This window comes from Oncorhynchus tshawytscha, linkage group LG13, assembly GCF_018296145.1.
Source record: "Oncorhynchus tshawytscha isolate Ot180627B linkage group LG13, Otsh_v2.0, whole genome shotgun sequence".
Taxonomy (NCBI): domain Eukaryota; kingdom Metazoa; phylum Chordata; class Actinopteri; order Salmoniformes; family Salmonidae; genus Oncorhynchus; species Oncorhynchus tshawytscha.
The window spans coordinates 81,493,186-81,565,274 of NC_056441.1; the positions used below are offsets into that span (position 1 = coordinate 81,493,186).

The following is a 72,089-nucleotide window of genomic DNA, read 5'->3' on the forward strand; positions in this document are numbered from 1 at the left end:
CAGTGGACACTGATATGTACTGCTGAAACCTCAGAATACAGTAACAGTGAACTCTGATATGTACTGCTGACACTCAGAATACAGTAACAGTGAACTCTGATATGTACTGCTGAAACCTTAGAATACAGTAACAGTGAACTCTGATATGTACTGCTGAAACCTCACAATACAGTAACAGTGAACTCTGATATGTACTGCTGACACCTCAGAATACAGTAACAGTGATTCAAATGGATTGAGTCTGGATACACAGCCCATAATCCAGATTTAAGGATTACCAGGAATAAGAATTTTAAAATGATTTTAATTCTAAATGACTATAAAATAATTACTGTGCGGTAACCGTATAACGAGGCATGTTATCTTATTATTGCAATTAACGACTTGATCTACTTTGATACACTGTAAATGCTTTGTAATGACCCGTGCCTCACAGATCCTAACTGTGATTCATACTTATCTATTAAAACCCTGAAACATGGTATACACTGTTCCCTGCTGCTCTCCCCCGCCTGACCCACCACTCCCCTCCTGACCCACCACTCTCCCCCCTGACCCTCCACTCCCCCTCCTGACCCTCCACTCCCCCCCCTGAGCCTCCCTCCCCCTCCTGACCCTCCACTCCCCCTGAGCCTCCACTCTTCCCCCTGACCCTCCACTCTTCCCCCTGACCCTCCACTCCCCTCCTGACCCACCACTCCCCTCCTGACCCACCACTCCCCCCCCTCCACTCCTGACCCCCCTCCTGACCCACCACTCCCCTCCTGACCCTCCACTCTCCCTCCTGACCCTCCACTCCACTCCCCCTCCTGACCCTCCACTCCCCCTCCTGACCCTCCACTCCCCTCCTGAGCCTCCACTCCCCTCCTGACCCTCCACTCCCCCCCTGAGCCTCCACTCTTCCCCCTGACCCTCCACTCTCCCTCCCCCTGACCCTCCACTCCCCTCCTGACCCACCACTCCCCTCCTGACCCACCACTCCCCCCCTCCACTCCCCTCCTGACCCACCACTCCCCTCCTGACCCACCACTCCCCTCCTGACCCTCCACTCTCCCTCCTGACCCTCCACTCCCCTCCTGACCCTCCACTCCCCCTCCTGACCCTCCACTCTTCCCCCTGACCCTCCACTCCCCCTCCTGACCCACCACTCCCCTCCTGACCCACTACTCCCCTCCTGACCCTCCACTCCCCTCCTGACCCCCCACTCCCCTCCTGACCCTCCTCTGCCATGTCACCCTGCCAAGTGCTTCCATATCCCTTTAACTCCTAAACATGTTCCTCAATAAGCAATCAGTCCGAGTGGTGGTCTAATGTACTGTGTGTGTGTGAGAGAGAGAGCGTATGTATATGTGTGTGTTTAAGTGTGTTGGAACACGTTTGAATCCATGTACGATTATTTGATTGACATTAAGTGATCCTGCTTTAAGTATGACTTTGTGTGTATTTATGGGTGTATATGTATGTATGTATGTATGTATGTATGTATGTATGTATGTATGTATGTATGTATGTATGTATGTATGTATGTATGTATGTATGTATGTGGGTGACTGTGTGCATGAACACATCCTGTACACACAGCTATATAAATATATTAACATTTTATAATTTATCAGTTTAAGCTAAATGACAAATGGCCTCTATATTGAGATGAATTCAGTAACTGGTAAGTACTGTGACCGTGTGATGCTGCATACCACGTCTTTACAGCCACACAGCAGATCTAGTCGTTACAGATCTAGTCAGATAGCATATCTAGTCAGACAGTGGATCTAGACGTTACAGATCTAGTCAGATAGCGGATCTAGTCAGACAGTGGATCTAGTCGTTACAGATCTAGTCAGATAGCGGATCTAGTCAGACAGTGGATCTAGTCGTTACAGATCTAGTCAGATAGCATATCTAGTCAGACAGTGGATCTAGACGTTACAGATCTAGTCAGATAGCATATCTAGTCAGACAGTGGATCTAGACGTTACAGATCTAGTCAGATAGCGGATCTAGTCAGACAGTGGATCTAGACGTTAGTCAGATCTAGTCAGATAGTGGATCTAGTCAGATCTAGTGGATCAGTGGATCGTTACAGATCTAGTCAGATAGTGGATCTAGACGTTAGAGATCTAGTCAGACAGTGGATCTAGATGTTACAGATCTAGTCAGACAGTGGATATAGACGTTACAGATCTAGTCAGATAGCGGATCTAGTCAGACAGTGGATCTAGACGTTACAGATCTAGTCAGATAGCGGATCTAGTCAGACAGTGGATCTAGACGTTACAGATCTAGTCAGATAGCGGATCTAGTCAGACAGTGGATCTAGACGTTACAGATCTAGTCAGATAGTGGATCTAGACGTTACAGATCTAGTCAGACAGTGGATCTAGATGTTACAGATCTAGTCAGACAGTGGATATAGACGTTACAGATCTAGTCAGATAGCGGATCTAGTCAGACAGTGGATCTAGACGTTACAGACCTAGTCAGATAGGGGATCTAGTCAGACAGTGGATCTAGACGTTACAGATCTAGTCAGATAGCGGATCTAGTCAGACAGTGGATCTAGACGTTACAGATCTAGTCAGATAGTGGATCTAGACGTTACAGATCTAGTCAGATCTAGTGTTACAGATCTAGTCAGACAGTGGATCTAGACGTTACAGATCTAGTCAGATAGCGGATCTAGTCAGACAGTGGATCTAGACGTTACAGATCTAGTCAGATAGCAGATCTAGTCAGACAGTGGATCTAGACGTTACAGATCTAGTCAGATAGCGGATCTAGTCAGACAGTGGATCTAGACGTTACAGATCTAGTCAGATAGCGGATCTAGTCAGACAGTGGATCTAGACGTTACAGATCTAGTCAGATAGCGGATCTAGTCAGACAGTGGATCTAGTCGTTACAGATCTAGTCAGATAGCGGATCTAGTCAGACAGTGGATCTAGACGTTACAGATCTAGTCAGATAGTGGATCTAGACGTTACAGATCTAGTCAGACAGTGGATATAGACGTTACAGATCTAGTCAGATAGCGGATCTAGTCAGACAGCAGATCTAGTTGTTACAGATCTAGTCAGATAGTGGATCTAGATGTTACAGATCTAGTCAGATAGCGGATCTAGTCAGACAGTGGATCTAGACGTTACAGATCTAGTCAGATAGCGGATCTAGTCAGACAGTGGATCTAGACGTTACAGATCTAGTCAGACAGCGGATCTAGACGTTACAGATCTAAGAAACAGCTAGCAGCTGGAAGACAACCCTTGTTATCAGAAGTGGAAGATGAACTGCAGATCAGAAGGAGAAGTGGAACAGAGATTGTGAACAAAGAGAAAAGAGGTATACTGTTCCAACACAGTGCTTTGTTGGAAAATTAAAGGGTTAAAACAAACAGAAATCAATGAAATCAAAACCCTGTGCTGACATCTAATCGTTAGAAAATTTGGCAGCATAAATTGATGATGATGATGGCGTGATGATGAAGGTGGTGGTGGAAGTGTCCAGTACATTCCCACCATTGGATCTGGACCCCACCAACAGAACACGGACCACAAGCAGAGCAACAGACACCCATGATTGGTCAATCACTCTGGAGTTCCAATGACAATGGAAAAATTGAAATGATGTAAAATAAAAAAATAATAAAAATGAAATAAATAAAACAAACAAAAGAAAACAACGTAATAAATTGACATATTGGCAAATCAAAGAAGAAGAAAAGATTTGTGTAAAAAAAAAAGCTTTTATAAAACACTACAGAATGCAGCAAGTGTCCGTTGCTCTTTAGTTTTGTTGTTGCAGACAGATGTGAGGTTGCCATGGTGACCATAAGAAGCCCGTGTAAGACTGGAGTAGTTGCATACGTTGGACTCCAGATCTGAAACGACAGAGACGGGACCCAGAGAAGGAGTTTAAAGACATTGGATTGATTGAGAGCGGAATGTGGACATTTGGAATTCTGAGATGACTTACCTCTCGGGGGCGGGGTCTACCAGTGGGGAGGGACATAGCTGTAACCAGGTGTGCCCTGGGACCGGTACTGTGGCATGGTGACGTGTTGGTGAGCACCCAGCTGAGCGTGCTGAGGCGTGGTCAACAGGGTTCCTACAGGACGACACATGCATCATCAGGGTAACATGTCATTTTGTCACTATTGTTTGGACCGTAATTGTTTGGGCCTATATGACGCAGACCAAACTAATACAACTTACACCAAAAACACAATCATTTTAGCATAAGAATAATCCATTTTGCATAGGAAATTAAATAGAATCATTTTAAAAAGGTGTTTAATATGAAAATATATGTAATGTTCACGTGATGTCAGCATGATGTAGCCACACCAGCTTCCTCAGTCATCCGTCCTACCTGCACTCATAGCCATGGTGGTCCCGGCAACCATCCCCATGGCAGCCATTCCGTTGTTTCTAGGGGCTTGGACCGGGGCGGGGTAGAGGGCTGAGGGCAGGCTGTTTGGCTGAACCACTGTGGTGTGGTGGATTACATGAGGCTGAGGCTGAGCAGCATACACAGGCTGGGTGTAATACGCCTACAGACACAGAGACAGAGGTTAGAGTGTGACTGTGTTAGTGTGTGTCTGTGTGTGTTGATGTGTGTGTGCATGTGAGTAGTGTGTTGATTTACATAGGGCTGGGCCGCATACACTGGCTGGCCATAATACGCTGCTGCCTACAGGGAGACAGAGAGAGAGGTTAGGGTGTGTGTGTGTGCTTATCAGTACATAAAGGTCCTACTGAGGGTAGTAAACGTTGAGGGAGTAGGATGTGTGTGTACGCTGAGGTTAGGATTGTATATAGGTGTGTGTGTGTGTGTTTGTATAGAAGTTGCTGAGGGTAGGAGTAGGGTGTGTGTGTGTGTGTGTGTGTGTTTGTGTGAAGGGTATGTGTGCTTACCTGTGCATATAAGTTCTGCAGGTTCTGCATGCTCTGCAGGTTCTGCATGCTCTGCAGGTTCTGCTGGGGGTAGGCACTTCTGATGGGGTACATGGCTGTTTGGTAGGGGTTGGGGGAGGGGGAGTATGGCGGAGGGGCTCCGTTCGTCTGGGTGGGGGGCACTTTATACGGAGTACCCGCTGTAGTGTATCCTACACACACACGCACACACACACACACACACACACACACACACACACACACACACACACACACACACACACACACACACACACACACAGAGAGAGATGAAACATAGATCCACCGGCCAAGACATGTATAATAGTGACATATCCGTCCTCTCAGTCCTAATGTAGTACATCAGCAGTGTTCATTTCATCAACAACAATAGTGACTCAAATATTTGTGAAACACCTATTTTTCAGAAGCAATTGACGAGACTAACTGACTAAACTAAAGTAACCAAACTAAAGTAAAATTATTCCAGTTGACTAAAACGTGACAAAATCATCTCTGTGACCAAAATCAGACTAGTAAATGGACTGGACAAGAGGTTTTGGAGAGATTGAGAGCTTTTCAGAAATGACCCATTGTTACGGATACAGTTATCCTGTGTGTGTATCCTGTGTGTGTATCCTGTGTGTGTATCCTGTGTGTGTATCCTGTGTGTGTATCCTGTGTGTGTATCCTGTGTGTGTATCCTGTGTGTGTATCCTGTGTGTGTATCCTGTGTGTGTATCCTGTGTGTGTATCCTGTGTGTGTATCCTGTGTGTGTGTGTTTCTTTTCTCTCCTTCTCCTTATAATTTGCATGAGTTATGTTACGGGTCTCATTACCATCCCCCCTAGACTGTCGGGCCAAAAGGGATTCGTAACACCTATAATGACCCATAATAACCCACTGGCTCTATGTTGTCTTCCTATCGTCCATTCATGAAGCATATTGTGGTCCGCTCTAACACTGGGCTACTTGCAGACCAGACCATTAACCATATGTTCAGGATACGCCTTGTTCAGTCATGTTACCTCATTAGCTAGCTACAGCTAACAACCTGCATTCAGCAGGATGCAACGTTCTGGAACGTTCAGATAGACATATGGTATGTAGAACAAACATGCCTCTGACATGTTGAATAAGGAATAACGTTAGAAATTCTGATAATAGACCTATCTTCAAATATGTTGCTAGAACAAGGCTATGCATGCTTGTGCACATGGAAGTCAGTGATTTATGTTTACTATAGTTTAATGAGGCAATACAAATCTGATGTGACTAAAATGAAAGGGTATTTTAGCCCACTGTTTTTGTCATTTTGACAATAACTAGACTAAATCATTATTCAAATGACAACATGTGAATAAGACTTGATAATTTAGTCAAAATGACTACAACTAGAGAAAAGAAAAAAAAATAGTGCAAAAATGAACACGGCAATAGAATACAATCCAGTCAGAGTATGACTAGTCAATGTCTCCCCCTCGTGGTAGAGTCTCATCATTACAGTATCCTAGTGGTATAGAGCCTCATCATTACAGTCTCCTCCTAGTGGTAGAGTCTCATCATTACAGTATCCTAGTGGTATAGAGCCTCATCATTACAGTCTCCTCCTAGTGGTAGAGCCTCATCACTACAGTCTCCTCCTAGTGGTAGAGTCTCATCACTACAGTCTCCTCCTAGTGGTAGAGCCTCATCATTACAGTATCCTAGTGGTAGAGCCTCATCACTACAGTCTCCTCCTAGTGGTCGAGCCTCATCATTACAGTATCCTAGTGGTAGAGCCTCATCATTACAGTCTCCTCCTAGTGGTAGAGCCTCATCATTACAGTCTCCTCCTAGTGGTAGAGTCTCATCACTACAGTCTCCTCCTAGTGGTAGAGTCTCATCATTACAGTATCCTCCTAGTGGTAGAGTCTCATCACTACAGTATCCTCCTAGTGGTAGAGCCTCATCACTACAGTCTCCTCCTAGTGGTAGAGTCTCATCATTACAGTCTCCTCCTAGTGGTAGAGTCTCATCACTACAGTCTCCTCCTAGTGGTAGAGTCTCATCATTACAGTCTCCTCCTAGTGGTAGAGTCTCATCATTACAGTCTCCTCCTAGTGGTAGAGCCTCATCATTACAGTCTCCTCCTAGTGGTAGAGCCTCATCATTACAGTCTCCTCCTAGTGGTAGAGCCTCATCATTACAGTCTCCTCCTAGTGGTAGAGCCTCATCATTACAGTATCCTAGTGGTAGAGCCTCATCACTACAGTCTCCTCCTAGTGGTAGAGTCTCATCATTACAGTCTCCTCCTAGTGGTAGAGTCTCATCACTACAGTCTCCTCCTAGTGGTAGAGTCTCATCATTACAGTCTCCTCCTAGTGGTAGAGTCTCATCATTACAGTCTCCTCCTAGTGGTAGAGCCTCATCACTACAGTCTCCTCCTAGTGGTAGAGTCTCATCACTACAGTCTCCTCCTAGTGGTAGAGCCTCATCATTACAGTATCCTAGTGGTAGAGCCTCATCACTACAGTCTCCTCCTAGTGGTAGAGTCTCATCATTACAGTCTCCTCCTAGTGGTAGAGTCTCATCATTACAGTCTCCTCCTAGTGGTAGAGCTTCATCACTACAGTCTCCTCCTAGTGGTAGAGCCTCATCACTACAGTCTCCTCCTAGTGGTAGAGTCTCATCATTACAGTATCCTAGTGGTATAGAGCCTCATCATTACAGTCTCCTCCTAGTGGTAGAGTCTCATCATTACAGTCTCCTCCTAGTGGTAGAGCCTCATCACTACAGTCTCCTCCTAGTGGTAGAGTCTCATCATTACAGTATCCTAGTGGTATAGAGCCTCATCATTACAGTCTCCTCCTAGTGGTAGAGTCTCATCATTACAGTCTCCTCCTAGTGGTAGAGCCTCATCACTACAGTCTCCTCCTAGTGGTAAAGCCTCATCACTACAGTCTCCTAGTGGTAGAGCCTCATCACTACAGTCTCCTCCTAGTGGTAGAGCCTCATCACTACAGTCTCCTCCTAGTGGTAGAGTCTCATCACTACAGTCTCCTCCTAGTGGTAGAGTCTCATCATTACAGTCTCCTCCTAGTGGTGGAGACTCATCACTACAGTCTCCTAGTGGTGTAGCCTCATCATTACAGTCTCCTCCTAGTGGTGTAGCCTCATCACTACAGTCTCCTCCTAGTGGTAGAGTCTCATCATTACAGTCTCCTCCTAGTGGTAGAGCCTCATCACTACAGTCTCCTCCTAGTGGTAGAGTCTCATCATTACAGTCTCCTCCTAGTGGTAGAGTCTCATCATTACAGTCTCCTCCTAGTGGTAGAGCCTCATCACTACAGTCTCCTCCTAGTGGTAAAGCCTCATCACTACAGTCTCGTAGTGGTAGAGCCTCATCACTACAGTCTCCTAGTGGTAGAGCCTCATCACTACAGTCTCCTAGTGGTAGAGCCTCATCACTACAGTCTCCTAGTGGTAGAGCCTCATCACTGCAGTCTCCTCCTAGTGGTAGAGCCTCATTACTACAGTCTCCTTGTGGTAAAGCCTCATCACTACAGTCTCCTTTTGGGAAAGCCTCATCACTACAGTCTCCTAGTGGTAGAGCCTCATCACTACAGTCTCCTAGTGGTAGAGCCTCATCACTACAGACTCCTAGTGGTAGAGCCTCATCACTACAGTCTCATCCTAGTGGTAGAGCCTCATCACTACAGTATCCTAGTGGTAGAGCCTCATCACTACAGTCTCCTAGTGGTAGAGCCTCATCACTACAGTCTCCTAGTGGTAGAGCCTCATCACTACAGTCTCCTAGTGGTAGATCCTCATCACTACAGTCTCCTAGTGGTAGAGCCTCATCACTACAGTCTCCTGGTGGTAGAGCCTCATCACTACAGTCTCCTGGTGGTAGAGCCTCATCACTACAGTCTCCTAGTGGTAGAGCCTCATCACTACAGTCTCCTAGTGGTAGAGCCTCATCACTACAGACTCCTAGTGGTAGAGCCTCATCACTACAGTCTCCTAGTGGTAGAGCCTCATCACTACAGACTCCTAGTGGTAGAGCCTCATCACTACAGTCTCATCCTATTGGGAGAGCCTCATCACTACAGTCTCCTAGTGGTGCCTCATCACTACAGTCTCCTAGTGGTAGAGCCTCATCACTACAGTCTCCTAGTGGTAGAGCCTCATCACTACAGTCTCCTAGTGGTAGATCCTCATCACTACAGTCTCCTAGTGGTAGATCCTCATCACTACAGTCTCCTAGTGGTAGATCCTCATCACTACAGTCTCCTAGTGGTAGATCCTCATCACTACAGTCTCCTAGTGGTAAAGCCTCATCACTACAGTCTCATCCTAGTGGTAGAGCCTCATCACTACAGTCTCATCCTAGTGGTAGAGCCTCATCACTACAGTCTCATCCTAGTGGTAGAGCCTCATCACTACAGTCTCCTAGTGGTAGAGCCTCATCACTAGTCTCCTCCTAGTGAAAGTCACCCAGTAAAATACTACTTGAGTAAAAGTCAAAATGTTTTTGGTTTTAAATATACTTAAGTATCAAAAGTAAAAGTATAAACCATTTCAAATTCTTTATATTAAGCAAAGCAGACGGCACAATATTCTTTTTTTTTTTTTTTTAAATTGACGGATAGTCAGGGGGCACATTCCAACACTCAGACATAATTTACAAACTAAGCATTTGTGTTAGTGAATCTGCCAGATCAGAGGCATGGGGATGATCAGGGATGTTCTCATGATAAGTGTGTGAATTGGACCATTTTCCTGTCAAAATGTAACGAGTACTTTTGGATGTCAGGGAAAATGTATGGAGTAAAAAGTACTTTATTTTCTTTAGGAATGTAGTGAAGTAAAAGTTGGCAAAAATATAAATAGTAAAGTAAAGTACAGATACCCCAAAAAACGCCGTAAAGTAGTACTTTATTGTATTTTTACACCACGGAGTATAGGCATTAGGCATCTAACATATTGCTTCCTCCTGTCCAGTGTTGTCAGATTAGAACAGGGAAAGGAAATGAAGCCACTGACATGATTTAGATCCACCAAATGAATTACACAATATCTTATTAGCTACTTATATTGCTTTATGCTACATACATTAAACGTTTAGGCTATATATAGTGGGTTATTGAGATGTGCCTATGGTTATCCTACGACTGCTCTATAGACCTCTTTCTGTGTTTGCAAACAGTGCCGCACGAGGCCGATGCGCACAACTTGGAAGGCAGCAACAAAAGCCTCTATTTACATGTTGCTTTTGAGTGCATTTCTCACTACTTTTGGATTATGATTGGATTTTAAGGCTCGTATGAATGTCCTGCTTAATATAATGTTTGTGTCATCATCGCAAATCAACTGCATTGTACTTAAAAAAACAACTTCAACCAGTAATATTTAATATTAATACAGTAATATTGAAAAACAACTTCAACCAGTAATATTGATCTTTGGATAGCTTTTGCTACAGCCTATATCAATGAACGTTAGCATTCTAGCTAACGACCGCTGCATCCAAAACAGTTATTTTGAAAAGATCACAACCAAATATAATCTTCAAGCAAATATAATCTTCAAGCAAAAACAAAACATAATTGTAAGTGTACGAAAACCCAAGAAAGTTATTTTGTTTTGAAGTAAATGAGCATAAATTTAGGCTGTTGTTGAATGGGCGCAGAAGGCGATGGCTTCTTACTGCCACCATGAGTCGCACACATCTGTGCATGACGTCAGTGTGTCGTGTGCTGGAAAAGGGTCTCTTTGTGTAGTACTCTGCTAGAACCACCAGGGGATAGCTGACTACTCTATACCAGGGGTCTCCGACCTTTTCTAGCATGAGAGCTACTTTAAAATAATGAAATATGTTGAGAGCTCATTCGAGCTTTCAAATAGGCACATTATTCTCTTCTCTTCTGGGTCCTTAGCGTACAAGAGAAAGTAGTGCAGTGTTTTCTGTCAATATACCTGTTCAAATAAAGGTTAATAAACAACTCTAAAGGGGTCCTATAAAATCAGTTTTATATATTCCCAAATGATGTTGTTTTCTCAGTTGTACATTTCCTGGTTTTAGATCGATTTTATATTTCACTCTCAAAATTACAATTGTTTATAGAGAAAATATGGAATTGGAGTCCATGTCAATGCTTAAATAAAACAAACACGTTTAGATTTGAGTGTAATTCCCCTTTAATTTCACATCTGGCCCTTTAATTGCTCATCTAACGAGTGAGGAATGTGCCGGTCTAGCAATGGTTCAGTACTGCTGCTGCTCATTTCATGGCAAAGTTTACAAATAATAAATAATAGATAAATGATAAACACTGAACAAAAATTGGCAATTGGCATGCTGACTGCAGGAATGCCCACGAGAGCTGTTGTCAGACAATTGAAGGTTCATTTCTCTACCATAAGCCGCTGCCAATGTTGTTTTAAAGAATTTGGCAGTATCCCCAACTGGCCTCAAACCGCAAACCACGTGAATGGCGTCGTGTGGGCGAGCGGTTTGCTGATGTCAACGTTGTGAACAGAGTGCCCCATAGTGGCGTGGGAATTATGGTATGGGCAGGCATAAGCTATAGACAACGAACACAATTGCATTTTATTGATGGCAATTTGAATGCACAGAGATACTGTGACGAGATCCCGAGACCCATTGTTGTGCCATTCATCCGCCACCATCACCTCATGTTTCACCATGATAATGCATGGCCCCATGTCGCAAATATCTGTACACAATTCCAGGAAACTGAAAATGTCCCAGTTTTTCCATGGCCTGCATAGTCACCAGACATGTCACCCATTGAGCATGTTTGGGATGCTCTGAATTGATGTGTACGATAGCTTGTTCCAGGTCCCGTCAATATCAAGCAACTTCGCACAGCCATTGAAGAGGAGTGGGACAACATTCCCCAGGCCACAATCCCTATCTTTTTATAAGGTATCTGTGACCAACAGATGCATATCTGTATTCCCAGTCATGTGAAATCCATAGGTTAGTGGCTAATGAATTGATTTCAATTGACTGATTTCCTTATATGAACTGTAACTCAATAAAATCTTTGTAATTGTTGCATGTTGCGTTTACATTTTTGTTCAGTGTACTTATTATATAATTCTGCCAGGTAAGCCTACTTTGCAGTTAACATTTAATTGAGAAGGTTTTGGGGAAAGTATTTCTGTCTACCCACAAGATGGTTACCACATCAACTGGCTACAGACAGACTGATAGACAAACGTGTGCATCCCAGACAGACAGGGGCAATATTTATGGAAATGTATTGACAGATTTTGGGTTAAGTTTTTTTTTTAAAGCAAATAGCGGCTAACAGGGGGTGGAATATAGTCAATGTTGCGTTGATTAGATAAAAGCTGGAAGCTTGCATGGTCTGATACTTGTGAGATTTGATTGACAGTTTGCAGGGGAAAACATAACAAATTGCATGTACTTTCAGAATTGTTTGGTGAGCTACTCATATGTGGGATGTGAGCTACTGGTGGTTCCCGATTGACCTGTTGGGGACCCCTGCTCTATACGTTTTTTTTGTAGTACACGAGTAGTACTTTGTGTAGTAATCTGTTAGAACCACCAGGGGGCAGCTGACTTGTGTCGTACTTTGTGTAGTAATCTGTTAGAACCACCAGGGGGCAGCTGAAGATCATGCTGCGCTGCTCAGAGGATTATAGAACACAAAGCCAAGGACACAGGAACAAAGAGAGCGAGAGATGCTGAGGAGCTCCACCGTGCATCACCATCAACCAGCTCTGAATGGCAATTACACAAGCATCAGCGTGCAGCCGATATCAGTCTGTGTTATTGTGTCCAGTCTGAAGGCCATGGGTGAATGAATATTATGTGGACAATATATTAATCAAGATGTTGCCCTCTAAATATGACTTGAGGGGGGTAGGCTATTCAGAACGTTGTAGTCTAGTGTTGTAGAAGAAAACATGTAGTCCTCAAGTAACCCACCAGAGAATCACTAGGGCCGCAAGGTGGAGGAGATGAGACAAGGATGTTAGCTACAGATTACGGGAAAAGAAAATGAAAAGCCACTTGTAGCACCGGATGCAATCATTTATTCGCCAATGTTTCAACGGCAAACTGTCTTCTCCAGGGTAGCTTTAGATTTCTACCAAACAATGGAACATCATTCGCCAAACCTTGGACACAATCACCTGAACTCTACATGGGGCGGCAGGGTAGCCTAGTGGTTAGCTACAGTAGTAACTACCTCCTATTACTAGCTGACAACTACAGTAGTAACTACCTCCTAGTACTAGTTGACAACTACAGTAGTAACTACCTCCTAGTACTAGCTGACAACTACAGTAGTAACTACCTCCTAGAGTTAGCTGACAGCTACAGTAGTAACTACCTCCTAGAGTTAGCTGACAGCTACAGTAGTAACTACCTCCTAGAGTTAGCTGACAACTACAGTAGTAACTACCTCCTAGAGTTATCTGACAGCTACAGTAGTAACTACCTCCTAGAGTTAGCTGACAGCTACAGTAGTAACTACCTCCTAGAGTTAGCTGACAGCTACAGTAGTAACTACCTCCTAGAGTTAGCTGACAGCTACAGTAGTAACTACCTCCTAGAGTTAGCTGACAGCTACAGTAGTAACTACCTCCTAGAGTTAGCTGACAGCTACAGTAGTAACTACCTCCTAGAGTTAGCTGACAGCTACAGTAGTAACTACCTCCTAGAGTTAGCTGACAGCTACAGTAGTAACTACCTCCTAGAGTTAGCTGACAGCTACAGTAGTAACTACCTCCTAGAGTTAGCTGACAGCTACAGTAGTAACTACCTCCTAGAGTTAGCTGACAGCTACAGTAGTAACTACCTCCTAGAGTTAGCTGACAGCTACAGTAGTAACTACCTCCTAGAGTTAGCTGACAGCTACAGTAGTAACTACCTCCTAGAGTTAGCTGACAGCTACAGTAGTAACTACCTCCTAGAGTTAGCTGACAGCTACAGTAGTAACTACCTCCTAGAGTTAGCTGACAGCTACAGTAGTAACTACCTCCTAGAGTTAGCTGACAGCTACAGTAGTAACTACCTCCTAGAGTTAGCTGACAGCTACAGTAGTAACTACCTCCTAGAGTTAGCTGACAGCTACAGTAGTAACTACCTCCTAGAGTTAGCTGACAGCTACAGTAGTAACTACCTCCTAGAGTTAGCTGACAGCTACAGTAGTAACTACCTCCTAGAGTTAGCTGACAGCTACAGTAGTAACTACCTCCTAGAGTTAGCTGACAGCTTAGTAACTACCTCCTAGAGTTAGCTGCTACAGTAGTAACTACCTCCTAGAGTTAGCTGACAGCTACAGTAGTAACTACCTCCTAGAGTTAGCTGACAGCTACAGTAGTAACTACCTCCTAGAGTTAGCTGACAGCTACAGTAGTAACTACCTCCTAGAGTTAGCTGACAGCTACAGTAGTAACTACCTCCTAGTTAGTTAGCTGACAGCTACAGTAGTAACTACCTCCTAGAGTTAGCTGACAGCTACAGTAGTAACTACCTCCTAGAGTTAGCTGACAGCTACAGTAGTAACTACCTCCTAGAGTTAGCTGACAGCTACAGTAGTAACTACCTCCTAGAGTTAGCTGACAGCTACAGTAGTAACTACCTCCTAGAGTTAGCTGACAGCTACAGTAGTAACTACCTCCTAGAGTTAGCTGACAGCTACAGTAGTAACTACCTCCTAGAGTTAGCTGACAGCTACAGTAGTAACTACCTCCTAGAGTTAGCTGACAGCTACAGTAGTAACTACCTCCTAGAGTTAGCTGACAGCTACAGTAGTAACTACCTCCTAGAGTTAGCTGACAGCTACAGTAGTAACTACCTCCTAGAGTTAGCTGACAGCTACAGTAGTAACTACCTCCTAGAGTTAGCTGACAGCTACAGTAGTAACTACCTCCTAGAGTTAGCTGACAGCTACAGTAGTAACTACCTCCTAGAGTTAGCTGACAGCTACAGTAGTAACTACCTCCTAGAGTTAGCTGACAGCTACAGTAGTAACTACCTCCTAGAGTTAGCTGACAGCTACAGTAGTAACTACCTCCTACAGAGTAACTACCTCCTTAGCTGACAGCTACAGTAGTAACTACCTCCTAGAGTTAGCTGACAGCTACAGTAGTAACTACCTCCTAGAGTTAGCTGACAGCTACAGTAGTAACTACCTCCTAGAGTTAGCTGACAACTACAGTAGTAACTACCTCCTAGAGTTAGCTGACAGCTACAGTAGTAACTACCTCCTAGAGTTAGCTGACAACTACAGTAGTAACTACCTCCTAGAGTTAGCTGACAACTACAGTAGTAACTACCTCCTAGAGTTAGCTGACAGCTACAGTAGTAACTACCTCCTAGAGTTAGCTGACAGCAGTAGTAACTAGCTGACAACTACAGTAGTAACTACCTCCTAGAGTTAGCTGACAACTACAGTAGTAACTACCTCCTAGAGTTAGCTGACAGCTACAGTAGTAACTACCTCCTAGAGTTAGCTGACAGCTACAGTAGTAACTACCTCCTAGAGTTAGCTGACAGCTACAGTAGTAACTACCTCCTAGAGTTACAGCTACAGTAGTAACTACCTCCTAGAGTTAGCTGACAGCTACAGTAGTAACTACCTCCTAGAGTTAGTTGACAGCTACAGTAGTAACTACCTCCTAGAGTTAGTTGACAGCTACAGTAGTAACTACCTCCTAGAGTTAGCTGACAGCTACAGTAGTAACTACCTCCTAGAGTTAGCTGACAGCTACAGTAGTAACTACCTCATAGTACTAGCTGACAGCTACAGTAGTAACTACCTCCTAGAGTTAGCTGACAACTATAGTAGTAACTACCTCCTAGAGCTAGCTGACAGCTACAGTAGTAACTACCTCCTAGAGTTAGCTGACAGCTACAGTAGTAACTACCTCCTAGAGTTAGCTGACAGCTACAGTAGTAACTACCTCCTAGAGTTAGCTGACAGCTACAGTAGTAACTACCTCCTAGAGTTAGCTGACAGCTACAGTAGCAACTACCTCCTAGAGTTAGCTGACAGCTACAGTAGTAACTACCTCCTAGAGTTAGCTGACAGCTACAGTAGTAACTACCTCCTAGAGTTAGCTGACAGCTACAGTAGTAACTACCTCCTAGAGTTAGCTGACAACTACAGTAGTAACTACCTCCTAGAGTTAGCTGACAGCTACAGTAGTAACTACCTCCTAGAGTTAGCTGACAGCTACAGTAGTAACTACCTCCTAGAGTTAGCTGACAGCTACAGTAGTAACTACCTCCTAGAGTTAGCTGACAACTACAGTAGTAACTACCTCCTAGAGTTAGTTGACAGCTACAGTAGTAACTACCTCCTAGAGTTAGCTGACAGCTACAGTAGTAACTACCTCCTAGAGTTAGTTGACAGCTACAGTAGTAACTACCTCCTAGAGTTAGCTGACAGCTACAGTAGTAACTACCTCCTAGAGTTAGCTGACAACTACAGTAGCAACTACCTCCTAGAGTTAGCTGACAGCTACAGTAGTAACTACCTCCTAGAGTTAGCTGACAGCTACAGTAGTAACTACCTCCTAGAGTTAGCTGACAGCTACAGTAGTAACTACCTCCTAGAGTTAGCTGACAGCTACAGTAGTAACTACCTCCTAGAGTTAGCTGACAGCTACAGTAGTAACTACCTCCTAGAGTTAGCTGACAGCTACAGTAGTAACTACCTCCTAGAGTTAGCTGACAGCTACAGTAGTAACTACCTCCTAGAGTTAGCTGACAACTACAGTAGTAACTACCTCCTAGAGTTAGCTGACAGCTACAGTAGTAACTACCTCCTAGAGTTAGCTGACAACTACAGTAGTAACTACCTCCTAGAGTTAGCTGACAGCTACAGTAGCAACTACCTCCTAGAGTTAGCTGACAGCTACAGTAGCAACTACCTCCAAGAGGTTGGGTGTGTGTTCTTACCCGGTGGGTACCCTGGACTACCTGTTTGGTAGAGGTTGGGTGTGTGTGTGTTCTTACCTGGTGGGTACCCTGGACTACCTGATTGGTAGAAGTTAGGTGTGTGTGTGTTCTTACCCGGTGGGTACCCTGGACTACCTGATTGGTAGAAGTTAGGTGTGTGTGTGTTCTTACCCGGTGGGTACCCTGGACTACCTGATTGGTAGAGGTTGGGTGTGTGTGTGTTCTTACCTGGTGGGTACCCTGGACTACCCGTTTGGTAGAGGTTAGGTGTGTAGGTGGGAGCAGCAGTAGGGTAACCTCCTGGGTAGCCTACAGACACAGGACAAGAGAGAGTCTTAAGGTGCCTGCATGCTTCCCATCTGAAACAGTTTGTACATGTAGTTTGACAATTTTTGTTTGTTTTGGTCCCCGACAAGTTTTTTCCCCGGCTGTTTTTTCCGGAAGTCCACACCCTTTCATTGATTATTGGTCACCAGTAGGGATTCTTCAATTAAGTGTTTGTTAAATTGAATCTGACTATTTTGAGGAAGTGCTCCTGGTTATGTTGTTGGTACGGTGTCTCAAGGAGGGACACACAGTATTAGTACCCCTTTCTTCTTGTTTTTCAGGGGAACATATTTTAAGGGAGTATGAGAGCACAGATGTTCACTTCGCCTAGCCGAGTTCTGCTAGGAGCAAACCCAACCTATGTATGCTGACGCCTTGAGAGAGCGAGAGAGACACCAGTAGGTAGAGAGTGGGTAGTTACTGAGCAGGATGTGCACAGATGGTGATCATTACACATTGTCTGTCTCAATAACACACACTCGGATGAACGCAACACACAGACACTGGCATTCAACACACTCTGGGGTGAATGTACAATTGTAAACGTTGACATAGGAATAGATGCATACAAAGAAACCCCTTAACCTTGGACACACAGCTATGACCTGTAGGGAGGGGTGTGTGTGTATATAAGGCCTGTCTCGGTCTTAATGTATGTATGCATATGGCTCTAAAACACAGCAGGAGGGGGAGAGCTCTCATGCTGAGTTAACACCTGGGTCGGTCTCTGTGTGTGTGTGTGTGTGTGTGTGTGTGTGTGTAGACAGAACATAGTGCCTGTGTCACAAAGAAAAGAAAAGCCACACACACTAGGAGCTCAGACGCAATAATTGAATAACCTAATATCCAACTGTCTTCATCTGGGTATTATACCCTGATGAAGACAGCTTGTCTGTCGAAACGTTGGATACTAGGTTAGTCAACTATTGCATTTGAGCTCCTAGAGTGTGCGGCTCTCCTTTAATTTCTCGAGTGTTCTACTTCACAGGTGTGCATTTATCACGCCTCCAGATTAGTCTGTGTCACAAAGAACAAACTGCAAAGTGCATAAACACATGCAGATAGTGTCCTGATGTTTTGTTCAGCAGTCTACAGCAGGGTTGAATAGTGTCGGTTCTAACTCTTCATTACACACACAAACACATATGGTTAACACACTGTCTGGTCCCAGTTGTCTGGTTGTGTGAAACACCTAAGTGGAGACAGCTAATTGTTTCACCAATTAGCAGACATTACAACCCCCCACTCTAACCACTAACGAGACACTGTGTCGGAGGAGGGTGAGAAATGAGAGGAGGAAGGAGAGGGAACGATGAATAAAAGAGTGTAAATGAAGGAAGTAGACACAGAAGAACAGGAAGAGAGAAAGAGGATATATAGTATGTACACTATATAGACATAAAGGTAGGTGGACACCCCTTCAAATTAGTGGATTTGGTTATTTCAGCCACCTGCTGACAGGTGTGTTAAATCAAGCACATGCAATCTCCAGAGACAAACATTGGCAGTAGAATTGCCCAGTGGCTTTCAACATGCCCAGAGCTTTGCCCAGTGCTCAGTGGCTTTCAACATGGCACCATCATAGGATGCCACCTTTCCAACAAGTCAGTTCGTCACATTTCTGCCCTGCTAGAGGTGCCCCGGTCAACTGTAAGTGCAGTTATTGTGAAGTGGAAACGTCTAGGAGCAACAACGGCTCAGCCGCGAAGTGGTAGGACACACAAGCCCACAGAACGGGACCATTGGACTCTGGAGCAGTGGAAACGCGTTCTCTGGAGTGATGAATCACGCCTCACCCTCGGGCAGTCCGACGGATGAATCTGGGTTTGGCGGATGTCAGGAGAACACTATCTGCCCCAATGCATAGTGCCAACTGTGAAGTTTGATGGAGGAGGAATAATGGTCTGGGGATGTTTTTCATGGTTTGGGCCTCTTAGTTCCAGTGAAGGGAAATCGTAATCTTAATGCAAAACACCAGTCTCAACGTCAACAGTGAAGAGGCGACTCTGGGATGCTGGCCTTCTAGGCAGAGTTGCAAAGAAAAAGCCATATATCAGACTGGCCAATAAAAATAAAAGATTAAGATGGGCAAATGAACACAGACACTGGACAGAGGAACTCTGTCAAGAAGGCCAGCATCCCGGTGTCGTCTTCACTGTTGACGTTGAGACTGGTGTTTTGCGGGTACTATTTTAATTAAGCTGCCAGTTGAGGACTTGTGAGGCGTCTGTTTCTCAAACTCATTCTATTCTGGTTAGAGCCAGTTTGCGCTGTTCTGTGAATGGAGTAGTACACAGCATTATACAAGATATTCCGTTTCTTGGCAATTTCTCGCATGGAATAGCCTTCATTTCTCAGAACAAGAATAGACTGACGAGTTTCAGAAGAAAGATCTTTGTTTCTGGCCATTTTGAGTCTGTAATCGAACCCACAAATGCTGATGCTCCAGATACTCAACTAGTCTAAAGGCCAGTTTTATTGCTTCTTTAATTAGCACAACACTTTTCAGCTGTGCAAACATAATTGCAAAAGGGTTTTCTAATGATCAAATAGCCTTTTAAAATGATAAACTTGGATTAGCCAACACAACATGCCATTGGAACACAGGAGTGATGGTTGCTGATAATGGGCCTATGTATGCCTATGTAGATATTCCACTAAAAATCAGCCGTTTCCAGCTACAATAGTCATGTACAACATTAACAATGTCTACACTGTGTTTCTTATCAATGTGTTATATTAATAGACACATTTTTTGCTTTTCTTTCAAAAACAAGGACATTTCTAAGTGACCCCAAACTTTTGAATGGTAGTGTACAGTACAAGTCAAAAGTTTGGACACACAAGGGTTTTTCTTAACTTTGACTATTTCCGACATTGTAGAATAATAGTGAAGACATCAAAACTATGAAATAACACATATGGAATCATGTAGTAAACAAAAAAATGCAGTCCAACTCATCCCAAACCATCTGAATTGGATTGAGGTCAGGTGATTGTGGAGACCAGGTCATCTGATGCAGCACTCCATCACTCTCCTTCTCGGTCAAATAGCCCTTACACAGCCTAGAGGTGTGTTGGGTCATTGTCTTGTTGAAAAACAAATTATAGTCCCACTAAGTGCAAACCAGATGGTATGGCGTATCGCTGCAGAATGCTGACATATATGCCTGGAATCTAATTAAATCACGGACAACTCTTCCTCCATGCTTCACAGTGAGAACCACACTTACGGAAATCACTTGCTCACCTACTCTGCGTCTCACAAAGACACGGCGGTTGGAACCAAAAATCTCAAATTTGGACTCGTCAGACCAAAGGACAGTTTTCCACAGGTCTAATGTACGTTGCTCATGTTTCGTGGACCAAGCAAGTCTGTTCTTCTTATTGGTATCCTTTAGTGGTGGTTTCTTTGCAGCAATTCGACCATGAAGTCTAAGGACCCTGGGACTAAACATCTCCCTCTGCAACTGGATCCTGGACTTCCTAAGGGTAGATAACAACACATCCGCCACGCTGATCCTCAACACGGGGGCCCCTCAGGGGTGCATGCTCAGTCCCCTCCTGTACTCCCTGTTCACTCATGACTGCACGGCCAGGCATGACTCCAAACCATAATTTAGTTTGTCAATGAGACAACTGTCTCAGCCTCCAGTATTTATGCTGTAATAGTTTATATGTGTCGGGGGCCTAGGGTCAGTTTGTTATATCTAGAGTATTTCTTCTGTCTTATCCGGTGTCCTGTGTGAATTTAAGTATGCTCTCTATCTTTCTCTCTCGGAGGACCGGAGCCCTAGGACCATGCCTCAGGACTACCTGGCCTGATGACTCCTTGCTGTCCCCAGTCCACCTGGTCGTGCTGCTGCTCCAGTTTCAATTGTTCTGCCTGTGGCCATGGAAACCCGACCTGTTCACCGGACGTGCTACCTGTCCCAGACCTGCTGTTTTCAACTCTCTAGAGACAGCAGGAGCAGTAGAGATACTCTGAATGATCGGCTATGAAAGGCCAACTGACATTTACTCCTGAGGTGCTGACCTGTTGCACCCTCAACGACTACTGTGATTATTATTATTTGACCCCGCTGGTCATCTATGAACATTTGAATATCTTGGCCATGTTCTGCTATAATCTCCACCCGGCACAGCTAGAAGAGGACTGGCAACCCCTCATAGCCTGGTTCCTCTCTAGGTTTCTTCCTGGTTCCAGCCTTCTTCCTGGTTCCACCTGTCGTATTCGGCGCATGTGACAAATCAAATGTGATTTGATTCATGCAGTCTCCTCTGAACAGTTGATGTTGAGATGTGTCTGTTACTTGAACTCGGAAGCATTTATTTGGGCTGCAATTTCTGAGGCTGGTAACTAATGAACTGATCCTCTACAGCAGAGATAACTCTGGGTCTTCCTTTCCTGTGGCGGTCCTCATGAGAGCCAGTTTCGTCATAGTGGTTGATGGTTTTTGCGACTGCACTTGAAGAAACTTTTAAAGTTCTTGAAATTTTCCGGATTACTACTTTGAAGAATATAAAATATATTTTGATTTGTTTAGAACTTTTTGGGTTACTACATGATATGTGTTATTTCATAGTTTTGATGTCTTCACTATTATTCCACAATGAAGAAAATAGTAAAAATAAAGAAAAACCCTGGAATGAGTAGGTGTGTCCAAACTTTTGACGGGTACTGTCTGTCTGTCTGTATATATATATATATATACAGTGAGGGGGAAAAAGTATTTGATCCCCTGCTGATTTTGTATGAGGGAAATACTTATTTCCCTCATTAAAATGCAAATCAATTTATAACATTTTGACATGCGTTTTTCTGGATTTTTTTGATGTTATGCTGTCTCTCACTGTTCAAATAAACCTACCATTAAAATTATAGACTGATCATTTCTTTGTCAGTGGGCAAACGTACATCAGCAGGGGATCAACATCAGCAGGGGATCAAATACTTTTCCCCCTCACTGTATATATAACACACACACATATAAACACTTTGTTTTTGCATTATTTAAACCAAATTGAACATGTTTCATTATTTATTTGAGGCTAAATTGATTTTATTGGTGTATTATATTAAGTTAAATTCAGTATTCAGTCATTCAGTATTGATATAATTGTCATTATTACAAATAAAATGTAAAAATTATTATAATTTTTTTAATCACCCAATTAATCGGTATCTGCATTTTTTGGTCCTCCAATAATCGGTATCAGCGTTGAAAAATCATAATCGGTCAACCTCTAGACATAACATCCCTGTTATAGTGAATGGCTGTCCTACTATGATTGTAGAGGAGACGGTTGTATAGGAGACTGTTGTATAGGAGACTGTTGTAGAGGAGACTGTTTTAGAGGAGACTGTTGTAGAGGTGACGGTTGTAGAGGAGAATGTTGTAGAGGAGAATGTTGTAGAGGAGACTGTTGTAGAGGAGACGGTTGTAGAGGAGACTGTTAGAGGAGACTGTTGTAGAGGAGACTGTTGTAGAGGAGACTGTTATAGAGAAGACTGATGTAGAGGAGACTGATGTAAAGGAGACTGATGTAGAGGAGACGGTTGTAGAGGAGACGGTTGTAGAGAAGACGGTTGTAGAGGAGACGGTTGTAGAGGAGACTGTTGTAGAGGAGACTGATGTAGAGGAGACTGATGTAGAGGAGACGGTTGTAGAGGTGACGGTTGTAGAGGAGAATGTTGTAGAGGAGAATGTTGTAGAGGAGACTGTTGTAGAGGAGACGGTTGTAGAGGAGACGGTTGTAGAGGAGACTGTTAGAGGAGACTGTTGTAGAGGAGACTGTTGTAGAGGAGACTGTTATAGAGAAGACTGATGTAGAGGAGACTGATGTAGAGGAGACTGATGTAGAGGAGACGGTTGTAGAGGAGACGGTTGTAGAGGAGACGGTTGTAGAGGAGACGGTTGTAGAGGAGACTGTTGTAGAGGAGACTGATGTAGAGGAGACTGATGTAGAGGAGACGGTTGTAGAGGAGACGGTTGTAGAGGAGACTGTTGTAGAGGAGACTGATGTAGAGGAGACTGATGTAGAGGAGACTGATGTAGAGGAGACTGATAGATCAGAACGGGTCACTTCCTGAACGCCTGCTGTCGGCGTAGGGATTAGGAGTGTGAACGTTTAAACGGTAATGATGCCAGTGTGTGTTCAGTCTGTTGCGTATAGAATACCCTTGCCTATTCAGTAATGATAGGTTTTGCTTTACTGAAGTTGCGAGACATTACAAGCCAATAAATGGCAAAATACAACATTACATTGTGAGGTAAAGCTTTTGATTGCCGAAAAGATAGGCCTAGTGCTGGGTTCTGCCTCCATCTGCCTGGTGGCCTGCCTGCCTATACCGTGCCCCTCCTCTCTCTCCATCCCTTGCTAGCTCTCTATGAAAGATGCCAGGTTTGCGTTCATGGAAGTACGGCAACCAATCAGTCTCCTCCGTTCCAAAAATACTGAATATTAGGATTCGCACCCTACCGGAAGATGTGTTTTCGTTCTGCTACAGGTCTTGGTAAATCACGGTATTTAACAAACTTTAAAGGACTTTTTTTTAGGAGACAGTGGTCAGAGTACAGGAACTGGCATTCCTTTACAGACAAGCAAAATAACCGTTCAGTGGCACAGAGTAAAATAACCATTCAGTGGCACAGAGTAAAATAACCATTCAGTGGCACAGAGTAAAATAACCATTCAGTGGCACAGAGTAAAATAACCATTCAGTGGCACAAAGCAATCTTCAGAGGTTTCGTGTCGGCATTTAAAAAGCTACCGTATAGACAAACAAACAAGCCGTAGCCTACGCGCTTTCAAGGGTATACGGCCAGGGTAGATAGAACGTCCTTGGGTTAGGGTTAGCCTAAGGGTTAGCCCTAACCCTAAGGCCCTAGTGGTCATACATACGCAACAGGACCATTATTCTTATCGTTTTAACAGAAAGACCATAATAAATGGCAGTTTAAACGTTAAGCAAAATTGTGCATTTGCCACATTCCTAGTAAGGATCCAGCATGGCACATCTTAGACCAGACAGATCTGTTTCCTTCTGTCCACCGTTAGCTAGCACAATCACGTCGGTTTGATTAGAGGGTGCTGATTGGTGTATGGGAGCAAGGTAATGTATGTGTGTGTCTCACCTGTGTAGGCCATGTTCTTGGGGTTACCGTACGGAGCTCCAGGCTGAACAGGACTGTAGACGGGATTCATACTGCTGGGTAATCTGTTCTTACTGGGGGGGGACAGGGAAGGAGAGGAGGACATATTAGAGTGTATAGAAGGAAAAGACAACAGGACAAGCAGTCTCTTTCTCACACAATCTACATTGATAGAGAGGAGAAGAACAGCGTGAATCATACAGTTTATAACACCTCGTCATAATGTGTGTACTTACCTCTTTCTACTAGGTAGGTCTTACTGGTGTGTGTGTGTGTGTCTGGTTGGTAGGTGTCCATACCTCGTGTGTGTTTGCTTGGTGCATAGAAAGTATGAGTGGGGTGCATGTGTTTGTTTTACCTCTCAAACATGTCTGGTGTGTGTGTGTTTTACCTCTAGTACATGTCTGGGGTGTGTGTTGTACCTCTCGTACATGTCTGGTGTGTGTGTGTGTGTGTGTGCATTTTACCTCTCGTACATGTCTGGTGTGTGTGTTTGTTTTACCTATCATACATGTCTGGTGTGTGTGTTTTACCTCTCGTACATGTCTGGTGTATGTGTTTTACCTCTCGTACATGTCTGGTGTGTGTGTTTTACCTCTTGTACATGTCTGGTGTGTGTGTGTTTTACCTCTCGTACATGTCTGAGGTGTGTGTGTGTTTTACCTCTCGTACATGTCTGGGGTGTGTGTGTGTTTTACCTCTCGTACATGTCTGGTGTGTGTGTGCGTTTTACCTCTCGTACATGTCTGGTGTGTGTGTTTTACCTCTCGTACATGTCTGGTGTGTGTGTTTTACCTCTCGTACATGTCTGGTGTGTGTGTTTTACCTCTCGTACATGTCTGGTGTGTGTGTTTTACCTCTCGTACATGTCTGGTGTGTGTGTTTTACCTCTCGTACATGTCTGGGGTGTGTGTTTTACCTCTCGTACATGTCTGGTGTGTGTGTTTTACCTCTCGTACATGTCTGGTGTGTGTGTGTGTGTGTGTGTTTTACCTCTCGTACATGTCTGGTGTGTGCGTTTTACCTCTCGTACATGTCTGGTGTGTGTGTGTTTTACCTCTCGTACATGTCTGGTGTGTGCGTTTTACCTCTCGTACATGTCTGGTGTGTGTGTGTTTTACCTCTCGTACATGTCTGGTGTGTGCGTTTTACCTCTCGTACATGTCTGGTGTGTGTGTTTTTTACCTCTCGTACATGTCTGGTGTGTGTGTGTTTTACCTCTCGTACATGTCTGGTGTGTGTGTGTTTTACCTCTCGTACATGTCTGGTGTGTGTGTTTTACCTCTTGTACATGTCTGGTGTGTGTGTTTTACCTCTCGTACATGTCTGGTGTGTGTGTTTTACCTCTTGTACATGTCTGGTGTGTGTGTTTTTACCTCTCGTACATGTCTGGTGTGTGTGTGCGTTTTACCTCTCGTACATGTCTGGTGTGTGTGTGTTTTACCTCTCGTACATGTCTGGTGTGTGTGTTTTACCTCTCGTACATGTCTGGTGTGTGTGTTTTACCTCTTGTACATGTCTGGTGTGTGTGTTTTACCTCTCGTACATGTCTGGTGTGTGTGTTTTACCTCTTGTACATGTCTGGTGTGTGTGTGTTTTACCTCTCGTACATGTCTGGTGTGTGTGTTTTACCTCTCGTACATGTCTGGTGTGTGTGTTTTACCTCTTGTACATGTCTGGTGTGTGTGTTTTACCTCTCGTACATGTCTGGTGTGTGTGTGTGTGTGTTTTACCTCTCGTACATGTCTGGTGTGTGTGTTTTACCTCTCGTACATGTCTGGTGTGTGCGTTTTACCTCTTGTACATGTCTGGTGTGTGTGTTTTACCTCTCGTACATGTCTGGTGTGTGTGTTTTACCTCTCGTACATGTCTGGGGTGTGTGTGTGTGTGTCGTACCTCTTGTGCGTGTCTGGTTGGTACATGAAACTGTATTTGTCAGTGGGGTGCCCGCTCGCCATTCTCGCTGTATGCAAATGAGGAAGAGGTGGGAGTGGATATGCAAATCTGAAATTAAAACAGCGACAGAACATGATTATAATGAACACAGCAAAGTAAACACATCAATCACAGTCATGGTAGAGGTATGTGTTTGTTTACGTTGAGGGATCTTATGCTGAATGGTTGTACTGGTGTGTGTGTGTGAGAGAGAGAGAGAGAGATACAGAGAGAGCGAGAGATACAGAGAGAGCGAGAGATACAGAGAGAGAGAGAGATACAGAGAGAGAGAGATACAGAGAGATACAGAGAGAGAGAGATACAGAGAGAGAGAGATACAGAGAGAGCGAGAGATACAGAGAGAGAGAGAGAGATACAGAGAGATACAGAGAGAGAGAGATACAGAGAGAGCGAGAGATACAGAGAGAATACAGAGAGAGAGATACAGAGAGACCAAGAGATACAGAGAGCGAGAGATACAGAGAGATACAGAGAGCGAGAGATACAGAGAGAGAGAGATACAGAGAGAGAGAGAGATACAGAGAGAGAGAGAGAGATACAGAGAGAGAGAGAGATACAGAGAGAGAGAGAGATACAGAGAGAGAGAAACAGAGACAGACAGAGAAACAGAGAGAGATAGAGATGCATGTTCATGCTTGTATGTGGTAGGAATGGTTGTCTTAATTGATGCGTGTGTATGTACACCTGAGTGTACAAAACATTAGGAACACCTGCTCTTCCAAGTCACTGACCAGGTGAATCCAGGTGAAATCTATGATCCCTTATTGATATCACTTGTTAAAAAAACTTAAATCAGTGGAGATGAAGGGGAGGAGACGGGTTAAAGAAGGATTTTTAAGCCTTGAGACAATCAAGACATGGATTGTGTATGTGTACCATTCAGAGGGCGAATGGGCAAGACAAAAGATTTAAATAACTTTGAACGGGGTATGGAATTAGGTGCCAGGCGCACCGGTTTGATTGAGTCAAGACCTGCAACGCTGCTGGGATTTTCACGGTCAACACTTTCCTGTGTGTATCAAGAACGGTCCACTACCCAAAGGACATCCAGCCAACTTGACCCAACTGTGGGAAGCTTTGGAGTCAACATGGGCCAGCATCCCTGTGGAACGCGTTAGACAACTTGTAGAGTCAACATGGGCCAGCATCCCTGTGGAACGCGTTAGACACCTTGTAGAGTCAACATGGGCCGGCATCCCTGTGGAACGCGTTAGACACCTTGTAGAGTCAACATGGACCGGCATCCCTGTGGAACGCGTTAGACACCTCGTAGAGTCAACATGGACCAGCATCCCTGTGGAACGCGTTAGACACCTTGTAGAGTCAACATGGGCCAGCATCCCTGTGGAACGCGTTAGACACCTTGTAGAGTCAACATGGGCCAGCATCCCTGTGGAACGCGTTAGACACCTTGTAGAGTCAACATGGACCAGCATCCCTGTGGAACGCGTTAGACACCTCGTAGAGTCAACATGGACCAGCATCCCTGTGGAACGCGTTAGACACCTTGTAGAGTCAACATGGACCAGCATCCCTGTGGAACGCGTTAGACACCTTGTAGAGTCAACATGGACCATCATCCCTGTGGAACGCGTTAGACACCTTGTAGAGTCAACATGGACCAGCATCCCTGTGGAACGCGTTAGACACCTTGTAGAGTCAACATGGACCAGCATCCCTGTGGAACGCGTTAGACACCTTGTAGAGTCAACATGGGCCAGCATCCCTGTGGAACGCGTTAGACACCTTGTAGAGTCAACATGGACCAGCATCCCTGTGGAACGCTTGTAGAGTCAACATGGACCAGCATCCCACCTTGTAGAGTCAACATGGGCCAGCATCCCTGTGGAACGCGTTAGACACCTTGTAGAGTCAACATGGGCCAGCATCCCTGTGGAACGACCAGTTAGACACCTTGTAGAGTCAACATGGACCAGCATCCCTGTGGAACGCGTTAGACACCTTGTAGAGTCAACATGGGCCAGCATCCCTGTGGAACGCGTTAGACACCTTGTAGAGTCAACATGGACCAGCATCCCTGTGGAACGCGTTAGACACCTTGTAGAGTCAACATGGACCAGCATCCCTGTGGAACGCGTTAGACACCTTGTAGAGTCCATGTCCCGACGAATTGAGGCTGTTTGCAGCTCAATATTAGGAAGTTCTTAATGTTTTGTATTTGTGTGTGTGTGTGTGTGTGTGTGTGTGTATATATATATATATATATATATATATATGTCCATGCAATGCACAGGAGGCAGCAAAGCAAACACACCACCAGCCGGTGAGAAGGCACAAAAACACAGAGAGAGACAGAGGGAGAGAGAATATAGGGTTTTGCCAAATCATCCACCAAGCAATGGATCAATACACAGATGAGCTAATCAAAGCAAATGTGTTGCGAGTCAAGTGTGTGTGTGTGTGTGCGCCTGTCAGTCAGTGTGGTGCTGTGTGTGTGCCCATCTGTATTTTACTGCATTGTGTAGACTGCGTAAATGTTATTTAGTGTTGAGTTATTGTGTGTCTGTTGTGTGCTATTCTGCGGTGTGTGTGTTGTTCCACTCTGTGTCTGATTAATCCTTGACAGGATCACCTTGTTCTGCTGATAGAAAATAAAGGTGTCCCCGTGTGCTCTACATCCCTCCCTCCCTCCATGTCACTCCCTCCCTCCCCCATATCTCTCCCTCCCTCCCCCATATCCCTCCCCCCCCCCTCCCCCATATCCCTCCCTCCCCCATATCCCTCCCTCCCCCATATCCCTCCCTCCCCCTCCCCCATATCCCTCCCTCCCCCATATCCCTACCTCCCTCCCTCCCTCCCACCACTCTACCATTCACTAGCTCTATTGTTAGTGGGCCTATATTTCTACTTTCTTTACTGAAAATGTATTGCATTTAACTAGGCCCCATGGTGTTGCAATATGAACGTGTTCAAATAGAAAAAATACATATTTTTTAATGAGTGCATTCAATTTAAGCCTGATACTTCCCATAAACAGACAATTACAAATCACACTTAACCCTACCAGGTGGCAGGGTAGCCTAGTGGTTAGAGCGTTGGACTAATAACCGGAAGGTTGCAAGTTCAAATCCCCGAGCTGACAAGGTACAAATCTGTCATTCTGCCCCTGAACAGGCAGTTGACCCACTGTTCCTAGGCTGTCATTGAAAATAAGAATTTGTTCTTAACCAACTTGCCTAGTTAAATAAAGGTTAAAAAAATTAACATGTGAAAAATCCTGCCATTCACACCTAAAATCATACCATGCACACTTGTAAATCTACCATTCACACTTAAAATCTATTATTCACACTTAAATCCTACCATACCATAATAGATGTGCTAAAGGAATGTGATTGCTTTTCTTAAACTGCTTGTAAATGTTGTGTTTTTTTATAACGTTGTATTTGTATAGTAAATGTTTTACAATGTGTAGATTCCATTAGCCAGACAAGTTTCAGAGAAGAAGAAAACATGTCTTGTGAAATGATGTTTTTCCCCCTAGTCATTGATGCAGACACCAGTTGATGTAAATGCATTTGACCGGGCACGCTTATCGATGCTTATCGACGCTTATCGACGCTTATCGATGCTTATCGACGCTTATCGACGCTTATCGATGCTTATCGACGCTTATCGACGCTTATCGACGCTTATCGACGCTTATCGACATCGACGCTTATCGACGCTTATCGATGCTTATCGACGCTTATCGACGCTTATCGATGCTTATCGATGCTTATCGATGTCTACGGGTTCATTTGCATAATCTTGTGTCATTAGATTGCCACGTGTATATATTCTTTAAGTATATTATTTATCACATGTGCATATCATACAGAGCCTACAGATTGGGGATCTGTCAGCGGTTTTAAGCCCAATCATTGGGCAACAATTACAAATGCAATCGTGTGTTAAAAATAGTTTTTGGGCCACGATTAAAAATACCTATTATTTTTTATTTCTCAACTTGTAATTGAAGCCTGCTTCCCATTCGCCATTCAAATGGATAGTCAACAACAGGCAGGCTTCATCAGCGAGTCACACACCAGTTTGCAATGAGCTGGAGGCAGTATACATTTTGAAAACATACAGCAACTTAACGTTTTAATACATGAGACATGTTTAACCTGGCTTCAAAATAACCTCGTCAAAATCAAACCATATCTGTGGAGGCAATTGTTTTATAAAGACTTCCACGTGTCAATGATACCAGCAGCCTATTGTTTTATAAAGACTTCCACGTGTCATTGATACCAGCAGCCTATTGTTTTATAAAGACTTCCACGTGTCATTGATACCAGCAGCCTATTGTTTTATAAAGACTTCCACGTGTCATTGATACCAGCAGCCTATTGTTTTATAAAGACTTCCACGTGTCATTGATACCAGCAGCCTATTGTTTTATAAAGACTTCCACGTGTCATTGATACCAGCAGCCTATTGTTTTATAAAGACTTCCACGTGTCATTGATACCAGCAGCCTATTGTTTTATAAAGACTTCCACGTGTCATTGATACCAGCAGCCTATTGTTTTATAAAGACTTCCACGTGTCATTGATACCAGCAGCCTATTGTTTTATAAAGACTTCCACGTGTCATTGATACCAGCAGCCTACTGTTTTATAAAGACTTCCACGTGTCATTGATACCAGCAGCCTATTGTTTTATAAAGACTTCCACGTGTCATTGATACCAGCAGCCTATTGTTTTATAAAGACTTCCACGTGTCATTGATACCAGCAGCCTATTGTTTTATAAAGACTTCCACGTGTCATTGATACCAGCAGCCTACTGTTTTATAAATACTTCCACGTGTCATTGATACCAGCAGCCTATTGTTTTATAAAGACTTCCACGTGTCATTGATACCAGCAGCCTATTGTTTTATAAAGACTTCCACGTGTCATTGATACCAGCAGCCTATTGTTCTATAAAGACTTCCACGTGTCATTGATACCAGCAGCCTATTGTTTTATAAAGACTTCCACGTGTCATTGATACCAGCAGCCTATTGTTTTATAAAGACTTCCACGTGTCATTGATACCAGCAGCCTATTGTTTTATAAAGACTTCCACGTGTCATTGATACCAGCAGCCTATTGTTTTATAGACTTCCACGTGTCATTGATACCAGCAGCCTATTGTTTTATAAAGACTTCCACGTGTCATTGATACCAGCAGCCTATTGTTTTATAAAGACTTCCACGTGTCATTGATACCAGCAGCCTATTGTTTTATAAAGACTTCCACGTGTCATTGATACCAGCAGCCTATTGTTTTATAAAGACTTCCACGTGTCATTGATACCAGCAGCCTATTGTTTTATAAAGACTTCCACGTGTCATTGATACCAGCAGCCTATTGTTTTATAAATACTTCCACGTGTCATTGATACCAGCAGCCTATTGTTTTATAAAGACTTCCACGTGTCATTGATACCAGCAGCCTATTGTTTTATAAAGACTTCCACGTGTCATTGATACCAGCAGCCTATTGTTTTATAAAGACTTCCACGTGTCATTGATACCAGCAGCCTACTGTTTTATAAATACTTCCACGTGTCATTGATACCAGCAGCCTATTGTTTTATAAAGACTTCCACGTGTCATTGATACCAGCAGCCTATTGTTTTATAAAGACTTCCACGTGTCATTGATACCAGCAGCCTATTGTTTTATAAAGACTTCCACGTGTCATTGATACCAGCAGCCTATTGTTTTATAAAGACTTCCACGTGTCATTGATACCAGCAGCCTATTGTTTTATAAAGACTTCCACGTGTCATTGATACCAGCAGCCTATTGTTTTATAAAGACTTCCACGTGTCATTGATACCAGCAGCCTACTGTTTTATAAAGACTTCCACGTGTCATTGATACCAGCAGCCTATTGTTTTATAAAGACTTCCACGTGTCATTGATACCAGCAGCCTATTGTTTTATAAAGACTTCCACGTGTCATTGATACCAGCAGCCTATTGTTTTATAAAGACTTCCACGTGTCATTGATACCAGCAGCCTACTGTTTTATAAATACTTCCACGTGTCATTGATACCAGCAGCCTATTGTTTTATAAAGACTTCCACGTGTCATTGATACCAGCAGCCTATTGTTTTATAGACTTCCACGTGTCATTGATACCAGCAGCCTATTATTTTATAGACTTCCACATGTCATTGATACCAGCAGCCTATTGTTTTATAGACTTCCACATGTCATTGATACCAGCAGCCTATTGTTTTATAGACTTCCACGTGCCATTGATACCAGCAGCCTATTGTTTTATAGACTTCCACGTGCCATTGATACCAGCAGCCTATTGTTTTATAGACTTCCATTCTATTACTCTCAGGTTTTACCTGCTCACATTAGATTTCGCTTCACAATGAGCTTTTTTTTAATCATCGTGATTTATTCAAACGGTAATGTGCAACTGCCAAAAATAAACCAACTTTCTGAAGAGGTGTGTGTGTGTGTGTGTATGTGTGTTTGTGTGTGTGTGTGTCAGGGCTCGGCATACAGTGAAGGTTCTGGAAACCCTCCTGGCCAGTCGATCATCCCCGTCAGCTTTGGCCCCAAAAATATTGTAATAATGCTATTTTACATCTAGGTTATAAAAAAAAAAAAAGATTTTAACAGATGGATTGCCGAAGCAGTTTGTTTGTTATTTATCACGCGCGCTGCACACATATAGCCTAGATAATGTCTGGCAGAGAGAATGCACTGCTCTCAAACAGCTGGTCGTTGTGTGGAGTGAAGACCGACAGCGGTAGGTGTAGAAAAGCAGTAAGAAAGAGTTTCCAAGTTCTGATATCTACCAGTAAATTCTAAGGCAAGAATGAGTATGTAAACCAGATATTTAAAAAAACTTGTGATCCTCAATTCAGTCATCATGGAATAGCTTACCTTGAAAATCCGACATTTCCTCTCGGCTCTTTGGTCCTTGACAAGTCACTGAAGTTATGGTATCTGCTTTTTTAAGTTCTACTGCTCCACTACAATTATCTGTGATTTCATTTCTGATCCGTTTTTATGAGAGATGTAAGCGCGTTCCTTTGTTCCCCACTGTTTCTGTTACTCTGTTGCTGTAAAACCATGTCCCGTTATCATGACCAAGATGACATCAAAATGCTGCCTTCAACTTGGTTTCCCAATCAAAGCTTTACATTACAAAGGGAACCCGGTTTTTGGTCGCTTTCTGATTTTAAAACATGACACAGAAACCTGAATAACTCTTCAACATCTCAAAATGGTGAGACTGACTAGCTACCACATAGACTTCATTAGTGTGCTTGTTGTTTACCTTTATTTTACTAGGCAAGTCAGTGAAGAACAAATTATTATTTTCAATGACGGCCTAGGAACAGTGGGTTAACTGCCTGTTCAGGGGCAGAACGACAGATTGTGTACCTTGTCAGCTCAGGGGTTTGAACTTGCAACCTTTCGGTTCCTAGTCCAATGCTCTAACCACTAGGCTACCCTGCTGCTTGTGTCAGGAGCATGTTGTCAGGCTATGCCCACAATATTCAGACATATGTTAGAATGTGAAAATAATGTAGGGCTGTTCCCGACAAAAAATAATAATCTTGGTCGACAACGTCGTCTGTTCTTTCGACCAATCGATTGGCAGAATTATTTTTACGTGTATTTTTCCATATATAGACACACCCAATGTTTTAATAAAATCAACTATATCAACTAGGCTACTGAGATTGTCTGATGCTTTAAGCACTGATATTACAAATGAAGACACGTAAATGACTAAAGAGGGAGCTAGAGATCAATATAACCTAACCAGAAGAAAAAAAGCCTGCTCCCTACCATCCTCCCGCTGCTGCTAGTCTTTGCAGAGTTTGCCATTAAGCTCCTAAAGTTGCCGGTAATAGGCTACACCAGTGGTCGGCAACCTTTTCCATTTGGAGTGCCAAGTTATCCTACCATCTCTACTGATCTGTGTTCCAGTTAGGATTTTCATATGCACATTTTCATGGAACAGCTTAATTTAATTTATAATAAAAACATATATATATATTTTTTTTATCTTGGCAAGTCAATAAATGTAACAAATAAAAAAGAAATACAAATAATTGCCTACATAAACCAACAAAATAAAAGCGTAGGAGCCGGCAGGTAGAAAAAAACCCTGAAATAATAAATATCCTATAAATCACATTGGATAAGCATGGCCTGTCCGCAAGGAACTTGAAACAATGTTACAACTATAAACTTGGTCCAGCTCAATTGTACTAGCAAACTTGCAGAACATATTCTGGGCACTCAGAGTTTCCCGAGCCAGTGAGCTTCGGACAGACAGACAGACAGACAGGCAGACAGGCAGACAGTGCTGTAGACTATTTGCGCAAGGGATAAGAAGAAATCTGGTAGGCCTAGTTTGTGACGTTTCCACTGGATCAGAGCATGATATTTTTTCCCATTTCATGATGACTGGTTATGGAAAGGGAGAGAGCTGGAAAGATTTTTCAAATAGGCTACGTTGAGGAACTATTGTCATTCTCAATGGTTGTAAAAACAGACTTTGTTTGCTTGCCGAAATAAACCAAAACTGCCTCCCGAGTGACACAGCGGTCTAAGGCACTGCATTGCATTTCTTGAGGCGTCATTACAGACCCAGGTTTGATCCCAGGCTGTGTCACAACTGGCCGTGACCGGGAGTCCCATAGGAGGGCACACAATTGGCCCAGCGTCATTCGGGTTAGGGGAGGGTTTGGCCGGGGGGGGCTTTACTTGGCTCATCGCGCTCTAACGACTCCTTGTGGCGGGCTGAGCGCTTGCAGGCTGACCTCGGTTGCTGGCTTTCGGGTTAAGCGGCCAGGTGTTAAAAAGCGCGGTTTGGCGGGACATGTTTCGGAGGACGAATGAATTGACCTTTGCCTCCTGAGCCCGTTGGTGAGTTGCAGCTATGAGACAAGATTGAAATTGGGGAGAAAAAAGGGTAAAAAATATTTTATATAACAATAACAGTAGTGTAGCTTAGGTTGTGCACTCTGCAAACAAAGTGTCCACTCAGACAATGAAAACAGGAAGACTGGAATAATAATATTGAATGCATTAACAGAAATTACTGAAACCAAATAAACATTGTACATTAAAAAGGATGGCAATTAACAGTAAATCTAATACTGGTGAACCATCCTCGCGGTCTCCACAATGGACTAGTCCACGGAGACAGGCATGAATCAGACCGTTGTCTCGTGTGCCACATTTTTTTTTTTATATATGTGCCAATTCTCGACCAACAGCCTATTGACCAAACAATAGACTAAATGGGGACGGCCTTTTTCAACTACTATCTACTACTTTGTGTAGACGTTAGTGATGGAATTACTGTTTTCAGATGTATGAAATGCAATGAAAAGGTAACTACAAAGCAGCCTATGCCTACCTGGCAGAGCCATTATTATTTGCATCAATCCAGTGGCCATTTGTTTTGAAACCTCCATCACAAGCGAGCTGCAGAAACACAGCTAGCCAAACACACCTGTCTGGCTGGTGTGCATCGGAATTAAAAGGTAACTGTCTCAGATTTTCTCAAACAATGGTCCCTTGATCTGGTTTAAGCATTGTTGTGGACTTAGAACATCCAATTCTGTTGTTTTTTCTATTAAGTGTCTTTTCGAAAACAGAAACTTAAATACCGGGGATAAATCATAGTCCTTCTCATCGTAATTGTTTTCTTTTTTTTGTGGTAATTCTTTTGGTATCAAGCTTAATGTTTCCAATCTCACACAAATGATCAATGAACCTACCAGGTACAACCCAAAATCTGTAAACATGGGCACCATCATAGATATCATCCTAACCAACTTGCCCTCCAAATACACCTCTGCTGTCTTCAACCAAGAACTCAGCAATCATTTCCTCATTGCCTGTGTCCGTAATGGGTTGGCGGTCAAACGACCACCCCTCATCACTGTCAAACGCTCCCTAAAACACTTCAGCGAGCAAGACTTTCTAAACGACATGGCCCGGGTATCCTATAATAACTACAACCTAAAACTTCTTACCTGGGAATATTGAAGACTCATGTTAAAAGGAACTACCAGCTTTCATATGTTCTCATGTTCTGAGCAAGGAACTTAAACGTTAGCTTTTTTACATGGCACATATTGCACTTTTACTTTCTTCTCCAACACTTTATTTTTGCATTATTTAAACCAAATTGAACATGTTTCATTATTTATTTGAGGCTAAATTGATTTTTATTGATGTATTATATTAAGTTTAAAAAAAGTGTTCATTCAGTATTGTTGTAATTGTCATTATTACAATTTTTTATTTTTTATTTTTTAAATCGGTTGATTAATCGGTATCGGCTTTTTTTGTCCTCCAATAATCAGTATCGGCATTGAAAAATCATAAATCGGTCGACCTCTAAAACATACCCTCGTAAAACTGACCATCCTACCGATCCTTGACTTCAGCAATGTCATTTACAAAATAGCCTCCAACAATCTACATCCGTTTTGTCACCAAAGCCCCATATACTACCCACCACTGCGACCTGTATGCTCTCGTTGGCTAGCCCTCGCTTCATATTCGTCGCCAAACCCACTGGCTCCAGGTCATCAACAAGTCTCTGCTAGGTAAAGCCCTGCCTTATCTCAGTTCACTGGTCACCATAGCAGCACCAACCCATAGCATGTGCTCCAGCACGTATATTTCACTGGTCACCTCCAAAGCCAATTCCTCCTTCGGCCACCTTTCCTTCCAGTTCTCTGCTGCCAATGACTGGAACAAACTGCAAAAATCACTGAAGCTGGAGACTCATATCTCCCTCACTAGTTTAAGCACCAGCTGTCAGAGCAGCTCACAGATCACTGCACCTGTACATAGCTCATCTGTAAATAGCCCATCCAACTACCTCATCTCCATACTGTTATTAATCTTGCTCCTTTGGACCCCAGTAACTCTACTTGCACACTCATCTTCTGCACATCTATCACTCCAGTGTTTAATTGCTATATTGTAATTACTTCGCCACTATGGCCTATTTATTGCCTTACCTCCCTTATTTCACCCCATTTGCACACATTGTATATAGACCTTTTCTATTGTGTTATTGACTGTGGTTTGTTTATTCCATGTGTAACTCTGTGTTGTTGTTTGTGTCGCACTGCTTTGCTTTATCTTGGCCAGGTCGCAGTTGTAAATGAGAACTTGTTATCAACTAGCCTACCTGGTTAAACAAAGGTGTTATCAACTAGCCTACCTGGTTAAATAAAAGGTATTATCAACTAGCCTACCTGGTTAAATAAAAGGTATTATCAACTAGCCTACCTGGTTAAATAAAAGGTATTATCAACTAGCCTACCTGGTTAAATAAAAGGTATTATCAACTAGCCTACCTGGTTAAATAAAGGTGAAATACATTTTAAAAAGTTACGTTTAAAAAAAATTGTGCCCTCTCGAGGATTTCTCAGAAAATAATACATGGCACTTTGAAATCTGCAATAAAATTTAAAATAAATAAATATATTCTTTGCGATTACAGTAAATCTATCCAAATCAATGTGAGAACACAAGGGCATGGTAATTTAAGAGATGGCTAGACATTACCAGCCTGGTTCTGTATGGAATGCAGGCACATTATGAGACACAGGCCAGGTCATTATAAATGATAAAAATTTTATTTAAAATTTGTATTGTTTATTTCACTTTTGTTTATCATCTATTTAATGTAAACATGTGTTTCCCATGCCAATATAGCCCCTTAAATTGAGAGAGGGAAAGAGAAAAAACAAGGCCAGGTGTAAATGATACATCTGCTGACTGCTGAGAGGAACACAGGAGCAGCACAGCAGGCCAGAAGAGTCTGTGTCACTCGGTGGGAACCATGTGTGTTCCACTGTGTAGTCCCGCTGGTTAACTAGCTACCGCTGGCCAAAGGACAGGTTCAGAGGCAGCCGCTGACACACACACACACACACACACAATTAGTTGACTCGTGCATTTTAATGTTGGGCTTGAACCTGCACACCGTCTGGTTCTCTAGAACCCAGGTTCCATGCTAAGTGTCATTGATTGGAATTGAAGGAGTGAGAGTGGAAGTGAAGAAGAGAGATGGCGTGGCTGAGTCACTGATTGGAACCCACTCAACCTCAATCAATCAGATATATTCCGCCCTCTGTTTATCCCTTCCATACTCTCTTTCGGTTTCTCTCCTTCACGTTTGCCCCCCCCCTCCCCCGTATCCATGGTGACGGTTGGCTCACACTTGATAGAGGAGGTCGTCAGTACAATCTAATTGCAGTGTTTCTAATTCAATAACACAGTGGGAACCAACCACTGTGATACCACTAATACACCTCCACACACACACACACAGATAGTCTGCTACCATTACTGGTGCCACTCAAATCCAACATTAAATAGGGTGTTTTTTCTTTTCTCTCTGGTAGACTAATTGATAGTTTATTGTTCATTAATTGGCCAGAGATTCAGTTGTCAGGAAACAGGGTAAAACCTCTTGTAAAATGGAGTGAATCGTCTACCCATAATTCTACCCTCTCTCTCTGTCTACCATCCTCTCCCTCCCCCTGTCTACCATCCTCTCCCTCCCTCCACCACCACCTTAGTCTACCCATAATTCTACCATCACCTCCTCCTTATCAACATCACCTCCTTTCTCCTTCTCTCTCTGTCTACCATCACCTCCTCCTTATCAACACCACCTTCTCCTTCTCTCTCTGTCTACCATCACCTCCTCCTTATCAACATCACCTCGTTTCTCCTCCTCTCTCTCTGTCTACCATCACCTCCTCCTCTCTCTCTGTCTACCATCACCTCCTCCTTATCAACATCACCTCCTTTCTCCTTCTCTCTCTGTCTACCATCACCTCCTCCTTATCAACATCACCTCCTTTCTCCTCCTCTCTCTCTGTCTACCATCACCTCCTCCTTATCAACATCACCTCGTTTCTCCTCCTCTCTCTCTGTCTACCATCACCTCCTCCTTATCAACATCACCTCCTTTCTCCTCCTCTCTCTCTGTCTACCATCACCTCCTCCTTATCAACATCACCTCCTTTCTCCTCCTCTCTCTCTGTCTACCATCACCTCCTCCTTATCAACATCACCTCCTTTCTCCTCCTCTCTCTCTGTCTACCATCACCTCCTCCTTATCAACATCACCTCGTTTCTCCTTCTCTCTTTCTGTCTACCATCACCTCCTCCTTATCAACATCACCTCGTTTCTCCTCCTCTCTTTCTGTCTACCATCACCTCCTCCTTATCAACATCACCTCGTTTCTCCTCTCTCTCTCTGTCTACCATCACCTCCTCCTTATCAACATCACCTCCTTTCTCCTCCTCTCTCTGTCTACCATCACCTCCTCCTTATCAACATCACCTCCTTTCTCCTTCTCTCTCTGTCTACCATCACCTCCTCCTTATCAACATCACCTCCTTTCTCCTCCTCTCTTTCTGTCTACCATCACCTCCTCCTTATCAACATCACCTTGTTTCTCCTCCTCTCTTTCTGTCTACCATCACCTCCTCCTTATCAACATCACCTCCTTTCTCCTTCTCTCTCTGTCTACCATCACCTCCTCCTTATCAACATCACCTCCTTTCTCCTCCTCTCTTTCTGTCTACCATCACCTCCTCCTTATCAACATCACCTCGTTTCTCCTCCTCTCTCTGTCTACCATCACCTCCTCCTTATCAACATCACCTCCTTTCTCCTCCTCTCTCTGTCTACCATCACCTCCTCCTTATCAACATCACCTCCTTTCTCCTCCTCTCTCTCTGTCTACCATCACCTCCTCCTTATCAACATCACCTCCTTTCTCCTCCTCTCTCTCTGTCTACCATCACCTCCTCCTTATCAACATCACCTCGTTTCTCCTCCTCTCTTTCTGTCTACCATCACCTCCTCCTTATCAACATCACCTCGTTTCTCCTCCTCTCTCTGTCTACCATCACCTCCTCCTTATCAACATCACCTCCTTTCTCCTCCTCTCTCTGTCTACCATCACCTCCTCCTTATCAACATCACCTCCTTTCTCCTTCTCTCTCTGTCTACCATCACCTCCTCCTTATCAACATCACCTCCTTTCTCCTCCTCTCTTTCTGTCTACCATCACCTCCTCCTTATCAACATCACCTTGTTTCTCCTCCTCTCTTTCTGTCTACCATCACCTCCTCCTTATCAACATCACCTTGTTTTCTCCTCTCTTCTCTCTGTCTACCATCACCTCCTCCTTATCAACATCACCTCCTTTCTCCTTCTCTTTCTGTCTACCATCACCTCCTCCTTATCAACATCACCTCCTTTCTCCTTCTCTCTCTGTCTACCATCACCTCCTCCTTATCAACATCACCTCGTTTCTCCTCCTCTCTTTCTGTCTACCATCACCTCCTCCTTATCAACATCACCTCGTTTCTCCTCCTCTCTTTCTGTCTACCATCACCTCCTCCTTATCAACATCACCTCGTTTCTCCTTCTCTCTTTCTGTCTACCATCACCTCCTCCTTATCAACATCACCTCGTTTCTCCTCCTCTCTCTGTCTACCATCACCTCCTCCTTATCAACATCACCTCGTTTCTCCTCTCTCTCTGTCTACCATCACCTCCTCCTTATCAACATCACCTCGTTTCTCCTCCTCTCTTTCTGTCTACCATCCTCTCCCTCCCTCCACCACCTCCTTTCTCCTCCTCTCTTTCTGTCTACCATCCTCTCCCTCCCTCCACCACCTCGTTTCTCCTCCTCTCTTTCTGTCTACCATCCTCTCCCTCCCTCCACCACCTCCTTTCTCCTTCTCTCTTTCTGTCTACCATCCTCTCCCTCCCTCCACCACCTCGTTTCTCCTCCTCTCTTTCTGTCTACCATCCTCTCCCTCCCTCCACCACCTCGTTTCTCCTCCTCTCTTTCTGTCTACCATCCTCTCCCTCCCTCCACCACCTCGTTTCTCCTCCTCTCTTTCTGTCTACCATCCTCTCCCTCCCTCCACCACCTCGTTTCTCCTCCTCTCTTTCTGTCTACCATCCTCTCCCTCCCTCCACCACCTCGTTTCTCCTCCTCTCTTTCTGTCTACCATCCTCTCCCTCCCTCCACCACCTCCTTTCTCCTCCTCTCTTTCTGTCTACCATCCTCTCCCTCCCTCCACCACCTCGTTTCTCCTCCTCTCTTTCTGTCTACCATCCTCTCCCTCCCTCCACCACCTCCTTTCTCCTCCTCTCTTTCTGTCTACCATCCTCTCCCTCCCTCCACCACCTCGTTTCTCCTCCTCTCTTTCTGTCTACCATCCTCTCCCTCCCTCCACCACCTCCTTTCTCCTCCTCTCTTTCTGTCTACCATCCTCTTACTTAGTCATCCTCTCCCTCCCTCCACCACCTCCTTTCTCCTTCTCTCTTTCTGTCTACCATCCTCTCCCTCCCTCCACCACCTCGTTTCTCCTCCTCTCTTTCTGTCTACCATCCTCTCCCTCCCTCCACCACCTCCTTTCTCCTTCTCTCTTTCTGTCTACCATCCTCTTACTTAGTCATCCTCTCCCTCCCTCCACCACCTCCTTTCTCCTTCTCTCTTTCTGTCTACCATCCTCTTACTTAGTCATCCTCTCCCTCCCTCCACCACCTCCTTTCTCCTTCTCTCTCTGTCTACCATCCTCTTACTTAGTCATCCTCTCCCTCTCTCCACCACCTCCTTTCTCCTCTCTCTCTGTCTACCATCCTCTTACTTAGTCATCCTCTCCCTCCCTCCACCACCTCCTTTCTCCTCCTCTCTTTCTGTCTACCATCCTCTCCCTCCCTCCACCACCTCCTTTCTCCTTCTCTCTTTCTGTCTACCATCCTCTTACTTAGTCATCCTCTCCCTCCCTCCACCACCTCCTTTCTCCTCTCTCTCTGTCTACCATCCTCTCCCTCCCTCCACCACCTCCTTTCTCCTCTCTCTCTGTCTACCATCCTCTTACTTAGTCATCCTCTCCCTCCCTCCACCACCTCCTTTCTCCTTCTCTCTCTGTCTACCATCCTCTTACTTAGTCATCCTCTCCCTCCCTCCACCACCTCCTTTCTCCTTCTCTCTCTGTCTACCATCCTCTTACTTAGTCATCCTCTCCCTCCCTCCACCACCTCCTTTCTCCTTCTCTCTTTCTGTCTACCATCCTCTCCCTCCCTCCACCACCTCCTTTCTCCTCTCTCTCTGTCTACCATCCTCTCCCTCCCTCCACCACCTCCTTTCTCCTTCTCTCTCTCTCTCTGTCTACCATCCTCTTACTTAGTCATCCTCTCCCTCCCTCCACCACCTCCTTTCTCCTTCTCTCTCTCTGTCTACCATCCTCTTACTTAGTCATCCTCTCCCTCCCTCCACCACCTCCTTTCTCCTTCTCTCTCTGTCTACCATCCTCTTACTTAGTCATCCTCTCCCTCCCTCCACCACCTCCTTTCTCCTTCTCTCTCTGTCTACCATCCTCTTACTTAGTCATCCTCTCCCTCCCTCCACCACCTCATTTCTCCTTCTCTCTCTGTCTACCATCCTCTTACTTAGTCATCCTCTCCCTCTCTCCACCACCTCCTTTCTCCTCTCCACCTCTCTACCTCCAGCTACCTCCACCTCTCCTCCCCTTTCACTTCTCCACAGAAACCTACCTCCACCTCTCCTCTCCTCTCACTTCTCAACAGAAACCTACCTCCACCTCTCCTCTCCTCTCACTTCTCAACAGAAACCTACCTCTACCTCCTCTCCTCTCACTTCTCAACAGAAACCTACCTCCACCTCTCCTCCCCTCTCACTTCTCAACAGAAACCTACCTCCACCTCTCCTCTCCTCTCACTTCTCCACAGAAACCTACCTCCACCTCTCCTCTCCTTTCACTTCTCCACAGAAACCTACCTCCACCTCTCCTCTCCTCTCCTCTCACTTCTCCACAGAAACCTACCTCCACCTCTCCTCTCCTCTCACTTCTCCACAGAAACCTACCTCCACCTCTCCTCTAATTTCTCCACAGAAACCTACCTCCACCTCTCCTCTCATTTCTCCACAGAAACCTACCTCCACCTCTCCTCTCATTTCTCCACAGAAACCTACCTCCACCTCTCCTCTCCTCTCCCTTCTCCACAGAAAGTGGAGTGTGTGTGTGTCAGAGTATGACTATGAGTGTGTGTGTGTGTGTCAGAGTATGACTATGAGTGTGTGTGTGTATCAGAGTATGACTATGAGTGTGTGTGTCAGAGTATGAGTGTGTGTGTGTCAGACTATGAGTGTGTGTGTGTGTATCAGAGTATGACTATGAGTGTGTGTGTGTCAGAGTGAGAGTATGAGAGTGTGTGTGTCAGAGTATGAGAGTATGAGAGTGTGTGTGTGTGTCAGAGTATGACTATGACTGTGTGTGTGTGTGTGTGTCAGAGTATGACTATGAGTGTGTGTGTGTGTGTCAGAGTATGACTGAGTGTGTGTGTGTGTCAGAGTATGACTATGAGTGTGTGTGTGTGTGTCAGACTATGAGTGTGTGTGTCAGAGTATGACTATGAGTGTGTGTCAGAGTATGAGTTTGAATGTGTGTCAGAGTATGAGTGTGTGTGTGTCAGAGTATGAGTGTTTGTGTGTGTGTGTCAGAGTATGACTATGAGTGTGTGTCAGAGTATGAGTGTGTGTGTCCGAGTATGAGTGTGTTTGTGTGTGTCAGAGTATGACTGAGTGTGTGTGTGTCAGAGTATGACTGAATGTGTGTGTGTCTGTGTCAGAGTATGACTATGAGTGTGTGTGTGTCAGAGTATGAGTGTGTGTGTGTGTGTCAGAGTATGACTGAGTGTGTGTGTGTCAGAGTATGACTGAATGTGTGTGTGTGTGTGTGTGTGTCAGAGTATGAGTGTGTGTGTGTGTGTGTGTGTGTCAGAGTATGAGTGTGTGTGTGTGTGTCAGAGTATGACTGTGAGTGTGTGTGTCAGAGTATGAGTGTGTGTGTCAGAGTATGACTATGAGTGTGTGTGTGTCAGAGTATGAGAGTGTGTGTGTGTCAGAGTATGACTATGAGTGTGTGTGTGTCAGAGTATGACTATGAGTGTGTGTGTGTGTGTGTGTCAGAGTATAAGTGTGTGTCTCAGAGTATAAGTGTGTGTGTCAGAGTATGACTGTGTGTGTGTGTGTCAGAGTATGACTATGTGTGTGTGTGTGTGTGTCAGAGTATGACTGTGTGTGTGTGTGTGTCAGAGTATGAGTGTGTGTGTCAGAGTATGACTATGAGTGTGTGTGTGTCAGAGTATGAGAGTGTGTGTGTGTCAGAGTATGACTATGAGTGTGTGTGTGTGTGTGTCAGAGTATGACTATGAGTGTGTGTGTGTGTGTGTGTCAGAGTATAAGTGTGTGTCACAGAGTATAAGTGTGTGTGTCAGAGTATGACTGTGTGTGTGTGTGTCAGAGTATGACTGTGTGTGTGTGTCAGAGTATGACTATGTGTGTGTGTGTCAGAGTATGAGTGTGTGTGTGTGAGAGTATGAGTGTGTGTGTGTGTATCAGAGTATGACTATGAGTGTGTGTGTGTCAGAGTATGACTATGAGTGTGTGTGTGTCAGAGTATGAGAGTATGAGAGTGTGTGTGTGTGTCAGAGTATGACTATGAGTGTGTGTGTGTGTGTGTGTGTGTGTCAGACTATGAGTGTGTGTGTGTGTGTGTCAGAGTATGACTATGAGTGTGTGTGTGTGTGTCAGAGCATGACTGAGTGTGTGTGTGTGTCAGAGTATGAGAGTATGAGAGTGTGTGTGTGTGTCAGAGTATGACTATGAGTGTGTGTGTGTGTGTGTGTGTCAGACTATGAGTGTGTGTGTGTCAGAGTATGACTATGAGTGTGTGTGTGTGTGTCAGAGCATGACTGAGTGTGTGTGTGTGTCAGAGTATGACTGAGTGTGTGTGTGTGTCAGAGTATGACTATGAGTGTGTGTGTGTGTGTGTGTGTGTGTGTGTGTGTGTGTGTGTGTGTGTGTGTGTGTGTGTGTGTGTGTGTGTGTCAGACTATGAGTGGGTGTGTGTGTGTGTGTCAGAGTATGACTATGAGTGTGTGTGTGTGTGTGTGTCAGAGTATGAGTTTGAATGTGTGTCAGAGTATGAGTGTGTGTGTGTCAGAGTATGAGTGTGTGTGTGTCAGAGTATGAGTGTGTGTGTCCGAGTATGAGTGTGTGTGTGTGTGTGTCAGAGTATGACTGAGTGTGTGTGTGTCAGAGTATGACTATGAGTGTATGTGTGTCAGAGTATGAGTGTGTGTGTGTGTGTGTGTCAGAGTATGACTGTGAGTGTGTGTGTGTGTGTGTCAGAGTATGAGTGTGTGTGTTTCAGAGTATGACTATGTGTGTGTGTGTGTGTGTGTGTGTGTCAGAGAATGACTGTGTGTGTGTGTCAGAGTATGAGTGTGTGTGTCAGAGTATGACTATGTCTGTGTGTGTGTGTGTCAGAGTATGAGAGTGTGTGTGTGTCAGAGTATGACTATGAGTGTGTGTGTGTGTGTCAGAGTATGACTATGAGTGTGTGTGTGTGTGTGTGTCAGAGTATAAGTGTGTGTCACAGAGTATAAGTGTGTGTGTCAGAGTATGACTGTGTGTGTGTGTGTCAGAGTATGACTGTGTGTGTGTGTCAGAGTATGACTATGTGTGTGTGTGTCAGAGTATGAGTGTGTGTGTGTCAGACTATGAGTGTGTGTGTGTGTATCAGAGTATGACTATGAGTGTGTGTGTGTCAGAGTATGACTATGAGTGTGTGTGTGTCAGAGTATGAGAGTATGAGAGTGTGTGTGTGTGTCAGAGTATGACTATGTGTGTGTGTGTGTGTGTGTGTGTGTGTCAGACTATGAGTGTGTGTGTGTGTGTGTGTCAGAGTATGACTATGAGTGTGTGTGTGTGTGTCAGAGCATGACTGAGTGTGTGTGTGTGTCAGAGTATGAGAGTATGAGAGTGTGTGTGTGTGTCAGAGTATGACTATGAGTGTGTGTGTGTGTGTGTGTCAGACTATGAGTGTGTGTGTGTCAGAGTATGACTATGAGTGTGTGTGTGTGTGTCAGAGCATGACTGAGTGTGTGTGTGTGTCAGAGTATGACTGAGTGTGTGTGTGTGTGTCATGAGTATGACTGTGTGTGTGTGTGTGTGTGTGTGTGTGTGTGTGTGTGTGTGTGTGTGTGTGTGTGTGTGTGTGTGTGTGTGTGTGTCAGACTATGAGTGGGTGTGTGTGTGTGTGTCAGAGTATGACTATGAGTGTGTGTGTGTGTGTGTGTCAGAGTATGAGTTTGAATGTGTGTCAGAGTATGAGTGTGTGTGTGTCAGAGTATGAGTGTGTGTGTGTCAGAGTATGAGTGTGTGTGTCTGAGTATGAGTGTGTGTGTGTGTGTGTCAGAGTATGACTGAGTGTGTGTGTGTCAGAGTATGACTATGAGTGTATGTGTGTCAGAGTATGAGTGTGTGTGTGTGTGTGTCAGAGTATGACTGTGAGTGTGTGTGTGTGTGTGTGTGTGTGTCAGAGTATGAGTGTGTGTGTTTCAGAGTATGACTATGTGTGTGTGTGTGTGTGTCAGAGTATGAGTGTGTCAGAGAATGACTGTGTGTGTGTGTCAGAGTATGAGTGTGTGTGTCAGAGTATGACTATGTCTGTGTGTGTGTGTGTCAGAGTATGACTATGAGTGTGTGTGTGTCAGAGTATGAGAGTGTGTGTGTGTGTCAGAGTATGACTATGAGTGTGTGTGTGTGTGTGTGTGTGTCAGAGTATAAGTGTGTGTGTCAGAGTATAAGTGTGTGTGTCAGAGTATAACTGTGTGTGTGTGTGTGTCAGAGTATGACTATGTGTGTGTGTGTGTGTGTGTCAGAGTATGACTATGTGTGTGTGTGTGTGTGTCAGAGTATGACTGTGTGTGTGTGTCAGAGTATGACTATGTGTGTGTGTGTGTGTGTGTCAGAGTATGACTATGTGTGTGTGTGTGTCAGAGTATGACTATGTGTGTGTGTGTGTGTGTCAGAGTATGACTATGTGTATGTGTGTGTGTGTGTGTGTCAGAGTATGACTATGAGTGTGTGTGTGTGTCAGAGTATGTGTGTGTGTGTCAGAGTATGACTATGAGTGTGTGTGTGTCAGAGTATGACTATGAGTGTGTGTGTGTGTGTGTCAGAGTATGAGTGTGTGTGTCAGAGTACACAGCACCAGCAGCAGGAAGACCTATGAAAGAGTCTCGGAACGGTAAATCCATGGACCTCTCAGAGGCTAAACTGGATTCCAGAGTCACATCCCGCCTGAAATATGCTTGTGTGTCTATCGTTGGTCATGTTGTTTAACGATGGTCACACAAGCATATTTTAGGCTGGGTGTGACTCTGGAGTGTGTGTGTGTGTCTGGGGCAAGGGAAATGGGAGTGTCTTCACCGAACAGCCCTTAGTTTTAAAATGGTTGATGTTGAGTGTTTTTGGTCACTTGGTTGTGAAAAGCCCATTCTTCCCCTAAGCCTTCCATTCAGCAGACCACTACCTCCATTTGTAAAGACTATTCTTCACAGGACAATCACACTGAACAAACACAGAAAAACAGATGTAGAGATCTTTAAATTCCTACAGGCATCCTGAGTGATCGACACCTTTCTTTGTGTCAGAGCTCTAATTCACACAACTACCATGTCACAGAACCACATGATTGGACATACGAGGGGGTCACGATTAAGTGTAACACACCTGATCCCAGACTCAGCTGTGCGGTGGCCCTCGGGGAACAACAATAACAGAGAGAGCAGCTGTTCCTAGCCTGGTAATGTGCATAGCTACATGCTAACAGATACCACTGGAAGAAGAAAAAAACCACACTTCGGGGTTAAGGTTTGTGTATTATATATATTCCGGACTCTGCCCGTGTCCGATATTTCTTAATTTCCTTATTTTTACTTCCTTTTTGGATGATGTGCATATTGTTTTGTATTGCTAGGGTACAGCTAGAAACAAGCCTTTCGCTGCTGCACCTGCGATAACATCTGCAAATGTGTGTACACAACCAATAAACTTGGATTTGGTTTGATTCAAGAGGTGAGCTAATTTATTCCTGTTTGGAGAAGCAGGGAGCCTGAAGCTGTCATATTCTGGGAAGAACAGCTAAAGAAGATGACATGGAGCTGCACTAATCAATTATAAATCAAACAGGCCCCTAGATGGCTTCCACTTAGACCAGCCCAGGGCTGGGCCTGTGGGCCTGCTAAAAGAAATACTGGGATCCAACATGGCTCCCCCAGGGAACATGAATGAGGACGAGACAGAAGTGTGTGAATCAAATATGAACTCTTGGTTCTTTAAAAACAGGGGTCTAGACTAACATCAATATTCATATTCTTTAAGCTTACGGGGGTGTCCTGATTCAGGGATTCCGTTAGGCGGTAATTGCCGGCCGTTAAATAAAAGTGAACATTCCATAAATTGTATCCGGTCCGGGAGGAAAAACAACATTAGGTCGGCCATCAGCGTATCACCCACCACGTTATAATATGAGCTGGAGGCCGTATGCATTTTCAAAACATACTTCATTGATTGAAAATCCGACCATGGAAAGGTGTAGGCAATTATTTAATAAAGAATTTATCCTACCATTTCTACCAGTCTGCGTGTCCGTTATGATTTTCGTATGTGCGTTTTTGTGGAACTATTTTATTTCAATAATAAGGTTTTCCGATCCTCAAAATCAGTGTCACGTGGTTAATCCTAAAACTCTTCATTAAATGATACAAATATACAACCTAACAATCAACTAAAGCACCAGCCTCTGCCATATGGACGCATTGATACACCCTAATCATTTTCTATTTTAGTAGGCAAGTCAGTTAAGAACAAGTTCTATTTTCAATGACGGCCTAGGAACAGTGGGTTAACTGGTCTAGGAACAGTGGGTTAACTGGTCTAGGAACAGTGGGTTAACTGGTCTAGGAACAGTGGGTTAACTGGCCTAGAAACAGTGGGTTAACTGGTCTAGGAACAGTGGGTTAACTGGCCTAGAAACAGTGGGTTAACTGGTCTAGGAACAGTGGGTTAACTGGTCTAGGAACAGTGGGTTAACTGGTCTAGGAACAGTGGGTTAACTGGTCTAGGAACAGTGGGTTAACTGGTCTAGGAACGGTGGGTTAACTGGTCTAGGAACAGTGGGTTAACTGGTCTAGGAACAGTGGGTTAACTGGTCTAGGAACAGTGGGTTAACTGGTCTAGGAACAGTGGGTTAACTGGTCTAGGAACAGTGGGTTAACTGGTCTAGGAACAGTGGGTTAACTGGTCTAGGAACAGTGGGTTAACTGGTCTAGGAACATTGGGTAACTGGTCTAGGAACAGTGGGTTAACTGGTCTAGGAATGGTGGGTTAACTGGTCTAGGAATGGTGGGTTAACTGGTCTAGGAACAGTGGGTTAACTGGTCTAGGAACAGTGGGTTAACTGGTCTAGGAACAGTGGGTTAACTGGTCTAGGAACAGTGGGTTAACTGGTCTAGGAACAGTGGGTTAACTGGTCTAGGAACAGTGGGTTAACTGGTCTAGGAACGGTGGGTTAACTGGTCTAGGAACAGTGGGTTAACTGGTCTAGGAACAGTGGGTTAACTGGTCTAGGAACAGTGGGTTAACTGGTCTAGGAACGGTGGGTTAACTGGTCTAGTGGGAACTGGTGGGTTAACTGGTCTAGGAACAGTGGGTTAACTGGTCTAGGAACAGTGGGTTAACTGGTCTAGGAACAGTGGGTTAACTGGTCTAGGAACAGTGGGTTAACTGGTCTAGGAACAGTGGGTTAACTGGTCTAGGAACAGTGGGTTAACTGGTCTAGGAACAGTGGGTTAACTGGTCTAGGAACAGTGGGTTTAACTGGTCTAGGAACAGTGGGTGGGTTAACTGGTCTAGGAACAGTGGGTTAACTGGTCTAGGAACGGTGGGTTAACTGGTCTAGGAACAGTGGGTTAACTGGTCTAGGAACAGTGGGTTAACTGGTCTAGGAACAGTGGGTTAACTGGTCTAGGAACAGTGGGTTAACTGGTCTAGGAACAGTGGGTTAACTGGTCTAGGAACAGTGGGTTAACTGGTCTAGGAACAGTGGGTTAACTGGTCTAGAAACAGTGGGTTAACTGGTCTAGGAACAGTGGGTTAACTGGTCTAGGAACAGTGGGTTAACTGGTCTAGGAACAGTGGGTTAACTGGTCTAGGAACAGTGGGTTAACTGGTCTAGGAACAGTGGGTTAACTGGTCTAGGAACAGTGGGTTAACTGGTCTAGGAACAGTGGGTTAACTGGTCTAGGAACAGTGGGTTTAACTGGTCTAGGAACAGTGGGTTTAACTGGTCTAGGAACGGTGGGTTAACTGGTCTAGGAACGGTGGGTTAACTGCCTTGTTCAGGGGGGGCAGAACAACAGATTTTTACCTTGTCAGCTCAGGGATTCAATCTCGCAACCTTACAGTTAACTAGTCCAACGCTCTAACCACTAGGCTACCTGCCGCCCATTGGCGGGCTAAATAGCATAAATGAGCGCATGGTACTCAGAAATAGGCCTACGGTGAGGACCTATTAGGAGGTCATTCGTAATGGATGTTAAAAAAAGCAGACTTTGTGAGGTGAAGAAATAATGAGTGAAAAGCTCAGCTTATTAGTGGTGGATGTGGTGACTAAGCCAATCAGAAACCAAACATCCCAAAATGGGCACTTTCCTACATTTGTGAGCAGTAGGCCAGGTAGGCTACGCGTGCTCAGGGACATGCACTCATTATTCATCATTAACCAGGCAGAGAAATCAGACCCATGCTCATATGGAGCTCTACAAACAAAAGACAATGAGAAAATGGACAACTCGTGGTATGAAATAAACCAAAACTCACGTTGTCACAAGTGTAGCAGGTTGTGAACTCTGCAAACAACGTTTCCACTCCGACAACGCTACAATGACTGTAGGCTACAATGACTGTAGGCTACAATGACTGTAGGCTACAATGACTGTAGGCTACAATGACTGTAGGCTACAATGACTGTAGGCTACAATGACTGCAGGCTATAATGACTGCAGGCTACAATGACTGCAGGCTACAATGACTGTAGGCTACAATGACTGCAGGCTACAATGACTGTAGGCTACAATGACTGTAGGCTACAATGACTGTAGGCTACAATGACTGCAGGCTACAATGACTGTAGGCTACAATGACTGCAGGCTACAATGACTGTAGGCTACAATGACTGTAGGCTACAATGACTGTAGGCTACAATGACTGTAGGCTACAATGACTGTAGGCTACAATGACTGTCTGTAGGCTACAATGACTGTCTGTAGGCTACAATGACTGTCTGTAGGCTACAATGACTGTAGGCTACAATGACTGTAGGCTACAATGACTGTAGGCTACAATGACTGCCTGTAGGCTACAATGACTGCCTGTAGGCTACAATGACTGCCTGTAGGCTACAATGACTGACTGTAGGCTACAATGACTGCCTGTAGGCTACAATGACTGACTGTAGGCTACAATGACTGTAGGCTACAATGACAGTAGGCTACAATGACAGTAGGCTACAATGACTGTAGGCTACAATGACTGTAGGCTACAATGACTGTAGGCTACAATGACAGTAGGCTACAATGACAGTAGGCTACAATGACAGTAGGCTACAATGACTGTAGGCTACAATGACAGTAGGCTACAATGACTGTAGGCTACAATGACTGTAGGCTACAATGACAGTAGGCTACAATGACTGTAGGCCTAATTAATAATACAAATACATGAACAGAAATGTAACCAAATGACAGGGATTAACAGTACATTTACTACTGGTGACATATGTAATGGGGAATTGATCAAAAACAATAAAAAGGGCTAACAATTCACATGAAACAACAAATGCACAAGAATTGGTGGGAGACAGCTGAGTGGATTCTGGAGAGCTGAGCTCATGCATTCTGGAACGAGACCCTTCTATAGGCTAACTTCGCCACACGCCCCTACCCTTCTTCTTGGGTCAACATTTTAAATTATACTCAAGACACATTACCTTCCCAAATATTTAAAAATGTTTTTCACCGACAGCTGCAACTCAATAATCAGCGAGGCCTTTTGCCACGCGTGCTGCCTATGAAAGACTTCCTCACATACCCTTCTCTGTACATGAATGCAGTAAGAAGCCAAGGTAAGTTGCTAGCTAGCATTAAACTTATCTTATAAAAAACAATCATCAATCAACCATAATCACTAGTTAACTACACATGGTTGATGATATTACTAGTTTATCTAGCGTTTCCTGCATTGCACATAATCGATGTGGTGCGCATTCGCGAAAAAGGACTGTCGTTGCTCCAACGTGGACCTAACCATAAACATCAATGCCTTTCTTAAAATCAATACACAAGTATATATTTTTAAACCTGCATATTTAGTTAATATTGCCTGCTAACGTGAATTTATTTTAACTAGGTAAATTGTGTCACTTCTCTTGCAACAAGGTCAGGGTATATGCAGCAGTTTGGGCCGCCTGGCTCGTTGCGAACTGTGTGAAGACTGTTTCTTCCTAACAAAGACAGCCAACTTCGCCAAACGGGGGGTGATTTAACAAAAGCGCATTTGCGAAAAAAGCACAATCGTTGCATGACTGTACCTAACCATAAACACCAATGCCTTTCTTAAAATCAATACACAGAAGTATATATTTTTAAACCTGCATATTTAGCTAAAAGAAATCCAGGTTAGCAGGCAATATTAACCAGGTGAAATTGTGTCACTTGTCTTGTGTTCATTTCACGCAGAGTCGGGGTATATGCAACAGTTTGGGACGCCTGGCTCATTGCGAACTAATTTGTCTGAATTTTACGTAATTATGACATAACATTGAAGGTTGTGCAATATCACAGCAATATTTAGACTTATGGATGCCACCCGTTAGATAAAATACAGAACGGTTCCGTATTTCACTGAAATAATACACTTTTTGTTTTCGAGATGATAGTTTCCGGATTCGACAATATTAATGACCAAAGGCTCGTATTTTTGTGTGTTATTATGTTATAATTAAGTCTATGATTTGATATTTGACAGAGCAGTCTGACTAAGCGATGGTAGGCGACCAGCAGGCTCGTAAGAATTCATTCAAACAGCGCTTTCGTGCGTTTTGCCAGCAGCTCTTTGCAATGCTTCACGCACAGCGCTGTTGCCTGTCAACTCCCGAGATTAGGCTGGTGTAACCAATGTGAAATGGCTAGCTAGTTAGCTGGGTGCGCGCTAATAACGTTTCAAACGTCACTCGCTCTGACACTTGGAGTAGTTATTCCCCTTGCGCTGCAAGGGCCGCGAATTTTGTGGAGCAATGGGTAACGATGCTTCGAGGGTGGCTGTTGTCGATGTGTTCCTGGTTCGAGCCCAGGTAGGGGCGAGGTGAGGGACGGAAGCTATACTGTTACACTGGCAATACTAAAGTGCCTATAAGAACATCCAATAGTCAAAGGTATATGAAATACAAATGGTATAGAGAGAAATAGTCCTATAAATACTTTATTAACTACAACCTAAAACCTCTTACCTTGGAATATTGAAGTCTCATGTTAAAAGGAACCACCAGCTTTCATATGTTCTCATGTTCTGAGCAAGGAACTTAAACGTTAGCTTTTTTACATGGCACATATTGCACTTTTACTTTCCTCTCCAACACTTTGTTTTTGCATTATTTAAACCAAATTGAACATGTTTCATTATTTATTTGAGGCTAAATTGATTTTCATTGATGTATTATATTAAGTTAAAATACGTGTTCATTCAGTATTGTTGTAATTGTCATTATTACAAATAAAACATTTAATCGGTATCGGATTTTTTTGGTCCTCCAATAATCGGTATCGGCGTTGAAAAATCATAAACGGTCGGCCTCTAATAGACATCCCGTCTTTACTCAGCCTAGACAGCCACCCTGGGGAATTCCTGATTCCACCGGGATTATGTTGGAGAGGCTTCCAATAAACAACACCCTCTGTGTTCGGTCTTATTTTTTACCCCTTTATCTCCACAACTGGTAGTTATAGTCTCGTCTCATCGCTGCAACTCCCGTACGGACTCGGGAGAGGTGAAGGTCTCGAGCCGTGGGTCCTCCAAAACACAAAACACGCTGCTTCTTGTCACAGTGCTCACTTTTAATTTGATTTTTTACCTTTATTTAACTAGGCAAGTCAGTTAATTAAGAAAAAAATCTTATTTTCAATGACGGCCTAGGAACAGTGGGTTAACTGCCTGTTCATGGACAGAACGACAGATTTGTACCTTGTCAGCTCGGGATTTGAACCTGCAACACCGTACAACTGGCGACCGAAGTCATCGTGCACACGCCCGGCCAACCACAAGGAATCACTAGAGCGCGATGGGACAAGGACATCCCGGCTGGCCAAACCCTCCCCTAACCCGGACGATGCTGGGCCAAACCCTCCCCTAACCCGGACGATGCTGGGCCAAACCCTCCCCTAACCCGGACGATGCTGGGCCAAACCCTCCCCTAACCCGGACAATGCTGGGCCAATTGTGCGCCGCCTCATGGGTCACCCCGTCTCGGCCGGCTGCGACACAGCCTGGGATCAAACCCAGATCTGTAGAGACGCCTCTAGCACTGCGATGCAGTGCCTTAGACCACTGTGCCACTAGTAAGGCCCCTCTGTGTTCTGTTAGACAGGTAGCTCTTTATCCACGGTATAGCAGGTGGTGTAAAGCCATAACACAAGTTATTCCAGCAGCAGACTATGATCGATAATGTCAAAAGCCACACTGAAGTCTAACAAAACAGCCCCCACAATATTTGTATTATCAACTTCTCTCAGCCAATCCTCAGTGCTGTGCTTGTTCCCTATGAGCGTGCTGTAAGTCTGTTGTCAATTTATTTGCTATAAAATAGCATTGTATCTAGATTGTGCACTCTGCAAACAACATATCCACTCTGACAATGAGAACTGTAAAAGATTAATAATAATATATTGAATGCATCAACAGAAATTACAGTAACCAAACAAACATTGTAGATGAGAAATTATGGGAATTAACAGTCAATCTACTACTGTTGAACCACCCCCGTGGTCTCCACAATGGACTAGTCCACTGAGACTGGCATCACTCAAGACAGGCGTCAATCAAGACATGTGCCATACATTTTGTATAACATTTTTTGTTGTTGCAACTGCTCGACTAAAAAGTGACTGGTCGACCAACAGCCTATCGCCCAGTCAATCGACCTGTCAACTACATGGGGTCAGCCCTACCAAATGAGCAACCCATCCTAGTTGTTGTATCTTTAGATCTACCATCTTTCTCTAACATCTACCGTTCTGTTTAGAATGCTGTTTTTCCCCTTTCCCTGCCAATTACATTTAGGCAAATGTTTGAAAATGCTGTTTCATTGGCTGCTTCATTACAGGAGTTGCATGTTTTTGTTCAGATTAATTACCATAATCTACATGTGAATTCTGTCATTGTGATCACTGTGGGTGGATGCACTAATGAATACGTGTCTGGTACATTTCTCAAATGGCCGGTAAATAAAAAATCTTCTCATCATGTTGTCCAGCGCCACATTTTCCTAAGGGATGTACCAGGATGTAGTTGGTGTTACCAGAGAAAATAGAGGGAGTCCCTAGACACACACCGCTCTGTAGTAGTGTCTCAGAGAGCAGACTAAACAGACGACAAGCCAACTGGTCACAGCATGGCTGGACAGCATGACTGACTCACAGACCTGGCCTTGGACTTGGACTTCAGCACTTCTGTCCGTCTGGTCGGACAAGCTCACCTTTTGGGGATACTACAGAGAATATGGTCTAGGCCAGAACTGACCTCTCACGAGTAGAGGTCGACCGATTATGATTTTTCAAAGCCGATACCAATTAATCGGCTGATTTTTATTTATTTATTTGTAATAATGACAATTACAACAATACTGAATGAACACTTATTTTGACTTAATATAATACATCAATAAAATCAATTTAGCCTCAAATAAATAATGAAACATGTTCAATTTGGTTTAAATAATGCAAAAACAAAGTGTTGGAGAAGAAAGTAAAAGTGCAATATGTGCCATGTAAAAAAGCTAACGTTTAAGTTCCTTGCTCAGAACATGAGAACATATGAAAGCTGGTGGTTCCTTTTAACATGAGACTTCAATATTCCAAGGTAAGAGGTTTTAGGTTGTAGTTAATATAGTATTTATAGGACTATTTCTCTCTATACCATTTGTATTTCATTAACCTTTGACTATTGGATGTTCTTATAGACACTTTAGTATTGCCAGTGTAACAGTATAGCTTCCGTCCCTCTCCTCGCCCCTACTTGGGCTCGAACCAGGAACACATCGACAACAGCCACCCTCGAAGCAGCGTTACCCATAGCTCCTCAAAAGCCGCGGCCCTTGCAGCGCAAGGGGAATATCTACTCCAAGTCTCAGAGAGAGTGACGTTTGAAACAGTATTAGCGCACACCCAGCTAACTAGCTAGCCATTTCACATTGGTTACACCAGGCATTAGGCTGATAGGCTTGAAGTCATAAACAGCGCTGTGCTCATGAAGAGCTGCTGGCAAAACGCAAGAAAGTGCAGTTTGAATGAATGATTACGAGCCTGCTGCTGCTCAGTCAGACTGCTCTATCAAATCAGACTTAATTATAACATAATAACACACAGAAATACGAGCCTTTGGTCATTAATATGGTCGAATCCGGAAACTATAATTTCAAAAACAAAACGTTTATTATTTCAGTGAAATACGGAACCGTTCGGTATTTTATCTAACGGGTGGCATCCATAAGTCTAAATATTCTTGTTACATTGCACAACCTTCAATGTTATGTAATAATTACGTAATTTCTGGCAAATTATTTCGCAATGAGCCAGGCAGCCCAAACGGTTGCATATACCCTGACTCTGCGTGCAATGAACGCAAGAGAAATGACACAATTTCACCTGGTTAATATTGCCTGCTAACCTGGATTAGTAGTTATAACCAGTGATTATGATTGATTGTTTTTTATAAGATAAGTTTAATGCTAGCTAGCAACTTACCTTGGCTTCTACTGCATTCGCGTAACAGGCAGGCTACTCGTGGAGTGCAATGGTTAGAGCGTTGGACTTGTTAACTGTAAGGTTGCAAGATTAGAACCCCTGAGCTGACAAGGTGAAAATCTGCCCCTGAACAGGCAGTTAACCCACTAGGCTGTCATTGAAAATAAGAATGTGTTCTTAACTGACTTGCCTAGTTAAATAAAGGTATAAAAAAATAAAAAATTGTTATGAAAACTTGATATCGACCCGAATTAATCGGCCATCCCGATTAAATCGGTCGACCTCTACTCTCAAGGTAAGAGGACATAGAGGCATTTTCTATTAAAACTCTGATTTGGCAGATACTACACAGGCCGATGAGTGATTGTCACCAAGAAGAAGCAGCACTGTCAGGTAGGGCAAGAGATAACAAGGCAGAGAGGTGGGCCAGTACACGTTGTGACACCTGACTGGACTAGCCGTGGGTTTATTTCCAGGTGTAAAAGGAATAACACAGGAAACAAATGATCCTGGATCAGAACTAGGCCTACACACACAGATAGTTGAGAGTGAGACCACAGAGAAATGCACTCGTGGCCCAGCTTCCACTCTGGCACCTCCGCCACGAGAACAGAAAGACACACAGGATTGTTTGATCCTGGCACACACACAGCGAGAGATGTTTAACACACACACACACACACACACACACACACAAACAACGAGTCAAGAAGCACACTAATCTTGCACTACAACAAATGATGCTGAGGACACTGACACCCAATGACAGCATCATTTCACCTAAAGATTAACAAGCAGTCAAAGGACATAATTGAGATAAACTGGAATGAACATTCTGTTAACACTTCTGTCAAATCATTTCTACAGATATTGACGATTTAGCCTATTTCAAAATCGACCTGCCACTCTAATATCAAAACACACAACCCTAGAGATCAAAACAAGACATCAACAATAAATGTTCTGAAGTCAGAAAGCTCTTCAAATACACATCTTTCAGTCCTTGATTGCTGAGCATTCATTCAATACACAAAGAGGACTAAGTAATAATGCTGCCTCTGATGGGACGATTCCTCCTGAATTGAGAGTAAATGGCCTGTACTGATCCACTGGTCCTATTCACAAGCAGAACGATCAGACAGCGGTGCAGTCTATTCCCGTCTGCAGTCCTGTAGGCCCTTATTCTGCCTCCCTGTGACAGTTTTATGGCTGCATTGTTTGAGCTGTTTACCATTCAAGCATACAACAGTTTATAACTCAAGCACACAAAGGTAGGCCTACACGTGGTTTCAGGCTTTATCGGGTTAAATCATTGTAGTTTGAGTTCCGTTCCTTTCTCTGGAGCGAATATTTTAATGGCTGTTAATACAGGGTCTTTACTTTGTGTCGAGGTATGCAGTTATGAATAAAAGGCACAATGACATTAATTGTCCCACTTACTTTGCGATAGCTAGACGCCTGTGTTGTCAATACTGCTTGGCCATGAATGATTTTCAGTGATAAGTAATAACGTTATAACACGGCATAGTTATTAAACCATATATAGACAACATTTACATGTCCTAATTATTATGACTGTCGTGATTGATTGCACAAATTCCCACACGGGTTATAACGCCAGCCAGTAGTCACAAAACCAGCGATAAATCCCTATTATAAACCGGATAATCCGAAATTCGCAGATTAGGCTCACATCAATACAATAATCCAGAAAGGATTCGGGCTGTTCACGATTCTCTTTTAACACGCATCTGAAATTGCTGATTGCCTTGTTAAATCTCAACAACACCAGGTTAAATGAGAACAACGCAATGGCCACTTCAGTTATTGCTGGTTTTGAGAACGGCAAACAAAAAATTACATTTAATTTTTGACAAAGCGCTTTGGGAAAGTGATTTAGATCAAAAAAACAACCACAGCAATGGTTTAAGCGAGTTACATTCCAACATTATTAAACAGAACAGAGATGGTTTGACAAAAATGGGCACATAAGCTTTAGACACCATTTTGAAAAACCACTCTGCTCTTTACTGCGCTGCGTGGAATGAAAAATGCGTGACTAGTTATTGAAAACTAGCAAGGCACTAGACAATTCCAACGCCATCATACTGTATCCCATCACGTTTACTAACATAGTTGCATCAGTCACACACTGTCCCTTCTCGTACAATCTGTCAATCGATAACTAGATTGACTAGCTATTTTATCTCAAGCGATGGAGGAAATGCATTACATTTCGTCACACCAAGCTATCAAGTCCATCACTGAAATGTTATTTTTGTCCACCAACTAGGCTAGCTGGCTAGCTAATGCTAGCTATCCTCCATCATCATTGTATTTTCCCGAGTACCATGCCATATCCGTGTCGGACAATTGACGGGAAAAGGGGGAAAGAGTATAGATGACACAACAACAATATTTAGCGGGTGATCCTTACCAATGTCTGGTTGACAAATGTTGCTCTCTAAATTCCTTATTTTGTTCAGGTATCTTCAAACTCGCTGGCACTGGCAATGTATACGGTGTCGGTGCTCTAGCTTCTCACTACAGCGATTTCGAGCTTGCAGCGGCGTTGGGAACACCGCGGAATGGGGGATGGGGATGCCGAGAGAGGGAGGGATGGGGGACTGGGGGGAGCGAGGGGCCAGCAGCAGGCAAACATTGAACGTTGATGGGCTTTTCAGGCTCGCAAAATTACACCGCCTCTAGAACTACAACTTCAGCTTTAAAGTGAGTATAACTATATTAGTTTGGAAGTAACTAATTTTGAAGACAAGTTCAACCTGCCTCTCTCGCACACAACATTTCTGATTCCCAGGCCCATGGGCACCCCTACAATGAACACATACCACTACTTTCCCCAATGCTACACATTCCTTTGTCTCATGCCCTTCTGCACACTTCCCACACCTAGGATCCTCCCTCCAACACATTGCTGCAACATGCCCATAAACTTGACACTTGTCACAACATAATGTATTCGGCACAAAAGCTCATATGGGCTAACTTATATATCCAAACAATTATCACAAGACCACTTCTGGTTACCCTCACTGATTCCACAGCACCCAATTCTGTTTTCATCCACCCAGAAACCACAAATAGGTCAGTCAAAAGGCAAGGGTCCAAAAACTTCACTCCTACTGTCATAGACTCATCTTTATCCTGACCCCTGGTGCAAGCCTCGGGCTCCCGAGAACTTCACCACACCTACCACCTCCGATACTTGGACATCATTCACTTCCATTTCTCCTCCGGTCTTCAGCTCACTCATCTTACACTTTCTACCATTCTTCTTTAGCAAAACCATCTCCCTTTTCCCCACCATTTCTAACTGACTAAAGTTCACTCTCTTCCTCCCTCTCTCTTAGACCTCCTCTGCCTCTCTTTCCCCCCCCCCCATTTTTCCTCTGTATTCCAAATATACTGCACTTCTCCTGACTTACATCTTGTTCTTGCCTTCTCAAGGGACACCATTTAACCGGCTGTCACAATCTCTGTACAATCAGCACAAACTCCTTGGGATGTAGCGCTCAACAGTGCATCCCACTTATGAAGCAGCTTCTTCGTCTTGAGGTTCTTCTTTTCCTGACCACGGTTATTGCTTTGTTCTTCTTCTTCCTTGGGTAGTTAGTTAGATATCAGACACTTAATATACTGCCTGGCAAGTTTGATGTGTTAGTAGCCAACTAACGTTAGGTAACTAGCTAACATACCAAGTACAATTGTATTTGTCATATGCACCCAATACAACAGGTGTAGGTAGACCTTACCGTGAAATGTTTACTTACCAAGCCCTTAACCAACAATGCAGTTTTAAGAAAAGTAAGTGTTAAGTAAAAAATATCAGTAAAAAAATAAAAGTAACAAATAATGAAAGAGCAGCAGGAAAATAACAGTAGTGAGGCTACATACAGTAGTGAGGCTACATGTGGAGGCTACCAGTACAGAGTCAATGTGGAGGCTATATACAGGGGGTACCAGTACAGAGTCAATGTGGAGGCTATATACAGGGTCTACCAGTACAGAGTCAATGTGGAGGCTATATACAGGGTCTACCAGTACAGAGTCAATGTGGAGGCTATATACAGGGTCTACCAGTACAGAGTCAATGTGGAGGCTATATACAGTACAGAGTCAATGTGGAGGCTATATACAGGGTCTACCAGTACAGAGTCAATGTGGAGGCTATATACAGGGTCTACCAGTACAGAGTCAATGTGGAGGCTATATACAGGGTCTACCAGTACAGAGTCAATGTGGAGGCTATATACAGGGTCTACCAGTACAGAGTCAATGTGGAGGCTATATACAGGGTCTACCAGTACAGAGTCAATGTGGAGGCTATATACAGGGTCTACCAGTACAGAGTCAATGTGGAGGCTATATACAGGGTCTACCAGTACAGAGTCAATGTGGAGGCTATATACAGGGTCTACCAGTACAGAGTCAATGTGGAGGCTATATACAGGGTCTACCAGTACAGAGTCAATGTGGAGGCTATATACAGGGTCTACCAGTACAGAGTCAATGTGGAGGCTATATACAGGGTCTAACAGTACAGAGTCAATGTGGAGGCTATATACAGGGTCTACCAGTACAGAGTCAATGTGGAGGTTATATACAGGGTCTACCAGTACAGAGTCAATGTGGAGGCTATATACAGGGGTACCAGTACAGAGTCAATGTGGAGGCTATATACAGGGTCTACCAGTACAGAGTCAATGTGGAGGCTATATACAGGGTCTACCAGTACAGAGTCAATGTGGAGGCTATATACAGGGTCTACCAGTACAGAGTCCATGTGGAGGCTATATACAGGGTCTACCAGTACAGAGTCAATGTGGAGGCTATATACAGGGGGTACCAGTACAGAGTCAATGTGGAGGCTATATACAGGGTCTACCAGTACAGAGTCAATGTGGAGGCTATATACAGGGTCTACCAGTACAGAGTCAATGTGGAGGCTATATACAGGGTCTACCAGTACAGAGTCAATGTGGAGGCTATATACAGGGGGTACCAGTACAGAGTCAATGTGGAGGCTATATACAGGGGTACCAGTACAGAGTCAATGTGGAGGCTATATACAGGGGGTACCAGTACAGAGTCAATGTGGAGGCTATATACAGGGGTACCAGTACAGAGTCAATGTGGAGGCTATATACAGGGTCTACCAGTACAGAGTCAATGTGGAGGCTATATACAGGGTCTACCAGTACAGAGTCAATGTGGAGGCTATATACAGGGTCTACCAGTACAGAGTCAATGTGGAGGCTATATACAGGGTCTACCAGTACAGAGTCAATGTGGAGGCTATATACAGGGTCTACCAGTACAGAGTCAATGTGGAGGCTATATACAGGGTCTACCAGTACAGAGTCAATGTGGAGGCTATATACAGGGTCTACCAGTACAGAGTCAATGTGGAGGCTATATACAGGGTCTACCAGTACAGAGTCAATGTGGAGGCTATATACAGGGTCTACCAGTACAGAGTCAATGTGGAGGCTATATACAGGGTCTACCAGTACAGAGTCAATGTGAGGCTATATACAGGGGCACCAGTACAGAGTCAATGTGGAGGCTATATACAGGGTCTACCAGTACAGAGTCAATGTGGAGGCTATATACAGGGTCTACCAGTACAGAGTCAATGTGGAGGCTATATACAGGGTCTACCAGTACAGAGTCAATGTGGAGGCTATATACAGGGTCTACCAGTACAGAGTCAATGTGGAGGCTATATACAGGGTCTACCAGTACAGAGTCAATGTGGAGGCTATATACAGGGTCTACCAGTACAGAGTCAATGTGGAGGCTATATACAGGGTCTACCAGTACAGAGTCAATGTGGAGGCTATATACAGGGTCTACCAGTACAGAGTCAATGTGGAGGCTATATACAGGGTCTACCAGTACAGAGTCAATGTGGAGGCTATATACAGGGGTACCAGTACAGAGTCAATGTGGAGGCTATATACAGGGTCTACCAGTACAGAGTCAATGTGGAGGCTATATACAGGGTCTACCAGTACAGAGTCAATGTGGAGGCTATATACAGGGAGTACAGAGTCAATGTGGAGGCTATATACAGGGTCTACCAGTACAGAGTCAATGTGGAGGCTATATACAGGGGGTACCAGTACAGAGTCAATGTGGAGGCTATATACAGGGTCTACCAGTACAGAGTCAATGTGGAGGCTATATACAGGGTCTACCAGTACAGAGTCAATGTGGAGGCTATATACAGGGTCTACCAGTACAGAGTCAATGTGGAGGCTATATACAGGGTCTACCAGTACAGAGTCAATGTGGAGGCTATATACAGGGTCTACCAGTACAGAGTCAATGTGGAGGCTATATACAGGGTCTACCAGTACAGAGTCAATGTGGAGGCTATATACAGGGGTACCAGTACAGAGTCAATGTGGAGGCTATATACAGGGTCTACCAGTACAGAGTCAATGTGGAGGCTATATACAGGGTCTACCAGTACAGAGTCAATGTGGAGGCTATATACAGGGTCTACCAGTACAGAGTCAATGTGGAGGCTATATACAGGGTCTACCAGTACAGAGTCAATGTGGAGGCTATATACAGGGTCTACCAGTACAGAGTCAATGTGGAGGCTATATACAGGGTCTACCAGTACAGAGTCAATGTGGAGGCTATATACAGGGTCTACCAGTACAGAGTCAATGTGGAGGCTATATACAGGGTCTACCAGTACAGAGTCAATGTGGAGGCTATATACAGGGTCTACCAGTACAGAGTCAATGTGGAGGCTATATACAGGGTCTACCAGTACAGAGTCAATGTGGAGGCTATATACAGGGTCTACCAGTACAGAGTCAATGTGGAGGCTATATACAGGGTCTACCAGTACAGAGTCAATGTGGAGGCTATATACAGGGGGCACCAGTACAGAGTCAATGTGGAGGCTATATACAGGGTCTACCAGTACAGAGTCAATGTGGAGGCTATATACAGGGGGTACCAGTACAGAGTCAATGTGGAGGCTATATACAGGGTCTACCAGTACAGAGTCAATGTGGAGGCTATATACAGGGGCACCAGTACAGAGTCAATGTGGAGGCTATATACAGGGTCTACCAGTACAGAGTCAATGTGGAGGCTATATACAGGGTCTACCAGTACAGAGTCAATGTGGAGGCTATATACAGGGGCACCAGTACAGAGTCAATGTGGAGGCTATATACAGGGTCTACCAGTACAGAGTCAATGTGGAGGCTATATACAGGGTCTACCAGTACAGAGTCAATGTGGATGCTATATACAGGGTCTACCAGTACAGAGTCAATGTGGAGGCTATATACAGGGTCTACCAGTACAGAGTCAATGTGGAGGCTATATACAGGGTCTACCAGTACAGAGTCAATGTGGAGGCTATATACAGGGTCTACCAGTACAGAGTCAATGTGGAGGCTATATACAGGGTCTACCAGTACAGAGTCAATGTGGAGGCTGCTATATACAGGGTCTACCAGTACAGAGTCAATGTGGAGGCTATATACAGGGTCTACCAGTACAGAGTCAATGTGGAGGCTATATACAGGGTCTACCAGTACAGAGTCAATGTGGAGGCTATATACAGGGTCTACCAGTACAGAGTCAATGTGGAGGCTATATACAGGGTCTACCAGTACAGAGTCAATGTGGAGGCTATATACAGGGTCTACCAGTACAGAGTCAATGTGGAGGCTATATACAGGGGTACCAGTACAGAGTCAATGTGGAGGCTATATACAGGGTCTACCAGTACAGAGTCAATGTGGAGGCTATATACAGGGTCTACCAGTACAGAGTCAATGTGGAGGCTATATACAGGGTCTACCAGTACAGAGTCAATGTGGAGGCTATATACAGGGTCTACCAGTACAGAGTCAATGTGGAGGCTATATACAGGGTCTACCAGTACAGAGTCAATGTGGAGGCTATATACAGGGTCTACCAGTACAGAGTCAATGTGGAGGCTATGTACAGGGTCTACCAGTACAGAGTCAATGTGGAGGCTATATACAGGGTCTACCAGTACAGAGTCAATGTGGAGGCTATATACAGGGTCTACCAGTACAGAGTCAATGTGGAGGCTATATACAGGGTCTACCAGTACAGAGTCAATGTGGAGGCTATATACAGGGTCTACCAGTACAGAGTCAATGTGGAGGCTATATACAGGGTCTACCAGTACAGAGTCAATGTGGAGGCTATATACAGGGTCTACCAGTACAGAGTCAATGTGGAGGCTATATACAGGGGCACCAGTACAGAGTCAATGTGGAGGCTATATACAGGGTCTACCAGTACAGAGTCAATGTGGAGGCTATATACAGGGGGTACCAGTACAGAGTCAATGTGGAGGCTATATACAGGGTCTACCAGTACAGAGTCAATGTGGAGGCTATATACAGGGGGCACCAGTACAGAGTCAATGTGGAGGCTATATACAGGGTCTACCAGTACAGAGTCAATGTGGAGGCTATATACAGGGTCTACCAGTACAGAGTCAATGTGGAGGCTTTATACAGGGGCACCAGTACAGAGTCAATGTGGAGGCTATATACAGGGTCTACCAGTACAGAGTCAATGTGGAGGCTATATACAGGGTCTACCAGTACAGAGTCAATGTGGAGGCTATATACAGGGTCTACCAGTACAGAGTCAATGTGGAGGCTATATACAGGGTCTACCAGTACAGAGTCAATGTGGAGGCTATATACAGGGTCTACCAGTACAGAGTCAATGTGGAGGCTATATACAGGGTCTACCAGTACAGAGTCAATGTGGAGGCTATATACAGGGTCTACCAGTACAGAGTCAATGTGGAGGCTATATACAGGGTCTACCAGTACAGAGTCAATGTGGAGGCTATATACAGGGTCTACCAGTACAGAGTCAATGTGGAGGCTATATACAGGGTCTACCAGTACAGAGTCAATGTGGAGGCTATATACAGGGTCTACCAGTACAGAGTCAATGTGGAGGCTATATACAGGGTCTACCAGTACAGAGTCAATGTGGAGGCTATATACAGGGTCTACCAGTACAGAGTCAATGTGGAGGCTATATACAGGGTCTACCAGTACAGAGTCAATGTGGAGGCTATATACAGGGTCTACCAGTACAGAGTCAATGTGGAGGCTATATACAGGGTCTACCAGTACAGAGTCAATGTGGAGGCTATATACAGGGTCTACCAGTACAGAGTCAATGTGGAGGCTATTTACAGGGTCTACCAGTACAGAGTCAATGTGGAGGCTATATACAGGGTCTACCAGTACAGAGTCAATGTGGAGGCTATATACAGGGGGTACCAGTACAGAGTCAATGTGGAGGCTATATACAGGGTCTACCAGTACAGAGTCAATGTGGAGGCTATATACAGGGTCTACCAGTACAGAGTGTATGTGGAGGCTATATACAGGGTCTACCAGTACAGAGTCAATGTGGAGGCTATATAGGGTCTACCAGTACAGAGTCAATGTGGAGGCTATATACAGGGTCTACCAGTACAGAGTCAATGTGGAGGCTATATACAGGGTCTACCAGTACAGAGTCAATGTGGAGGCTATATACAGGGGGTACCAGTACAGAGTCAATGTGGAGGCTATATACAGGGTCTACCAGTACAGAGTCAATGTGGAGGCTATATACAGGGGTACCAGTACAGAGTCAATGTGGAGGCTATATACAGGGGTACCAGTACAGAGTCAATGTGGAGGCTATATACAGGGGGCACCAGTACAGAGTCAATGTGGAGGCTATATACAGGGTCTACCAGTACAGAGTCAATGTGGAGGCTATATACAGGGTCTACCAGTACAGAGTCAATGTGGAGGCTATATACAGGGGCACCAGTACAGAGTCAATGTGGAGGCTATATACAGGGTCTACCAGTACAGAGTCAATGTGGAGGCTATATACAGGGTCTACCAGTACAGAGTCAATGTGGAGGCTATATACATGGTCTACCAGTACAGAGTCAATGTGGAGGCTATATACAGGGGGTACCAGTACAGAGTCAATGTGGAGGCTATATACAGGGTCTACCAGTACAGAGTCAACGTGGAGGCTATATACAGGGGTACCAGTACAGAGTCAATGTGGAGGCTATATACAGGGGGCACCAGTACAGAGTCAATGTGGAGGCTATATACAGGGGGTACCGGTACAGAGTCAATGTGGAGGCTATATACAGGGTCTACCAGTACAGAGTCAATGTGGAGGCTATATACAGGGTCTACCAGTACAGAGTCAATGTGGAGGCTATATACAGGGTCTACCAGTACAGAGTCAATGTGGAGGCTATATACTGGGTCTACCAGTACAGAGTCAATGTGGAGGCTATATACAGGGGTACCAGTACAGAGTCAATGTGGAGGCTATATACAGGGTCTACCAGTACAGAGTCAATGTGGAGGCTATATACAGGGTCTACCAGTACAGAGTGTATGTGGAGGCTATATACAGGGTCTACCAGTACAGAGTCAATGTGGAGGCTATATACAGGGTCTACCAGTACAGAGTCAATGTGGAGGCTATATACAGGGGTACCAGTACAGAGTCAATGTGGAGGCTATATACAGGGTCTACCAGTACAGAGTCAACGTGGAGGCTATATACAGGGGTACCAGTACAGAGTCAAGGTGGAGGCTATATACAGGGGCACCAGTACAGAGTCAATGTGGAGGCTATATACAGGGGGTACCGGTACAGAGTCAATGTGGAGGCTATATACAGGGGTACCAGTACAGAGTCAATGTGGAGGCTATATACAGGGTCTACCAGTACAGAGTCAATGTGGAGGCTATATACAGGGTCTACCAGTACAGAGTCAATGTGGAGGCTATATACAGGGTCTACCAGTACAGAGTCAATGTGGAGGCTATATACATGGTCTTCCAGTACAGAGTCAATGTGGAGGCTATATACAGGGTCTACCAGTACAGAGTCAATGTGGAGGCTATATACAGGGTCTACCAGTACAGAGCAATGTGGAGGCTATACAGGGTCTACCAGTACAGAGTCAATGTGGAGGCTATATACAGGGTCTACCAGTACAGAGTCAATGTGGAGGCTATATACAGGGTCTACCAGTACAGAGTCAATGTGGAGGCTATATACAGGGTCTACCAGTACAGAGTCAATGTGGAGGCTATATACAGGGTCTACCAGTACAGAGTCAATGTGGAGGCTATATACAGGGTCTACCAGTACAGAGTCAATGTGGAGGCTATATACAGGGTCTACCAGTACAGAGTCAATGTGGAGGCTATATACAGGGTCTACCAGTACAGAGTCAATGTGGAGGCTATATACAGGGTCTACCAGTACAGAGTCAATGTGGAGGAGGGTCTACCAGTACAGAGTCAATGTGGAGGCTATATACAGGGTCTACCAGTACAGAGTCAATGTGGAGGCTATATACAGGGTCTACCAGTACAGAGTCAATGTGGAGGCTATATACAGGGTCTACCAGTACAGAGTCAATGTGGAGGCTATATACAGGGTCTACCAGTACAGAGTGTATGTGGAGGCTATATACAGGGTCTACCAGTACAGAGTCAATGTGGAGGCTATATACAGGGTCTACCAGTACAGAGTCAATGTGGAGGCTATATACAGGGTCTACCAGTACAGAGTCAATGTGGAGGCTATATACAGGGTCTACCAGTACAGAGTCAATGTGGAGGCTATATACAGGGTCTACCAGTACAGAGTCAATGTGGAGGCTATATACAGGGGGTACCAGTACAGAGTCAATGTGGAGGCTATATACAGGGTCTACCAGTACAGAGTCAACGTGGAGGCTATATACAGGGGGTACCCGTACAGAGTCAATGTGGAGGCTATATACAGGGGGTACCAGTACAGAGTCAATGTGGAGGCTATATACAGGGGGTACCAGTACAGAGTCAATGTGGAGGCTATATACAGGGGGCACCAGTACAGAGTCAATGTGGAGGCTATATACAGGGTCTACCGGTACAGAGTCAATGTGGAGGCTATATACAGGGTCTACCAGTACAGAGTCAATGTGGAGGCTATATACAGGGGGCACCAGTACAGAGTCAATGTGGAGGCTATATACAGGGTCTACCGGTACAGAGTCAATGTGGAGGCTATATACAGGGTCTACCGGTACAGAGTCAATGTGGAGGCTATATACAGGGTCTACCGGTACAGAGTCAATGTGGAGGCTATATACAGGGTCTACCGGTACAGAGTCAATGTGGAGGCTATATACAGGGTCTACCAGTACAGAGTCAATGTGGAGGCTATATACATGGTCTACCAGTACAGAGTCAATGTGGAGGCTATATACAGGGGGTACCAGTACAGAGTCAATGTGGAGGCTATATACAGGGTCTACCAGTACAGAGTCAACGTGGAGGCTATATACAGGGGGTACCCGTACAGAGTCAAGGTGGAGGCTATATACAGGGGGCACCAGTACAGAGTCAATGTGGAGGCTATATACAGGGGGTACCGGTACAGAGTCAATGTGGAGGCTATATACAGGGGGTACCAGTACAGAGTCAATGTGGAGGCTATATACAGGGTCTACCAGTACAGAGTCAATGTGGAGGCTATATACAGGGTCTACCAGTACAGAGTCAATGTGGAGGCTATATACAGGGTCTACCAGTACAGAGTCAATGTGGAGGCTATATACATGGTCTTCCAGTACAGAGTCAATGTGGAGGCTATATACAGGGTCTACCAGTACAGAGTCAATGTGGAGGCTATATACAGGGTCTACCAGTACAGAGTCAATGTGGAGGCTATATACAGGGTCTACCGGTACAGAGTCAATGTGGAGGCTATATACAGGGTCTACCAGTACAGAGTCAATGTGGAGGCTATATACAGGGGTACCAGTACAGAGTCAATGTGGAGGCTATATACAGGGGCACCAGTACAGAGTCAATGTGGAGGCTATATACAGGGGGTACCGGTACAGAGTCAATGTGGAGGCTATATACAGTCAATGTGGGGGTACCAGTACAGAGTCAATGTGGAGGCTATATACAGGGGGTACCAGTACAGAGTCAATGTGGAGGCTATATACAGGGTCTACCAGTACAGAGTCAATGTGGAGACTATATACAGGGGTACCAGTACAGAGTCAATGTGGAGGCTATATACAGGGGGTACCAGTACAGAGTCAATGTGGAGGCTATATACAGGGGGTACCAGTACAGAGTCAATGTGGAGACTATATACAGGCGGTACCAGTACAGAGTCAATGTGGAGGCTATATACAGGGGGTACTGGTACAGAGTCAATCTGGAGGCTATATACAGGCGGTACCAGTACAGAGTCAATGTGGAGACTATATACAGGGTCTACCAGTACAGAGTCGATGTGGAGGCTATATACAAGGGGTACCGATACAGAGTCAATGTGGAGGCTATATACAGGCGGTACCGGTACAGAGTCAATGTGGAGGCTATATACAGGCGGTACCAGTACAGAGTCAATGTGGAGGCAATATACAGGGGGTACCGGTACAGAGCCAATGTGGAGGCTATATACAGGGGGTACTGCAACAGAGCCAATCAATGTGACAGGGCACCGGTTCGTCGAGGTAATTGAGGTAATATGTACATGTAGGTAGAGTTAAAGTGACTATGCATAGATAATGAACAGAGAGTTTCAGCAATGTAAAAGAGGGGGAGGGGGGGGGGCAATGCAAATAGTCCGGGTAGCCATTAGCTGTTCAGGAGTCTTATGGTTTGGGGGTAGAAGCTGTTAAGAAGCCTTTTGGACCTAGACTTGGCGCTCCGGTACCGCTTGCCGTGTGGTATTAGAGAAAACATTCAATGATTAGGGTGGCTGGAGTCTTTGACAATTTTTAGGGCCTTCCTCTGACACCGCCTGGTATAGAGGTCCTGATGGCAGGAAGCTTGGCTCCAGTGATGTACTGGGCCGTACGCATTACCCTCTGTAGTGCCTTGCGGTCGGAGGCCGAGCAGTTGCCATACCAAATCAAATCAAATTTTATTTGTCACATACACATGGTTAGCAGATGTTAATGCGAGTGTAGCGAAATGCTTGTGCTTCTAGTTCCGACAATGCAGTAATAACGAACAAGTAATCTAACTAACAATTCCAAAAAAACTACTGTCTTATACACAGTGTAAGGGGATAAAGAATATGTACATAAGGATATATGAATGAGTGATGGTACAGAGCAGCATAGGCAAGATACAGTAGGTGATATCGAGTACAGTATATACATATGAGATGAGTATGTAAACCAAGTGGCATAGTTAAAGTGGCTAGTGATACATGTATTACATAAGGATGCAGTCGATGATATAGAGTACAGTATCTACGTATGCATATGAGATGAATAATGTAGGGTAAGTAACATTATATAAGGTAGCATTGTTTAAAGTGGCTAGTGATATATTTACATCATTTCCCATCAATTCCCATTATTAAAGTGGCTGGAGTAGAGTCAGTGTCATTGACAGTGTGTTGGCAGTAGCCACTCAATGTTAGTGGTGGCTGATTAACAGTCTGATGGCCTTGAGATAGAAGCTGTTTTTCAGTCTCTCGGTCCCAGCTTTGATGCACCTGTACTGACCTCGCCTTCTGGATGACAGCGGGGTGAACAGGCAGTGGCTCGGGTGGTTGATGTCCTTGATGATCTTTATGGCCTTCCTGTAGCATCGGGTGGTGTAGGTGTCCTGGAGGGCAGGTAGTTTGCCCCCGGTGATGCGTTGTGCAGACCTCACTACCCTCTGGAGAG

The 72,089-nt window shown here is 44.3% G+C and overlaps 1 protein-coding gene across 3 annotated transcripts; it reads right to left on the reverse strand.

Annotated features, from left to right (window-relative positions):
* Positions 1-2,619: 2,619 nt before the first annotated feature.
* Positions 2,620-59,937, reverse strand: LOC112247606 (protein FAM168A). Of its 3 annotated transcripts, XM_042296426.1 has the most exons (9): positions 59,742-59,935; positions 26,241-26,348; positions 24,327-24,418; positions 17,089-17,169; positions 4,914-5,104; positions 4,645-4,689; positions 4,369-4,549; positions 3,973-4,104; positions 2,620-3,877 (listed from the first exon to the last, which is right to left on the reverse strand). In XM_042296426.1, the coding sequence occupies exons 2-8, from the start codon at positions 26,300-26,302 to the stop codon at positions 3,989-3,991; spliced, it is 768 nt and encodes a 255-aa protein (XP_042152360.1). In that variant the 5' UTR covers positions 26,303-26,348; positions 59,742-59,935; the 3' UTR covers positions 2,620-3,877; positions 3,973-3,988. The 3 variants fall into 3 exon arrangements, with proteins under 3 accessions (XP_042152360.1, XP_042152362.1, XP_042152361.1); XM_042296428.1 differs by lacking the exon at positions 26,241-26,348 and having other exon boundaries at positions 59,742-59,937; XM_042296427.1 differs by lacking the exon at positions 4,645-4,689 and having other exon boundaries at positions 59,742-59,932.
* Positions 59,938-72,089: the final 12,152 nt, after the last annotated feature.

Excerpts from the sequence above, each read along its gene's own strand:
- LOC112247606 (XM_042296426.1), bottom strand. The coding sequence starts at position 26,302 with ATGGCGAGCGGGCACCCCACTGACAAATACAGTTTCATGTACCAACCA. Across the intron at positions 17,170-24,326 it reads CAAGAACATGGCCTACACAG|GCTACCCAGGAGGTTACCCT; the intron begins GTGAGACACACA and ends CTGTGTCTGTAG. Across the intron at positions 4,690-4,913 it reads TGCAGAACTTATATGCACAG|GCAGCAGCGTATTATGGCCA; the intron begins GTAAGCACACAT and ends GTCTCCCTGTAG.